This window comes from Dermacentor andersoni, chromosome 8 (assembly GCF_023375885.2).
Source record: "Dermacentor andersoni chromosome 8, qqDerAnde1_hic_scaffold, whole genome shotgun sequence".
In the NCBI taxonomy this organism is placed as follows: Eukaryota; Metazoa; Arthropoda; class Arachnida; order Ixodida; family Ixodidae; genus Dermacentor; species Dermacentor andersoni.
In genome coordinates, this window is record NC_092821.1 from 80568855 (window position 1) to 80640943 (window position 72089).

At 46.8% G+C, this 72089-nt stretch overlaps 2 protein-coding genes across 2 annotated transcripts in view; one reads left to right on the forward strand and one right to left on the reverse strand.

Moving 5' to 3' along the window:
• LOC140212972 (uncharacterized) overlaps nt 1-420 on the reverse strand; it is a 951-nt gene extending 531 nt beyond the window's left edge. Inside the window, exon 1 of the mRNA XM_072284093.1 lies at nt 1-420. This exon is cut by the window's left edge and continues 531 nt beyond it. Coding sequence (XP_072140194.1) covers nt 1-420 — 420 coding nt within the window.
• A 2958-nt stretch (nt 421-3378) lies between these two features.
• LOC126538691 (cytochrome P450 3A19-like) lies at nt 3379-57454 on the forward strand. The gene is made up of 8 exons (XM_050185410.3): nt 3379-3516; nt 9549-9792; nt 23727-23808; nt 29833-29941; nt 36166-36254; nt 42116-42256; nt 48596-48761; nt 57174-57454. The coding sequence occupies exons 1-8, from the start codon at nt 3379-3381 to the stop codon at nt 57258-57260; spliced, it is 1056 nt and encodes a 351-aa protein (XP_050041367.3). The 3' UTR covers nt 57261-57454.
• Nucleotides 57455-72089: the final 14635 nt, after the last annotated feature.

Sequence of the window (72089 nt, forward strand, 5' to 3'; positions counted from 1 at the left end):
CGGTCGGGTCGGAGCGATAGGTCTCTCGTGGCGATGTTGAAGAGCAGTGGGGTTAACACCACACCCTGCGGCGTGCCGCGGGCTTCCAACGCGTATCCGTCCGACTTGATCTAGCCCAAGTTGATCCTGGCCTTGTGATCCCTGAGGAAAGAGCTGACGTACGAAAAAGCGTTCGTCGAGGTTCAATCTCGTCACAGAGTCCGGGACGTGCTTGTGTTTGACCCTGTCGAAGGCCTTGGCGAGGTCCAGCGCCAAGATGCCTCGGACGTTTCTCGTGAGCACGTCGACTATCTGCCTCTTGATCAGTGGTATCACCTCTTGAGTGGACAGCGAGGGTCTGAAGCCAACCATATTCGGTGGGAGGAGGTGTCGCTCCTCGACATGCCTCGATATTCTGCTGTGGATGACATGCTCCGCCATCGTGCCAACGCAAGACGAGAGCGAAATGGGTCCCAGACTCTATGGCTGGTGTCTTGCCCGGCTTCGGAATTAGGATCACCGTGTATTCCTTCCAGGCATCCGGTACGATGCCGGCCTCCGGGACCTCATTGATTACTTTGGTGAGTAGTTCGATCGAGACGTAGTTCAAATTTTGAACGAGTCTGTTCGAGATTCAGTCTCGCCCAGGCGCCGATCTTCCGTTGAGGTTTTGAAGGGCAGCTCTGACTTCCGAGACGGAGAAGGAGGCGTCGAGCTCCTCGTCCCCCTTGCCGCCGGAGGCCGAGTAATCTTCTGACACGGACTGCCCGATTGGGAGGTAGCTACGCGCGACTTCGTCCATCACTTCGTTCGTAGATGCGCCTTCGCTATTGAACTTGTGGACCAGCCTATGGATGGCCAGAGTATGGTTTCTCTTGGACTGCGTGTCGTCCAGTAACTGCTTGAGGAGGTTCCACTTGCCTCCCGCGCGCATCTGTTCGTTGACCGACGCGCATACTTCGTTCCATAGCTGCTGCCCGAGCTCTTTGCAGTGCGATTCGATCTTGCGGTTGATGGCCGTGATCCTCCTCCGGAGGTTGCGATTCAACTTCTGTGTCTTCCATCTGGCCGTGAGGGAATTCTTGGCTTCGAGCAGGTGCGCCAATCGAGCGTCAATGTGGTCGAGCTTGAGGTCCGTTTCGACGGTCCTGGTGACTGCAACCACGTCCTACTTGAGCTTCGGTACGAAGTCCGCAAACGACTAGTATTCTTCGCTGTTGTGCTTCCTTCTCTTGCGGAAGGCAACCCAGTGGACTATTTCGAAGGCCCTCTGCGGGGCCGCGCTAACCGGCAGGGAGATTTCCACGATTTAGTGGTCACTGCCCAGGTTCTCTTGTAATTTGTGCCACTCCGCTCCCGGCGCATTCTTGACGAAGGCCAGGTCTAAGGTGGCGTCTCTCGAGTCCGAACATACTATGCGCGTGGGGTAATGGGGGTCAGTTCTAGGGAGCTGTTAGTCACTGCCTGCAGGAATCTGCAGCCTTTGGGAATGCTTCTCACGTAGCCCCAGGCTTCGTGCGGCACATTAATATCTCCGGCCATAACAAGTGGCGTCCCTCTCGCCTTGGATGATGCCTTGGTCGTTAGGCTGTAGAAGGTCTGCCGGTTGTTCCTAGGAAAGCAGTACACATTGATAACGTAGACGCTGTTCTTGAGCCAGCTGTTGGGTATTATCTCGACAAGCAACGCTTCCAGCTTGGTGTTGCCAAGACGGAGATCGTGCACCTGGAATGCACACTTCTTTGCAATAAGTATCGCGATGCCGAGCCCGTTCTCCGCCATCGCTCGGTACCCCTGGAGGGAAATCGTTTCCATTCCCGTTTCCTATAGCAAAATGACGTGGGGCCTCTCTTGCAGCTCCCGGACATTTATGAGCTGCACCAGTTGAGGCCTGCGCTTCCGGAAACTGGCACAGTTCCACTGCCACACAATGAGCTTACTATCCGGTCTGGCCATGGTTGGGCATGTTGGACCGGAGGTGGGCTGGGATGCCATCTTGCTCGTCAGCCCACAACTGTTGGTTGTTTTGTAGCATTTCACTGTAGCACTACGCCTCCGTCCTGGCGGCCTCGCCGTAGTGTACGTCACATCGCTTGGCAAGCTCGTTCTCAAGCAGTTGCACTCTCAGTAGAAGAGTCTTATTACTTTGTACCAGCTCGGCAAAGGATTTTTGCATGTGGTCCAAGGACCTTTGCATGGAAGCCTCCGCCGCGCTCCCGTCTTCAACCGTACCCTGGGAGGAGATGGCTCTGTGCTTGACCACCCTTGCTGTGGCCTCTTCTTCCATAGACGTATGCCTTGCCGCGGCTGCTTAGACGGCACAGCCGTTTCGGAAGGCCTGAAGGTCAGCCTTCATTCTCTGGATTTCCTCCTTGAGACTGGCATTTTCGTTCATCAACTGCGCGATCCTGGGATCGTGCGCTCGCTCGCTCTCCGGTGCGGCGGCGTGTTGCGTCCGGCCTATTGGCTTCGTCTGTTTCACTTTGTCGCCCCAGGTGGGTCCTCCTGGGATGCACAGCTTGGACTTGAAGCGGCCCCTAGATTGAGAGCGCCCTCTTTGCACGAAGCGCCCGCACAAGCGGGAGCGACCTCAGGAGCGGGAAATGCCGCGCGAGCGGGAGCATCCCCTCGAAGAACTCGTCTTCCGTAGCGCTGACGTCAGTGCCTGGCTCACCTCGTGTGCCACGTTGGCGCCCTTCTTGGCGTCGCCAGTTTTCTTCCGCCAGCAGCTTCGGCGCCTCTGACTGACGACATGCGGCGTTTGCAAGCGTTACTCCCACTTACGATCAGCCGTTGAGTGAAGGTTCCCTCATATCCCGCACTTCGCCTCACACTGGTGGCTGTCAGTGGGGGACGCGGCTCCCCATCCCCTGCACTTCTTCACACTCAGGGTCGCACATACATCGGCCCAGTTCCCCACAAACGTAGCACACTTCAACTTGTCTTTTGTATAGAGAGCAGGGCAGCATGCCCGCTCCACACATGACCAAGTTCGGCCCCCTCAGTTCGTCGAACAGAACAGTAACCGTGGTGGTGGTCTTGATGCGACGCACCTCCAACGTGGAGGGGTTCCGTTGGTGTACGATGATTGACCTGAGCTGAGCGTCGTTGAACTCGACGTCGACTCCCCTCACAACACCCTTGCACGTACTGTCCGAGGTGGCCATGTACGCGGTCACATCAAAGACCCCTTCGCGCAGGTGGATCTGTTGAACAATCGCGTAAGCATGCGCATTCCTTTTTTCTGGTGTTGAGACAACGTAGATGTTTTGTACGTTATTAGGGCAGACGATATCTTCGCCAACCTCGTCGGGTGACAGCGCCGCCGCCATAGCCAATGCTTGTTCCACCCTAATAGTGCTGATCTTTTTCACGTTGAGACCACCCCATGGCCCAGCGATGACTGAAATATGGTCCCGAGGCAGTCTCGGGAGCCTTGAGGCTGCGGCTAGCTTCTTCAGCGCGTTCCGCGGGGCTGCCGTGCGGCGGCCGCCCCTGCCGCCTCCCTGCTTTACCGGGCTCGGCGTCGACTTAGAGGTTTCTTGCCTTGCCTTCTAATTCTTGCCCGTTGCGGTTGTCCAGCCGGGGTACCTTGCTTCTTCGGGAGTCATTTCTATTCCCCTCCACCATCGATTTTGGGCATGATGTTCCACCACCCTTGATTTAGGCCAAAGCCTAACACGTGCTCTTCATCGACGTTAACCTTTTAGGGTTAGCTCCGCCTGGCGTGGCGAAAAGTTCAAAGTCATATAAAAGTTCCAGAAAAGCACATACCGATATAAATCCGGTATCGACTTCATCCCCACAACAAACTGCGTCGAATACTGCACAATGATCGAGGGTTTTCGCGAAGTGTAGCACCGAAAACATTTGAGGAAACGGGGGCCGATGTTGGCGCGTCCGCACTTCTGGGTGCCTCTTGGCGTCTCTGCTTCCGCTCCACAGACAAAATATTTGCCTCAAGAGCCGCTGAACGCGGCCCGCATAGATGGCAACGTCATCTATAGCGCGAGCTCTTTCACAGATACGGGAGCGTTTAGCGTAAACATATTTGAATCTGTTTTTATTCCAATCTTCTGACTTCAAATTCACCTGACCGCAGACGCAATTATCGCGTCATGTCCCGCAGCATTGTTTGAACCACCCTATCAAACACTTTCCTCAATTATGGGAGGTAACTTTTGTTTGCTTTGAAAGCGAATAGCATTGCCTACCTTCAGACGTTTTCGTTGTCTTGCAGGCTTACAAGAGGTGAGCAGCAAGCTGGAGTGGAGATAGTTACAGTGGCGCATAGCCATAGCGCAGCGAAAGTAGATAACCTGATGAGGGTGCACGCTGGCGTCTGCAGCTGGCCTGCTCTCCCTTGCTTTGCTTGCGGGGGCTGGTCGAAAAACACGGTGGTCTGCAACGGAATTCAGCAGCATAGCTTTTTTAGCTTGATGGCGCATAATTTGAATAGCAACGAATAGTGGTGCGCGGAGGACGAGACAGTAAAAACAAGACACGAACACTACGAGCGCTAACTTGCAGCAATTCATATTTTTCATGTGCATCATTTTTATACGCCCGAAAACATATCACTTAGCCAAACGGTATCAGCGTTTCAGGAACGGTAGCTCTTTATTGAAAAAAAAAATAGAACGTGTGCTCACATATGTGGGTCTTGCTCTGCTTATCTTTTCAGCTTCAATGAGCTGAGTGAGTTACCCTATCGTTGCTTTTTCCTATGGCAACATGTTTATCAACGAACAACTTGAGCGTTTTTGACTCGCAGGAAAGAATATGATGAGCAAGTTTTACTCCCGCCTATATAAACCAGAAGAAAAGGGGGTTAACCACGGTTCCCGATTTTTATTAATCATATCATGAGAAGCCAACAAACAATGACACCAAGGACCATTTACACATGGGAAATTACTTCCAATTACTAAATGATAAAGCAATTTGCAACTAATTGAAACGAAAGTGGATGAAAAAACAACTCGCCGCAGGTGGGTTACAGTCCCACGTCTTGGTATTATGCCTGCGATGCTCTACCAATTGGGCTACCGCGGCGCCATTTTCCCATCTACTTTCTTGGGTAGTTATGTTAATTACTACAAGAACCAACCCTGGGAGTGTTAGCCAGCGTCACCACTCACAAACCTTGCCGGCTGATGTGGAACATCCTTCCTACCGCAGGCGTCACGAGTGCGTGAACCTTTTGGGTGACGGCAACAGGTCAATAAACCCACACATGCCACCTGTATGCATCAATGTTGCCGGATTCAAGACCCTCTTTGTGTTATAAACCAAAAGAAAAGAGACAACTGAGGGAGACGATTTTTGTTATTCACATCTTAAGAAGCCAACAACTTAAACAATGACACCAATGATAACATATGTTAATTAAATCCTATTTACTAATTGAATTAAAGAAATGATAAATTAGTGGAAATGAAAGTGGATGGAAAATACACGCTCGTATGGGATATTGCGAGCATGTTCGATAAGCCGCTCGTTTAAGCATCTACCAGTCTGTACAATATATTGCTTTCTGCATGACACGTGAATGTGCTACACGACACCTTCAACTCACGTGACGTAAGGTTTCTAATGTCTGACCATGCATGCTCCCACTTTGTTGTTGTCAGCCTTTCCTATATTGCACAATGTGGCAAGTTTCTTCGGGGCCCAGAACACGACCGTTGAATTCACCCGTTGCCTATTTCTTTTCAGATTCTGGGAAATCTTATGCACGTAAGGCAATACAACAAAATGCTTCCGCTCACGAAGCAATGAATTCGGATGACATTGAATTTCTTATTTAAGCGTCCGAAGAAGCGTCTCGGCAACAGACACATGAATATGCATGGAGTTCAGATGTGTGGCTTTCCAGAACTCATCGGGTGTTTTAGCGAGCATTTTTTAGAGCTTTTATCCATGTACTTGCGGTAAAAATTCATTAACTAGAATCGAAAAGCTCCCCTCCAAAATCAAGGTCATTCCTTACATTGTGTCTGCATTTCAACGACAACAAACCGAACAAACCAACAAAAAACAGCAGCAATATGCACAAATATCAGCAAATAAAACGTTTCCCTTTTCAATTTTGAAATACGTACGTTAATCAGGTTTGTGCACTCTCAAGCAAGTGCACTCTCTCCCCAGGGTTCAGTTCTCTCACCCACCCTGTTTAAGGTGGCGTTGGCAAAGCTACCACCGCTCCTCGACAAACTTCCGAACGTGCAGCACGCCCTGTACGCCGATGATGTTACAATCTGGGTGACCACAGGGTCAGACGGCGCCATTCAAGACGCACTACAGGAAGCAGTAAATATAGTGCAAGATTATTCAACAGCCGGAGGACTCACATGCGCAGCTGAGAAGTCGGAGCTCCTGATTCTATTGAACAAACGGAACAAGGTCGATATTCCACCAGCCATCACAATGCATCTCAATGGCAACGTTATTCCAAGGGTAGACAGACTACGTGTACTAGGCCTTCACATACAACACAACGGGAAGGCCACACATACCCTACACGTGCTCCGCCAACAACTTACCCAAATAACGCACATGATAAAGCGCATTCAAACCGCCGACAAGGACTGAAAGAAAAAGACGTACTCCGAGTTGTGCAAGCCCTCATAATTAGCCGATTAACCTACCACCTCCCCTATCATAATCTGACTCAGACTGAGATGCACCAGATGGACACCCTCCTCCGTACGGTACTAAAGGCAGCGCTGGGACTACCCCAACATGCGTCTACGCGGCTCCTACTACGACTGAGGGTGCACAAAGCCGTCCGCGAACTAGTTGAAGGTCATCTTAACAGCCAATTTCAACGTCGGCAACGAACAATGCAAGGGTGCCACATTATATCCCGGCTAGGATACCAAACACCAAGAAAACCACAACAGGAAAACTGCACACTTCTTCCGCTTAGCATTCGCAACAAAATTCACGTGGCCCCAATTCCCAGGAATATGCACCCTGACCGTCATAAAGGTCGAAGAAAGGCAAGAGCACAAGCCCTGGCTCGACACTTTGACGATGACACATCAAACACACCAGTCCTATACACCCACGTAGCCCGCTACCCACAGACACGTGCCCTATGTCTAGTCGTACTAGATAGTGCAGACATTCTGAGGGCTTCGGCCACGCTCAACACTGTGGACAGTGGCACGGCGGAAGAGGCTGCTATCGCCCTAGCCATCGTACACGCTTCAACCATGCCTTCGCCGGATGGAGCTATCACAGTGATCACTGATTCTCAGACCGCCTGCAGGACTTTGGCACAAGGGAGGGTTACACCCTACACACACCGAATCCTTACATCATTTCACGCCACAGCGTTACACAGGGTGCGTATCGTCTGGACACCTGGACACGCATCTCTCCATGGTAATGAACGCGCTAATGCGGTAGCCCGAGAGCTCGCTAACCGGGCGCCATTGGAAGAGCTGTCCAACCCAGACGACGCACCGACAGAACCACTGAACTATACTGAAACTCTACAATATTACAGAGATACCAGGAGACATTTCCCTCCACCACATAATTCCCTTAATCGAGAAGATGCCGTCGCGTGGCGACAGCTTCAAACTAATTCATTTCCCTGCCTCTTTTATCTTCACCTCTTCCACTTGGGAGTGCCCACACCCTCTGGGCTACTCCCCTATTCCTTCACCTTCCTCCTGGGAGACTGCGCTGATCAGCTCAGACTCGCAAGAGCAGCGACGGCTGATCCGGCGGGCACGCGGAGTGGCGCGAGCCAATGGGGCCCTGAACTAAGGGCTCCACCCTGCGAGGAAGTGGCCAATCTCATGAAAAATAAATGTTTTCTCTCTCTCTCTCTCTCTCAAGTAAGTGACACGCTCCAAAATATGGCGAGTAATTCTTAGCATATGGTGGCACGTTACTTTATGTGACAAAGACAGCCTTTACCTAAGCAATGTGACCCCCATGTTTGCATCAGCATCGAAAGGATTTCTGGCGGCGCGCATTGCCCCAATTCTATGTAACCTGTTTTTAGTGGAACTTCATTAGAATGTTGTCAGTCAATGCGAGGGCATGCACGTAATTAAAATCTTTAGACTTGTAGATTACTTTTTGATTCTTGTCAATGGTAACACCGGCAGTCTTGAGTCGAATCTCAGCAATGCTACCATCAGCAAAGGGTGGTTTAGTGCGCTTGTTCTAACAAGTGAATTGCCCAGTAATAATTCCATCAGATTTTCAGACCTGAAGTTTACCTTTCACGCTAATCGCATTTGCTGGGCCTACCAGCCACAAAGTCATAACGGTGTGCTACCATATCCTTCTGCGCACTCAAAACTTATAAGAAATGCTATTGTCAGCATTTGCTTCCCAAATTCTTTCCGAAAATTATGACCACACAAGATGAGTGAATTTTAGCAGCAGTCGAAGAGGCCGACTAATGCTGGTTACCCCAATCATGTTCAAGTGTATGTTGCCGAGATGCTTCTCAGGAAACCAAAATCAGAAATTCAGTGTCATCCGAATCCGTTGCCGGGTGAATTGAAGCATTTTGTTGCATTGCATACGCTTTCCAATCTTAAACCTGAAACGAATTGGATAAAGGCTGAATGCAACCGTTGTGTTCTCGGCCCCGAAGAAACTTACTACATTGCGCAAGATAGGAAAGGCTGGCAACAACAAAGTCCGAGGATGCATGGTCAGACATCACCAACTTGCGTCACGTGCGATGAAGGTGTCGTTTACCAGATTTCCTTCTCATGCAGAAACCAATCTTTCGGAGAGACCGGTACATATTTAAACGCGTGCCTGGCCGAACGTGCCCACAATATCACACACGGGCGTGGGTAATACTTGCTGATCACATCCTTTCCTGCGAGTCCAAAACGCACAAGCAGTTCCATGTTAAATCTTTTGTCGTAGAAAGAAGCAAAAAGAGGGTAACTCAAGATGCAAAGATAAGCAGAGCGATAAGCACATGTGTGAGCACGTCTATTTTCCTATGTGACAAAGAGCTAGCATTTCTGAGACGCTGATAGCGGTTGTCTAAGTGATATGTTCTTGGAGCGTATACAAGTAATGCATGAGAAAACTAAAACTATACACGGGTCATATCGTTTTAATAATACGCACATACTGACCGATGGCTGCACTGCGTACTAAGTTCCTTTCGCTTTTGTTTTTGTTCTAGATTCTCTTTTTCATAGTACCCTGGATTTTCTGGTATCGACTATACTGTTCTACGGGCATTCTGCACTGCGATAGGACATTGACTTGCATTGGATAAATCTCCTTCTCTGAGAATGCATAGCGTACGCGGCCGTCATAGCGTACGCGGCCGTCATAGCGTACGTGTCATTGGCGGCTTTCGTTCATTGATCTTCTTCCTTCCCGCATATGCTGTTCCCTTGTTTGTGTTCTTGTTTGTTTGCTTGTTTTTGTGTGTACATTTTTCAGATTTCTCTTTCATGGGTGCTTATTTCTTATGTATCTAGAGAAATCCAGCATACCGGTGGCCTACTATTCTAGGTTTGCATCAATAATAAGTGGTCACCTTGTATCATGTTTCGACTGTTTTCTAGGCCGTGCCTCTGGTGCAAGAATGCGTCGAAGAGTGTTTCCGGGCGATGGACCGCAAGCTCGCAGGCTCAGACGGCTGCATCGAGGTGTTCGAGCCATTCTGCATCATGGGCACTGACTTCGGTCTGCAGTTCTTCGCCGGCGCTCGCACGAACGTACAGCGGGGCGACGCCTCTTCGCTGGCCCTATACAAGGCAGCGCGCAAAAGCGTAGGCCAGTTCGGAGGCAGCAAGCTTTTCTATCTAAGTGAGTGGTTTGTCAGAGGAGCAAATATTAGCCACGTTAAGTCCTCCTGAGACCCGTAAGAGGGAAACTCGGCACGAGGACTCACGTCCGTACAAAGAAAAGGTTACAAATGCGTAGAACTCATCTGAAGAAGGCTGTCGATGGTAATTCGTTTAGCATAGAATCAATGCAGTGGCACAACTTATGGCCACCCTCGAAACGAGCTATGTTTGAGGCGCTTATTCCAGAGGGACTACTATTTCGCGCTTCACTAAGGACACTAGGCGCCATCTAGCAAAGCCGCCGCTAAGCTTACGCGTGACCTCCGAAATACGTGGCACGCCGTTGCACGCGAACGCTTGGAAACGCGTCATCAGGCAACCGGGCTCGACGCATTATCTGGCGGCGCTGCTGAGAAGTCCGCTCGTGGCCTCTGTGAGTAAGATCCTGGCGCACCGACGCGTGCAAACGCCTAGAATTGGTTTCCTCGCTTGCGGCACGCCCATTGTAGCATCCTCAGTGAGCCAAGATGGCTACAGGTTCATTGAAGAGTGGCCGATGCCTGGTGCATTCATGATAGAGCTCGCTAAAACACTGGCATGGGAGACGTTCATTCAAAACGGTTCATACCGAGTGCAGAAACTTAATAAGAGGTACAAAATGAAGATTGTACAGGTCTACGCCCCTACATCCAGTCATGATGACCAGGAAGTCGAAAGCTTCTATGAAGACGTGGAATCGGCGATGGGTAGGGTGAAAACTAAATACACCATACTAATTGGCGACTTTAATGCCAAGGTAGGCAAGAAGCAGGCTGGAGACAAGGCAGTGGGGGAATATGGCATAGGCACTAGGAATAGCAGGGGAGAGTTATTGGTAGAGTTTGCGGAACAGAATAATATGAGGATAATGAATACCTTCTTCCGCAAGCGGGATAGCCGAAAGTGGACGTGGAGGAGCCTGAACGGCGAGACTAGAAATGAAATAGACTTCATACTCTGCGCTAACCCTGGCATCATACAAGATGTGGACGTGCTCGGCAAGGTGCGCTGCAGTGACCACAGGATGGTAAGAACTCGAATTTGCCTAGACCTGAGGAGGGAACGGAAGAAACTGGCACATAAGAAGCCGATTAATGAGTTAGCGGTAAGAGGGAAAATAGAGGAATTCCAGATCAAGCTACAGAACAGGTATTCGGCTTTAACTCAGGAAGAGGACCTTAGTGTTGAAGCAATGAACGACAATCTTGTGGGCATCATTAAGGAGTGTGCAATGGAAGTCGGTGGTAACTCCATTAGGCAGGATACCAGCAAACTATCGCAGGAGACGAAAGATCTGATCAAGAAGCGCCAATGTATGAAAGCCTCTAACCCTACAGCTAGAATAGAACTGGCAGAACTTTCGAAGTTAATCAACAAGCGTAAGACAGCTGACATAAGGAAGTATAATATGGATAGAATTGAACATGCTCTCAGGAACGGAGGAAGCCTAAAAACAGTGAAGAAGAAACAAGGAATTGGCAAGAATCAGATGTATGTGTTAAGAGACAAAGCCGGCAATATCATTACTAATATGGATGAGATAGTTCAAGTGGCTGAGGAGTTCTATAGAGGTTTATACAGTACCAGTGGCACCCACGACAATAATGGAAGAGAAAATAGTCTAGAGGAATTCGATATCCCAAAGGTAACGCCGGAAGAAGTAAAGAAAGCCTTGGGAGATATGCAAAGGGGGAAGGCAGCTGGGGAGGATCAGGTAACAGCACATTTGTTGAAGTATGGTGGACAGATTGTTCTAGAGAAACTGGCCACCCTGTATACGCAATGCCTCATGACCTCGAGCGTACCGGAATCTTGGAAGAACGCTAACATAATCCTAATTCATAAGAAAGGAGACGCCAAAGACTTGAAAAATTATAGACCGATCAGCTTACTGTCCGTTGCCTACAAACTATTTACTAAGGTAATCGCAAATAGAATCAGGAACACCTTAGACTTCTGTCAAGCAAAGGACCAGGCAGGATTCCGTAACGGCTACTCAACAATAGACCATATTCACACTATATGTCAGCTGATAGAGAAATGTGCGGAATATAACCAACCCTTATATATAGCTTTCATTGATCACGAAAAAGCGTTTGATTCTGTCGAAACCTCCGCAGTCATGGAGGCATTACGGAATCAGGGTGTAGACGAGCCGTATGTAAACATACTGAAAGATATCTATAGCGGCTCCACAGCCACCGTAGTCCTCCATAAAGGAAGCAACAAAATCCCAATAAAGAAAGGCGTCAGGCAGGGAGATACGATCTCTCCAATGCTATTCACAGCGTGTTTACAGGAGGTATTCAGAGACCTGGATTGGGAAGAATTGGGGATAAAAGTTAATGGAGAATACCTTAGTAACTTGCGATTCGCTGATATTGCCTTGCTTAGTAACTCAGGGGACCAATTGCAATGCATGCTCACTGACCTGGAGAGGCAAAGCAGAAGAGTGGGTCTAAAAATTAATCTGCAGAAAACTAAAGTAATGTTTAACAGTGTCGGAAAAGAACAGCAATTTACAATAGGCAGCGAGACACTGGAAGTCGTAAGGGAATACACCTACTTAGGGCAGGTAGTGACGGCGGATCCGGATCATGAGACGGAAATAATCAGTAGAATAAGAATGGGCTGGGGTGCGTTTGGCAGGCATTCTCAGATCATGAACAGCAGGTTGCCATTATCCCTCAAGAGAAAAGTATATAATAGCTGTGTCTAACCAGTACTCACCTACGGGGCAGAAACCTGGAGGCTTACGAAAAGGGTTCTACTCAAATTGAGGACGACGCAACGAGCTATGGAAAGAAGAATGATAGGTGTAACGTTAAGGGATAAGAAAAGAGCAGATTGGGTGAGGGAACAAACGCGAGTTAATGACATCTTAGTTGAAATCAAGAAAAAGAAATGGGCATGGGCAGGACATGTAATGAGGAGGGAAGATAACCGATGGTCATTAAGGGTTACGGACTGGATCCCAAGGGAAGGGAAGCGTAGCAGGGGGCGGCAGAAAGTTAGGTGGGCGGATGAGATTAAGAAGTTTGCAGGGACGGCATGGCCACAATTAGTACATGACCGGGGTTGTTGGAGAAGTATGGGAGAGGCCTTTGCCCTGCAGTGGGCGTAACCAGGCTGATGATGATGATGATACCGAGTGCACTTGTGGAGCAGCCTGCGAAGGCGTCAGAAATGCTGTCCTTGAGGAACCCTTATGACGTGGGCTCTACTTCGCTAAATATGGAAGAAATTCACGGGGTACTCTGGTCATCGTGAAGTGACCGATTATAAGTGGCACGTCAAAGGCGCTCACTAAAGAGCGCACTCGCCACCTGGCACAGACCCATTAACTCTAGTTAGCATCAACGTTCATTGAAGAACAGCACTGACCTAGCGCGCATTGCGAGGGCTCCAAATTGGCGTGAAAAATTTTCTTCGAACAATGGTACCTAACTAGTCCCGCACCTAGAGTGACCCATGTCAGCGTGAACGAACATCGTTGAAGAGCGTCACCTATGTACGCATTTCCGCGTACTCTGTCCCCCAAATTGATCATATACTTGGTTTTGAATCCTGCTTCTTCAGCACAGCAGCCGGGGGTGCTCTCCATTCAACCCTGGACGCTTGCGTCGTGGGATACCACAACACCACTTTTTTGGCACTCACGGGGGTTTCGACATGAGTTTAGGGCGTACGCTCCTTTCCCAGGCGTATCACGCCTAAATGAAGCCAAAGGCCAGGCCGGAGCGCACGTGTGCCCATTTGAGCCAGCGGGTACCCGGCCACGGTGGGAAGCGAACCCGCAGCCTCCTGCAACCGAAGTGGGCGCTCTACAGCTAGTCCACGGCTGCCAATGCAACCAACTGGTGCATGGTGTCCCACCTGGTGTGGTCGAATGGGACGCACATTCTAAACTTGTCGAGTGTGCAATTTAACGCCTCCGTGAAACCATTCGTTTGTGGGAGGCATGCGGTCAATTTCCGTTGAATAATGTCGGCACTCAGGAAGGAGCAATTGTATTCCTTCGTACAAGAAGGCACGACTAATATCGCTGAATAGCTCTCGAGGAGCACCGTGGCGAAGTATGAAGTTCCAAAGAACCAGCATTGAAACGTCACGTGCGCTCGCTGCGAGAAGGGCCGTAGCCAGGGCGCAGCGCGTCAGACAATCGCCGCGAACCATATTTCAGCGGTTTTCATATCCGCTGGTGGAAGCCGGCCATAGAGGTTGATGCTGTCATGGTCGAACAGTTGTGCCAGGCACGGTAGTGGCCGTAGTGCCCCAGTAGAGCGCGATCGAGGGGTTTCACTTTGGTGACAGGCGGCGCAAGATCGAACGTACTGATGGACGAACCGGTACATTCCGCTCCAGTAATATCACTGACGAAGCCTTCTGTACTCTTCTAGAACTCCTGCGCGGGCACAGGGACACCGACATCAAAGAGCAAGCAGATTTCGTAGCGTATGTGGCGATCAATTGCCAAAAGCCATTTACGACCTTCCAAAAATTTGTTGTGGTGGTAGAGAATGCCTCACATGGCAAAGTGTGCTGCTTGACCGCGTAGCGTCCGCGTTGAAAGAAACACAGATGAGGGGCAAGGTAATCGAACAGCCGGGCAAACACGTAGAATCGTTGCGTTTCTCGGGGGGCATATCAATTGTGGTGAGTATTGACGGGGGTGGGGTCGTAAAGTGATAAAGAGGCCACATCAGGTACCATCGGCGAGAGGGAGAAAGCATCAGTGCCAGGTTCCTTTTGACCGGAACGGCATGCGACACGAATGTCATATTCCTGGAGGTGAAGCGCCCAACGGCTGAGGCGGCCCGACGGCTTTTTCAAGAACAGCCTAGATAAAGCGTGATTGTCAGTGATGATGCCTAAAGAAGAACCGTAGAGGTAAAACGAAAGCTTGCTCAATGCCCAAACGATGGCTTAACAATCCTTCTCCATGAGGGATCAAATCAAGAAAGTTGTCGATCCGGGGCAGTGGGTAAACGTCCTTTTCCTGTAATCTTGTTTATACAGCGATAATTGACGAAATTGAACGCATCCATGGGCGCTCTAACGTAAAACTATTCCAAACTTTTCTATTCCAATTCTGCTATCAGCCCTACACGATTGGTCAAAAACTTTTTTCGACCACCCCCACCTCACCTGTGTGTCACGCGACGTCACGAAAACCGCGATACCTCCCCATCTGATATGATGTGTACACACTGATTATGTATGATTTGACAGAAAAAAGAAAAACAGTTATTTCTGATTAGACCCCTTTTCGCCATTAGTCCTCGGCTATTGGTAAAAAGTTTTCGGGCTGCACCCACTTCACCTGCCTGTCACGCGACGTCACAAAACCGCAAGAACTCACCGCGTCAAAGTGACGTGTACGCGATAAAGATGCATTAATATGCCGAACAAAACTGAATTTCCTTCGGAATAGCCGCAGGCTGCCCCGTTCCGAAAGGAATAGAAGATGGCTGACGCCGATCGCCCAGACGCTGGCTACTCGCACCTGCCGGAGCGCATGGGTGTATCTGCGTATAATAAAACTTTTTGCGTGGCTTTGTAACGTTTTCGAGCACTTTCGGCACGTTTACCCCCTCATTCTGCAAACTTTTCTTTGCTGAGGGTCCGTTTTAGCGTCATTCTTGAGTTTCCGTTGCATGCCGCCGCGATTTTCGACCAGCCACCGCAAGCAAAGTAAGGGAAAGCCGACCAATCGTAGAAGCCGGACCCACCCTGTTGATCCGGTTATCGACTTTCAGTGCAGTGGCTCGGCCCCATCGAATCCCTCTCCACTTGAGCGTTCTCCTCGCCTCTTGTCAGCCGATTAGATACGACAAGCCGCTCAGTGTAGGCAATGTTATTCGTTTTTCAAGCAAACAAAAGTGACCTCCTATGAACGAGGAGAGCGTTTGATTGGTCTGTTCAGACAACCCTGCGGGTGACCGCCCGGTGCTTGCGTTGGCGGTTACGCAAATTTGACGTCAGGAGATTGGAATAGAAACATATGGGAATAGTTTTACGCTATAGGGCCCCATCTTTTTTTTCCTCAGTAGGACAACATAAGACGACCAAGGGTTTTCGGAAGGCTGAATGACGTCGCCCTGGAGCCTGTCGTTCACTTGCTCTGTGAAAACTCGGCGATCTTCTGCAGAAACATGATAGGCACGCTGTCACGAAACGGCATGGGAACCGGTGTCTGTAGTATGATAGACACTTGTCGTGTCACCCAAAGATGTTTGGTTTAGTTGAACGAAGAACCAAACCCCATTAAGGAGAGCAGGAATGGGGTGCGATAAGATGACGAAAGGCCTGCGATGATGGCGGAGTCGAAAACGACTGAAGGTGGTGTTCATGAAACGGAAGTTAGGCGTCAAGATGTAAATGGGTGGCGCCATGTTGTACGTCGAGAACTTTATTACACATGACAACTTGTATAAATCCTAAGGTCTCACCATGCAGTCTGATCACTGGGTACCGCTGCAGAATACATATCGGCATCAAGGTGCATCCAGAAGCAATGGTGAGGATGGCGAGTAGCAGTCCTTGTCGTGAGCAAGTACATTAGATGGCGTAAACATTAGAGTTCGCTCTGGCGCTGCAGCAACCAAGACCACAAGCACTGACAATTCCGGAGGCACGTCTTGTGTAGGTCGGCGCCAGCCGATGGTGTGTCTCATAATAGCTAAAGAGCTACTTCCTCACGAGAACAATCGATCATGACAGCATGATATGACAGGAGGTCCCATCTGAGGATGTGAACGCGAAGACAATTTAGCCGAACGAAAACCTCGATGATGTACAAAACGCCTTGAATGACAGCTGTAGGATGAATACCCTGCGCGCTATCAGTGCAAAGTGTCATACCAGAAAGAGAGACAGCGACGTTTGTAGCTTACGACAAAGATTTTTACGGAGGATGGAAACGGCGTACCCAGTATTCACAAGCTCTTGTTCAGTTGCTCCCTCGACACGGATGTCACAGACACATTGAGGAGAAAATTGAGGTATATGAAAGTTCTTACCTGCAGGAGACTACGCTATTCAGTTTTCCTCGTCAGTAGGCAGTCGAAAACGCACAGGTAAGAGCGACTGTCAACGGACACAAGGAGAGTGGCAGCTTTCTCATCGGGGGTCGGGATCAAATTTTTGTGGTTGTCAGTTTTTGATGAGCTTTGTAATCTACTGTTTTCAGTGAAATCAATAAAGATGATTGATTGATTGATTGATTGATTGATTGATTGATTGATTGATTGATTAATTAATTAATTGATTGATTGATTGATTGATTGATTGATTGATTGATTGATTGATTGATTGATTGATTGATTGATTGATTGATTGATTGATTGATTGATTGATTGATTGATTGATTGATTGATTGATTGATTGATTGATTGATTGATTGATTGATTGATTGGCATCTCAGCGACGGGTCTAGGCGACATGTGGCGGCACGTAGCAAAATTGACCGAAGGCGCTACGGTAAGACGACATGCTGCGATGACGGAAGCACGCCAGTTCCACGGCCGAAACAGATCTGACATGCACCATGTGTCGACTTGACGAAGAAGTTGCAGCGACTGTCGTGAAGAGAGACAAGGGAAACCGACAGTGTTGGCAGTGGGGCGGAATATGACGGTGGCGTGGCCGTGCCATCGCGGAAGGGTAGTTGAGCGACGGAGGTGTGAACTTAGATGATCAGTGCCATCGGAGGTGGCGATAGAGGCGGGTAGTCAGCGTAGGAACGCGGTGCCGTCACAAAAGCTAGCTGGTGAACGGGGAAGTGCTTCAAATATCTGGGTACGGATGGCTTGCATGGCCGCAGTATCAGTTGTGACAGGCTTCTGGCTATGGGGTAGCAGCGAAAGCTGCTGGTATGGGCTGGCTGCTTGTTTGGTCATCCCATTTATTGTGAGCGCTTACATATTCATAGGCGGACAGCCAGTCTTAGGCATCATGTTCTCTGGTCCCGTTGAAGACGGCCGGGTTGCACTGAGAAAGAACGCCGGCGGAAGTGACAGCTACAGACATCGGTGTAGGCGGCGCGCTAGTGGCGTCGGTCATGGTGTAGGTGGGCGACGTACCAGTGCGGAGCTCCACGGTGACTTGAGGGATTCCTGCAACCTCCAATAAATATAATCGGACTTAATTGGCATCTTAGTTAAAATCAAGAAAAAGAAATGGGCATGGGCAGGACATGTAATCAGGCGGGAAGGTAACCGATGGTCATTAAGGGTTGCGGACTGGATTTCAAGAGAAGGGAAGCGTAACGGGGGGCGGCGGAAAGTTAGGTTGGCGGATGAGATTAAGAAGTTTGCAGGAACAACATGGCCACAGTTAGCACATGACCGGGGTTGTTGGAGAAGTATGGGAGAGGCCTTTGCCCTGCAGTGGGCGTAATCAGGCTGATGATGATGAATTTGCAAAGGTGATAATGCTGCAAGATCAGTCTAGCGGCAGCGAACAGCACGATCGCTTTCTCAATGACAGCACGCGCAGTCGTCTTCGACTGGCCAGTGCAAAAACGAGACACGGCTGTTCGCTACATGTGGAATAGGACTACAGTTTACTACCTCTTTGGGGAACTTATTTCTCGATAATGGTTCAAAGAACATAGTTTCCAGCAATAAGGTACTGCTGCAGCCACATAACCACTTTTCACTTTTGCGACGTCTTTCCGTCATCAGTGTCCGCCTTAACTCCACAGCTGGGGGCAAGCCATCGCACTGTTTTCAATATTAATTGGCGTTGATTCTGAAATTACAACATGGCCACTAAAAGTTACATATTAGGAATTTAAAAAGTTAAACATTCACATAGTGGAAACACAAGGAATTGTTTCTTGGAAATGCGAAACTGCGCACAAACCTTATTTGTGTTATTTTTTCGTTACTTCCAGATCTCCTCCCTCCCAGTCGGTTACTGCACAAATTTATTTTCGCCGTGCAGTCCATCTTCACTCAACTACCCTCGGATGAGGTGATAGAAAGGATGCTCCCTATAATCAATCACCGCAGAGAAAACCCTGACGTAAGTTATCAAGGCCCTTTCTGTATACTACACCTAAACCTTGTTATCACGGATTCATCTGTGAATGTGAACCCATTCTTTGTGCCATAGTTATAAGGATGGCATGAAAGTACGTTGCCATTAATGAGCAAACCAATTTGAAGTGGCTAGTGCAAAACTGAAAAGCCACTCTGCAGTTTCTTCTTCGCTGTATCGACGTATTGCTTCATAGGGTGTGAACGTTTATACCAGATATCCCAGCTCGATAAACAATATATATACTACACATCACATGCACTTTCGCGTGGCCCTCATCAACCATGTTGGTCTAGCGTGGCAACTGGTAAGGGGCAATTTCGTTTTTCTCTCGCTTAACTAACTTAATGCTTATATCCTTCAGTTTAGCCTAGCCGCTGCTCGATAGATACTGTAATATATTAAGAGCTGCTGTGTGTCTCATGCGTCCACATACAGAGAGGAGAACCCCCGCGAACAAACCAGATGTCGTTACAGTAGTACACATTGGTATCACGTCGGTGAAAAAAATTGCATCAGCTTCTCAGATATAGCATTTGTTTATAAGCAGAAATTGTAATCATGGCTACCAGGAATAGCAAATAATTACATCGTATTTCGTCATAGTAAATTGCCGTTTGGCCTTTGTAAGTAAACATCGTATTTCGCTAATTGAGGCTAATACGAATATTCAAGAAAGACAACCATCCAATCCAATCACATTGAATTAAACAATGAATGCTCCATATTTGTGAACAAACTGAATTATCAACGTGGCCCAGAGCTTATTCGGCAAACTTTAGGGGTGCGTGAATATTCTAAGTTTGGAATGCGAATCGAATATTGCACACCGATTATTTCGATCTATATTCGATAACAACCTATTCAGTATTTTCTACTAATAAAACAAACTAGATATTTCGCAGCAACCCATTATTAACTCTAACTACACTTCTCTGCCTACTAAGCATAGCATCACAGTTTATCAGAAGTGAAACAACCAAAAATGTGGAAGCCACCGTACATGGCAACCTGTGAATTGAGGTTGTACACTATTATTTAGTGTTTTTGGCAATCTAGACATGTGGCAGCCTCATATATATTTCTACTACTGCTAATGTTATCATTTAAACAGGCCCTTTTACAGGTGCTAATGGTACATAATTTATAAAGCGCCGTTTTTCTTTCTTGTGACAACATGAGATATCTTTTTTTTTTTCGTAACCATTTATTCAGCAGTCACATATACCCGGAAAGTTTAAGTTTGCTTACAATCAGGTTATACTGAATGGAGAGACTATTGGTTCAATGTTAATGACAGTTGAGGATCATGGGTTTAAAACTGATCCGAATTTTTACTGATAGAGCTATATTTCTTTAACTAATCTATACGAATGTGGTACCTAATTATACGGGAAGAAATGTTGCTATTCCTATTCAATATTCAATTCGATATTTACTATCTGTATTCGATTCCCATTCGATTCACCCTCACAAAAGCTGATATTCGGCCATTTTTAGAGGAAACGGGTGTTTACATTGTTTCATAACTGCACGACCATGGACTGACAGAGAAAACAGATACACGTACATTGCCGCGTTGGTTCAAGCAGTGGAGTGTAATACTACAGCAGCGTACGTTTGAAGCAAAAATGACGACTGCCGAAATAATAGCTCTCTATTGGCGACAATTGCCTATCTAATGAATGAACAAAGTAATATCGTCCAACTCGTCAGCTCGTAAGCTCGTCAGCGTCACAAACCACTGCTTTCCGGCGGAAAAACGATTCGCAAGTCACCGCCTGCATAGGTTTTTCTCTTTTATATATGTTATATTTGGATGTGACACCTTATCTTGGAGCAGAAACGAACTATCGACACCTTAAAATGTAGAATTCCCTAAACGAATGCACATGATATAGCAATAATTTTCCGGTTCGTAACAGAAAGCTGAACATTTAGCGCAGCCCCAATAAATGCCTTTTCCTGCAAAACTCACCGAGCGTTCCTAACGGACGCCGTTTTCGGCAAGGAAGTCGTCAGGCACTCCCGTCTTCATGCCATAAACTCATTGGTAATGTTTGCTTGCATTTCCAAATTAAACGTTTTAGATGGGCCAGTTATATTTAATCAGTTAATAGTGGGGTTTTCCTGGCCAGTTGGTACATGGCTAACGTATAAGGGGTTCCAGCAACAAACCTTATACGTTAACCACGCACCAACGGACCAGCGTTGTCCTGTCCGTTCCTTTTACTTGTGCTCGCTTCAGCACTTGCTGGTACCCCGTATATGTTCACCATATATTTAAGAAAGGTGTCTCCTCCACCCTGACCTAGCTGCAAAAACACATGATGAAAGACGAATAAATTGGAACATTTCTTTCTCTCTTTATCTTTCTCCTATAGGAAATAGATGGCACAACAGTTTTTACTGACATGTAATACTTGTGCACAGGATGTGGAGACCCTACAGATGTCTTGTACGCTATTGAAGCAGTTGTAATGTTGTGTTACATATTATTGCTTCAGTAGAATATTTTAGCCTTTTTGTCTCTAGAATTTCCAATGAGAACTTCGCAGTCGAAAATGCATAACTTTGCTGGTGTTCTGTAACTATTATAACTAGACCATGACTTCGTGTTAAAGATAAACCCCATTCACTATTCATACCATTACCACTGCGCGTCCTTTCTCCGTTATAAAGTAAGCTTCGTTACAACAAAGCATTTTCTACACTTCAAATGTGCTCGACATCAATCGTGCTAACAGCCCACCAAGGAGGACGTACTTCAGTTGCTGCTAAACTCCGAAAAAGAAGATAGGAAGAACAACGGAAAAATTGAAGGCAAGTGCTGATAACTGCCAACAACCCGGCCTTTCTATTTATTTATTTATTTATTTATTCATTTATTTATTTATTTATTTATTTATTTATTTATTTATTTATTTATTTATTTATTAAAAGTGATCAGAGCAGTAAGCGTTCACAGATGACCCAGCATCGAGTGAGTCAACAGAAGAATTTCTTTATATTAAACTTCACTTTATGGACCCTTCACGAGTGTTCAACAAACATTTCCCTCGAACGAACGTTCGTTCAGCAGAACTCAAGCAAAACGGTAAAACCATACGCTTCTGTCAGCGTTGCCACTCTGGGGTTGCTCCTATTGTCAAGAGTAGGCAAGAGAGCAAGAAAAAGAAAGAGAAAGAAAGGAGAGTACAGGCACAGAGGTCAACCAGACGAGTGTCCTGTTTGCTACGCCACAATGAGGGTAAGGAAAAGGGTAGGCACAGCGGCACTATAAGCGCTCGCTTAAGCCGGTGCACTCCAGGTTCTGTACTAGTACACGAATGATTTCTTCTTCCAGTGACTAATGCGGCCATGACCCGAGTATCTTTGACTCACAGTACGGTCTCGAGTCCAGCAAGTTTAATGTTGTCCGAAGGGAGAAACGCTGTCCGTCGGAGCGAGGACAGATACACAATAGGTCCTCGATGGTTTCTTCGCACCTACAGGAGTCGCGCATCGGGCTCTCGATCATTCCGATACGATAGCGACAAGCGTTCCTGAACGCCCCATCGAGCAGCAAGTGGCAAATCAAGGTTGTTGTCCCGCAAGAAAAGCTAGGTGACAGTTGTAGCCGTAGCAAGGGGTGCAGCTCATGCAATCGACCACTGAGGGCACTTAAAGAACTCAATAAAGCTTGTAACTTCTGCAGCGCACGCAGACGAAGTTCCCTGGCGGCTTCCGCCCTCGCCAATGGTGCCGAACGTGTCTGGGTGTCTTCGTGACTTTGTGGACAGGACTGCTAGGCTGCTGGGTCTGCACTAGATGAAGGGTGTATAGAAATGCAGGCAGGTTAACCAGAACTCAGCTTCACTACCATTCCCGGGAGTAAGGGTATAGAAAAGGATAGAGGCAGTAGCACAGGCGAAGTAAACCTGGTACTCGATGCAGCTGTATAACCAACGGCAGCAGGCAGCCTTGTGAATGTCTCGTATGTTGGCCCGTGGACCCCAGAAACTTTAGCAACGCGAATAGCATCCTACTTCGTCTGTAAGTAAGTGTAATGTTCGTACTTCGTCTGTAAGTAGTCCTCGGGAGGTTTTTTTGTTTTGATAGTGTAATGTAGTTCCCGTCTTTCAAGAATTTGACACATATCTTGCCCCTGCGTGTGAATGCCTCGGCACACACAGCCGCACGTGTCACATGTAAAACTGTCAGCCACCCCAACCAGGAAAGCATAATAGTTAGCATATGGGACGTCGAGGCATTCGTTCAACTGAAGTGAGTTCAAGTTGTACCTCACTACGTGACTGTAGAAGACATCCCCCACGGAGGTAAACTGAGACCATCCAACTTGTATAGCGCGGAGATTACTGGTATGGCAACAAGCATATAGCTTTTACGCCAAGGGCTTTACCAGCACACACACAGATAAGCAGAGATGTTCATTGATGTAAGGGTCACCGGCTGTTGGCAAAGGCACCACGTCACTTGTCATCTTTCACTCAATGCCTTCTCTTGTCACGGGCACGGGATCTTTCATTCAATTGCTTTCCTTAGCCGCAGAATCGAATACCACGTTTTAGCAGTAAAAGCCGCACGTGGCACAGACGGCTGCTTGGCATTCACGACGCGACGCTGTTAGCCCACGACATCCTTTGATTGCATTCTGTACTCTTGATTCAGTCGATACACGTGCATAGTCTCAGATTATAACGCTGCTCGTACCTCTCAGTGCTCGTGCTTGCGCGCCGTCAGTGTGCTGTTGTTTAGGTACTTAGTTTGCGCTATCGTTCAAAATATAATGCTGAATGCGTAGCACTTGCGTATTAAATCACAATCGGCAAGGCACAGGAGGATGTCACTTTCTTACCCGCTTTCCAGGACTGCAGTCATCGAGCATTATGATGTCCCACCCACTCGAACTGAGGACGGCTTCTAATACCGCTATCTGCGTTATTGCTGGGTAAGATTATCATCAAGTACGCGTTGCAGTTACCTTTAATGGAGAATAGCTGCTTCAGTTCTTTTATAGCCTTCTCTTTTTCATAACTTCTGATGATTCGAAGCGTACTTAATATGACATAATGTAACCAGCGCAACATTCATAAGCCGTGCTCATTCACAAACGCAGGTGTTGCTCTGTATATATCCACGTTTTGGAGCCGGTAGGCTGCTGCTGACGGATGCATGCCAATAACGTAGAGCCGGTCAACATCCACTATGAAAGAAAGCAGTCAAGAATGGAACACCTAATCGGGACACGCGGCTTAGTTTGGCTACTTTTATTCCGATCTTGAATCACATATTCCACATTGGGCCGCAAATATCCCGATCAGTGCTTCAAACCCACTGTACAGTTCTGGGACATTCAACCCTAAAATTTCTTTCATCTGCTAAATGAAGCAGTGTAAACAGGAAAACTCAGCACTGAAGAAATCCCAGTGAAGGCGAAGACTGCAATTGCTGTGATGGTTATTACAATAAACTCGTTCCGTGGTGCTGTTTTGACGGTGTAGCCCAACATGCCTTCGTAAAGAAACAACCGTTTATTTCCTAGCAGTACAAAAGGCGGGTTTGCTTGTCAGCATGCGCAACAGAATGTTCCGGATTCAGAAAGGGCACGACGCGCCCATCAACCAAGGGGAAACCAGTGCAAGCGTAGGGGTAACGTGATACGCCGCCGGAGTCGGTGTTGGTCAGTGGTCAGTGTCCCACTATATATATATATATATATATATATATATATATGGCCTCCCTTTCGTGGTAAAGACTGGGTGTCCGTCCTGGTCGGCTGACTTGACTGGGCGACCACTCTGAGTTGTATGTGATTGTGCATGGAGCCTCGGTGCATCTCTTGGCGGCTCTTGCATTTTTCTCCCATACGAAGTCTACGGCCCCGGCTGCCTTGTGTACGCATCTCGCTCGCAGTTTCGGCTTGGGGAATCTCCACATGGGATTCATTGTTCATCTGGGACGTTCTTCTGCGCTGCATGTTCGCTGCCGGATGTGATCACGGTGACGCGTGTGTAGTTGTCCGTTAGTCGTCTTCATCTGAAAAGAACGTGTTCCGGTCTTGTGAGTTATGATCCCCGGGATCCAAGCAGGTTTTCCACACAAGTTTGGCGTGTAGACTGCTTGCCCCCGATCAAGCTGCATGAGGTGATGATTTGCGAGTACCTCCTCATGTCGTGTCGCTGATTCATTTTTCCGTTTCCGCCGCTTCGCGTGTAGCCGCTGAAGGCGTGGAAAGTTGTTTAAAAAGAAAGCGTGCAATTCTGCATAGCACAGATCCTTCGGTCACCTTCTACAAGGCTCGCTTTTTTCTACCATCATCCGCTTCCCTTAACCGTTGATTGCCGGATGATATGGTGCGCTTGTGTAGTGCTTGATGCCGTTTCTCTTGCAAAATTGCTCGATGTGTACTTTCTCGGTCACCATTATTCGTGGCACATTGTGATGTGTGAAGTGTGCGAATATAGTTTCGTGCAAGGAGAAGAAAAGAGCGACAGAGAGTGTCGTATGGATGCGCATCCAGTACCGAATGAAAGACGACGACGTCGAGGAGCGTCAAGCATGCGAACGTGCTGTGCAAGAATATAAAACAAAAGATGAGCACACAATCGGGAAAGAGCACGGAGTTCCTAGGGGCCAATCAGAAAAGGGCGAATTGGCCAGAGTGGCAGAAAAATTACGCGTGCTGGCGGAAGAGGGGGAAGAGTTTGGGGAAGTGACGCAAGGATGAAAATTGGCCACTGAACCGGGAGTTGAAGACGGGCTGTCGGGTTCCGGACCCGAGTAACAAGGGCTTCACCCAACCGGGGCATCGTGCCATCTTGTTCCCAGGCCTCGCTACTCTTCTCGAGCCCAGACGGCTACCCGAGGCCGTCGAACTTCTGTGCCCGCAGGCCAAGTGCGAACAGTCGGGCTATGGACCAGAGTTTGCAACACGCTGTCTGGCCGAGACGCCGCCTCCATCTGTCTACGCCACCAAGCCGCTTGCGTCCCCCTTTCAAGCCGGAGCTTCTACGCTCTGGTCGCTGGCTCATCAGTCAACTACATCGACCAACGCCACTTCTCCGCCCTCCGCGTCGAACTGTTGCGCTCACACTCATAATCTGCCCCTAACTCGAGTGCTGTGGGGACTGTTGTAGTTCTTACAGTATTTTGTCTCTAGTTATGAGTTTTTAATTGAATGCATGTTTTATATGTTTTTATTTTCGTTTGTTGCTATAAAAGTGTGGTGTGCGTTTTGGAAGAAACGGCTTTTTCTTCATTTAAATTCTCGGAGGCCCCGCCTCAAGAACCCCCTGGAACATTTAAGAAAGAAGAACCTGCATCACACACACGAAAGGTTGCGAACACCGAACGCAAGGTGTCTCTAATGCATGGTGATTCGGTCATTTTCATGACCTTTACCTCCACGCATTATGTGAAGGCATCCACGATGGCCAAGTATGACGTCCATCAAGTGAGCCGGCAAAATCCACGCGAATTATCTACCACGGCCTTGCGGCCGGTGTCCACTCTGGTATCGGTGCGTGGGGAGCTGCTGGTTGATGCTATTGGCGGATGTTGCAGGACACGGCGACCTTCTTAATGTCAGCATGCACGCGTGTCCAGCAGAAATGACTATGTGCCGTGTTCTTAATTGCCACAATGCCACTATGGTTGGCGTGCAGCATGTGCAGTCAGCGGTGTACAGTAGAAAGCCCTTTGTCATTCTTTGTGAGCTGTTCCAAACGCTGACCTGTGAGTGGTGGTGGCTCCATGGCTTTGGGCAACAAAATATCGCCTGAGGGTGCAGGTTCGTCGTGCTCACTAAGAAGGGGGAGCCTACTAAGAGCATCGGCGTTTTGGTGTGTTTTGCCTTGGCGATAACGGAGCTCGTAATCGTAGCAACCAAGCATCAAATACCATCGTCTAATTGGCGGCGACAGCATCACCGGGATCTCTCTTCCGGGGCTCATTATTCCCAGTAACGACTTGTGGTCGGTGGGCACGGCTACGTGCCGACCTGCGACGTACTGGCGGAAATGCTGCATCCCGAAGATAATCGGCAACCCCTCCTTGTCCGATTGGGAGTAATTTCGCTCGCGCTTTCTTACTGTTCTAGAGGAGAAGGTTACTGGCGCTTCGAGACCATCGTCATTAATTTGCAAGAGGACAGCTCCTACGCCGTATGGTGAAGCATAACATGAAAATGTGAAGTCGCGTCGCTCATCATAATCACTCAAAACTGGTGCGGTACTCAGAATGGTTTTCCCCGTCTGTAAGGACAGTGCTTTCGCGTTTTTCCCACCGTCATGCAACACTTTGTCGAGCAAGCTGTGTAGGCTTTTGGCGAGTGAAGCTCGGTCTTGGAGAAATCGCCTCTAAAAGCTGAGCATGCTCCGGAAGGTTTGCAGTTACGTCTTGTTCTTTGGTTCAGAGGCGTCCGTGATCGTCTTAAGCTTTTCGACTGCGTGTCTCTTGTGAGTCCACGTGGTAGCCGAAGGATTCTATGGAGGATGCACCAAATGTGCATTTTTTTAAACACGCAGCCCTGCGCTTTGCAGTCATTCGAGCACTGCTTCTATGTGCTCTAGGTGTTCCGGCTACGTCTCTCCGGTCACAAGAATATCGTTAACGTACACACCTACGCCATCTAGTCCAGCGAGCAGGGTATCCATAAACTACTGGAACAACACTGGTACCACGGTGGTTCCTTAGGGGACTGCTAATTCTGTATAGTCACTTTGTTGTCGTCACAGTGAGGACTCCTGCGAATGTTTCATCCACTCGTAGTTGCTGGTATGCCTGTTGGAGGTTGATTTTCAAGAAAAATCTCCATCGTTCCCTGAGTCGAGTAGCTCGCTCGCCGTTGGAAGATGGTAGGTGTTTGCCTTGAATGCTAGTTTCACTCAGCAACGGTAGTCCCCACAGAGGCGTAGCGTACCGGTTTTTTTTTTCGAACAGCGACCAGGGATGTAGCCTATGGTGATCATTTCACAGGTTTGAGTTCTCCCTGTGCCTCTAGTCCGTTTAGCTATTCGCGTACCGCTGAGCGAAGAGCTAGCGGTACACGACGACATTTTAGATACCTTGGCATAGTCTCCGGTTGCAAGTGAATGTCCATTGGCTCACCAGTATATCCGTCCAACTGTCCGTTGAACACGTCGCCGTATCGTTCAACAAGCTCTCCCAGTTTTGATGGGTTCAAGGCATTGATTCCGATGATTCCCATGTCCAAACCCTGGAAACAGTCTCGTCTGAGGAGGCTGGCTCATTTGCCCTCTGCGGCGTACAAGTACAGCTGTGCAGTTTTGTGATTCAGCTCCTCTTCGAAAGGGAAGCACCCTAGCTTGATTTGTTGTCGCGACTATACGTGCAGAGTAAGGTCTGTAAGCTGCAGCTGTGCAACAGATGCAGGTCAGAGGTGTTGTAAAGTCCAATGGCTGATCACGGTCAGCAGTCTTCATCAGCAGTGGCTGCCCGTTCACACTCAGTTTGATTGTAATCGGCGTTCCCGAACACATATTCACAGTGTCCATGACGAAGAGGTCTCCCACTGATTCGATCTGGTGCATTAGTTGGAGATTCCCATGTCGCTCAGGTGCTCTGGATGTGCGGGTGTGCTTGCTGATGCAGAACTGTATAGTTCACTTCCATTTTCCTCCAGAAGTAAGCTCCGGCGATGTGGCCTTTTTTGGAGCAATACATGCATTTCGATTATTTTTCGATCGTCTGGGTAATGCATTCCAGTGCATCGGAAACACGGTTCGCTGCTAACATTTGGCTTACGTGGAACTGCAAATGTGGTACTTTTACTGTGCGTTCTCGCTTGCCGCCTTGGAAGTGTATATCCTGTCGTGCCGCTGATTCTGCTAACTAGACGAGGGCGATGAAATATGATTCCGTATTTCTCTAGCAGGCATTGTTGGAGGTTACTGTCTCGTATTATGTATAGGGAGCGGTCTCGGAGCATCACGTCCAGAGGCACTGCAGAGCGCCTCCCACTAGCTGTAGCTGGTGCCGCTAAAGTGGCCATGTCGAGAGATATATGGCTGTGCCGACTGCTGCTGATGGTGTGGAAGCTGGCAGCGTCCATGTCGGGCTTATACCGAAGTTGCAGTCGCGTACGATGTTACCTAGCGCTGCAACGTATTCGGCAGTCGATTCTGTCGGTGCCTGGCTTCTTTCATGGAAGCGGAAGCGACTCAGCAGCTCATCAGGCTTCCATTCAAAGTGTTTGTTGAAGCGTTGCAGTATAACCTAAAGGCACCACACGACCTCCGAAGGTCACTGTGGTGCAAGCAGTGCTCACATGATGTCAAATGTGTGCTAACCACAGGACGTAAGCAAAAGAGCACGTGGGGGCACGTGGGGAGCTTGGGGCAAGTGATGTTGTGAGCTTCGAAGAAAAATTGCAAGAGCTCGCACCATGTGTTCCAATTTGCTCCGTGGCAGAACTCCGGTATACGGCCCAAGCTTTCGTGGCCCATGTTGTAAGTTCGCTAATTCCTCGTTGCCGATTTAACACGTCTTCGTAAAGAAACAACTGCTTATTTCCTAGCAGTACAAAAGTGTTGCCCGTAGGCACCGCGCAACAGACTGTTCAGGACTGTGTTGATTGGTTCTTTTTGTACTCTCCCTTCTTTAATGGCATATACGTGTGTGTGTGTGTGTGTGTGTATGTGTGTGTGTGTGTGTGTGTGTGTGTGTGTGTGTGTGTGTGTGTGTGTGTGCGTGTGCGTGTGCGTGTGCGTGTGTGTGTGTGTGTGTGTGTGTGTGTGTGTGTGTGTGTGTGTGTGTGTGTGTGTGTGTGTCATAGCGTTGCAATACTGTTTTGGTTTTTAACTGTTTTCAGTTAAAACAGATTTCCTCAGTCCTCAGCAATTTAAAGATTGCTGAGTCCAATGATTCACTCTCTCAGATGCACAAGAAGTGCTGTTTCTAACGCCGCGTTAAATACAAAATTACGTTGCACACCATCCTTTCTGGCCTGCAGCATCGACAACATAGCTTCACCACTGGCCTTCGCATCGTACCTGCTCGCTGAACACCAAGAAGTGCAGGACAAAGTTCGAGCAGAAGTTCAAGCCCTACTGAAGAAAGAGGTACGCGCTTCTTACGAGTCATAATTGCTATATTCATCACGTAATAAGAAAAACACTATGTGGCATTACGACCGTGAAAACCCAGTGCAAATAGGTAGTCAGGCAGCTCGTATATGTGTCAGCGTGTTTTCCTGGGAATTTCGTCTTGCCCATTGCCTTTATTGCACTTATGTCTACCATAGCCTTAGAAAATGCACGCATTAGCCCAGTTAAATTCATTAAGCATACACATAATTTTCACTTTCATGTAAGTAGCCGCTATGCGTAGAACTACACTGACATCACGAAGAAAATAAATTTATATTCGTTATTGGACTAACAAATTACTCGCGCTCTAAATACATTAGTCACCTAAGCGTATTGTGAAATCCGGCCCACACACTTATGCTTTATCAGTTCCGTGGAGTGCGAGGGAACACAAACAAGAAATCGCTGCCTAAATGTGCTATCATTGCTGATAGGTGAGGTAATTACCAGGAAAGTCACTCTAAATATTATTCTGACCACGTTGTTTCGTAGCTAAGAGGCCTGTTAAAATGTGTCTTGCGATAAGAATCTATGTTGCCACGTGCCTTTCGGGCTTTGCATCTGTGCCGGTGGCGTTCGAATGATGGATGTTAACACGTGTGAGCACTTGCACAAACCTACCGCGATAGCTTCGTATCTACGATGAGCCCATCGTATCAGGCAGGACAACTCGAGCTATCTCTCGCGATAGTTCTACGCACGTTCCTTCACAGCCTTCAAATACTGCCCGCAGATAGGGGATCCGCGTTCTTTGTTGATTACTGCCCATGCTCGCACATGTTGCTGCTATTGGGCTAGTTGCTTTTGGTTATGTGGGGGCACAAGTTCGCCTCAATAAATGTTGGCCTTGCTGTACGCTCGTCTTCTCTGATTACCGGTGTGTAGCACCACTCGTGACAATATTCACGAATAAGTTCTCATTATGCAACTGTCCGTAAGGTCAGATGCTAGCCAGTAGTGTTTCGGGCATATTATTAGTGAAGGTATCTTGTCAATTACAAACAGCACTTACGTACACAAACCATTGTGAGTTCGGCCCGGCATTTCTTCAAGTTTAATGCGCCTATAAATATCGTGTTTAAAGCGAGAAAAGCTAAAAAATATCCTAAGCGCACGCCACAGAGCTAGACGTGGTTCCCGTTAGACTGATTATTGAACTCGGACCACCAAGTGGGGAGCTCTATTTAAAGCAGTAGGAAAAAATTACCACCCAAGCACTCCGTACAGACGGTTAACCGAAGAAGCTGAAACGTGCGGCCCTAATGTTTATCACTGGGTCAATTCCGAGGGTTCATGAAATGACGGCTTGGATGGCTGCGGGATCCTCGGTACGCAGTTCCTCCTTGCGCTCGGCTCTACGAGCCTGTTCTTGTGCCCGGGCTGCAGCACCGGCACGGCGTAGACAAGCTCGTTCCCGGTTCTGCTTGCGACATTGATGATCGAAAGCTGCCTGCTCCTAAGAAGTACCTAGGACGCGTGACCAACCCATTTCGGAGTCGGAGAGAAACTTCTGCGCATGCACTTGGAGAGTAACGACGTCACTGCTGGCGCAGCTAATCCGACACCACCTAGATAGCACAAGGCCTTTTCACTTCGATCCATGACGTCATGTTACCTGACCCGAATGCCATAGAATCTAATTGCAATGCTCCCGAGTAAACAACAGGGATTTTGATGACGCCGCTTTCATCAAGCCAGCCCTGCCGAAGGAAATTGCGGGCCCGGTAGGGGGACGTCATGAATCGGAGTAAACAGGCCTTATGCTATCAAAGCGGTATTGGCTGATGGCGCGCCTCTCTTTATTCTTATTGCGCATGCGCATTTGGTTGCGCCAGACGAGTTTTCGGTGTACAGGCGACTGACAGACAGACGGACGGACGAACGAATCGGCTACCCACAGCAGCTTTGCTGTAAAAAAGAGGCGCGACAAAAACCAGAAGCTCAAACAATGCCTGAACGGTATAAACATACACGAATGCTGCTGCAGGCGGTGTCTCCTCACAAATTCTTTTTTGCCACTGGAAGCTTTTCTGTTTGTATGTTTGTAGGTTGCTTGCTCGCTTTTTAGACTCACGTAACGCATTTTGCTAGCTACTGCTCCTTCTCATAAAACATGCTGTGGCGCTTACACTGTCATAACGGCGCTATTTTTTATATTTTCAGAAAAGTTACAAATGATGACCCTGTATAGTTTGCGAGTAATAGGCGCACAAGTGCTATGGCTTGAGATTCTTATGTGCGACAGAATATCTGCCGCACTGTGAAGCATGCTGCGAGTTTAATGAAACAAATGAGAAATTATAAAGTAAACGATGCGAGCAAGATGAGTACGTGGCGGTGTGATCAGACGCAATTCCTTCGTCACAAAAGTCAATTAAAGAAGCTGCAGCCAATCCTTGCTCCGAAACAAATCTTGAAACCCCTCATAGCTAAAGATGCCTACAAGAAAACGTATACCATCAGAAACACTTCCATCATTACTTGAAATTTTGCTCTGTGAGACCTCTATGCGTTTTTACGGACTAGGTGTTTGCTTTTTCGCATATGAGAACTCTCATTTGTATAATTCAAGTTCAGGAGGATATACGGCCCCACATGGAAACCAATGCAATATCCAGGCATTTGCATGGCGGAGAATATATAGTAGTGCATTCCCTTGGCACATATTGTGCCCCCATCGCAATATTGACCTCAACTGTGACTTTTGCACGCTATGTGGCCTCAACAGGGGTCATTCGCGTGCTTGCAGTACGTTCGACTAGATGGCACTTTCCCGAAGCACGTTTTGTTTAAAAATCAGCAGTGTAGTACCTTCTCCTAGCAATAATTCTCGCTAGCAGAGAACCCAAAGTTGCTAACATTTATATTAGCGAGGATTTCTCACCTAGCACCCGAATAGCCTGTAAAAGCCTGATAGACTTAATATAATCAGTCTTTGGATCGAAGATTAGTCATGGCAAACTTACTGCTGGTAAAGACACATACGCATTTCACCACGCTAAACAGGAAGTTCTTCTAAAACAAACCTAGCAAATTAAACAGCCAAACCGCTCTTGTGTACACAAAGCCTTATCATTTGTTTACTATCATTACGACTGTAATACCTAAGCGTGAAAAATTGCGCAGTGTCATCGGGTCATCTCGTTCCCAACTCATAGCACTAACTGAAACGTAGCAACACCTATTCATCGACGATTCTGAGGCCTGGGCTTCCCTCCCCCATTGTGACACAACTGAGCATGATTATGAGGTCAAATGAGTTTGGGAGCGTTCGTATCGCCGCTCACTGCGACTTGTGTTGCAACCCCATTTGTATCTCGTCAAGCCCTGAGGTGGCTTTTGTCACCTCCAAGGCCGTCTATCATCTTATCGTCATTAGTGCCCGCTATCGACCACTTGACTCGGACACTTCCTTTGTCGAACGTCTTCACGACACCCTGCACCACGTAACGTCCGCTTACACTCGCTCTAGCTCTTTGTTATTCGAGACATTCACTTCCCCTCAATTACCTAATCTAATCTATCGTTGACAACATTAAAACATAATGCTGAAAGTAGTTTTGTTGAGACATGCCTCAAAGTTAACCTATCTCAAGTTGTAACTCCCAGCTAGATAAAGTACTAATTCATCTAACTTCCTTCACCTGATATTCACGTAAAATCCCGATAACATACCTCCTCTGACTTATCTAGATGAAATAAGTGACCGTATAACAGTTCACGGATCCTTCCTATGCAAACTTAAACTTTGTCTCCCCAAAGCGTGAAAAATGTGAACTCGTTACGTGGAAGGCAGTTACCAAGGTATTCCCGGTGAGCTAACTGAGTTCCGCCAGTTCTCATCAATTGACCTATCCTCACCCTCTGCTAAGATAAATTGACCAGTTTTTAGCTCGGAGATGCGTAGGCTTGACAAAAATATATTCCTACGGCTTCCACAAAGGAAAGGTGCAATGCCACTCTGGTTTAATGACAATTTAAAGAGGCGCTGGAATAAAAAATGAGCATTTCAATCAAGTGACATCCTCCAATGAATCGAGCGCGTGTGAAAAATATCGCACTGCATCTTAAGCACATGCCACTACTTTAGCCCAGACTATAAACACTCTTTTCTCAAATTCACATTGCATAACTTCGTGCTTACTAATGCAATAATTTTGATAAACTATCAATCTAAAACAATATAAAACGTCTATATACCTCAAGGACGATACTGCTGGAATCATTCCCGATATCGCAGTACCGGAAGCACTAAATTTTATAATCTGTTCTGTTTTTACCAAAGAACCTGATAGTGGACTCCCTCATTTTCAATTCCTTAAACACCCAGTTATTCCAGGTGTTAGATTTTCCGCAGAAGGTATTGCCAAGATAATTGATTCACTAAGGCTGACTTCATCTGCAGGTCCGGACGCTATCAATTCGAAAGTGCTGAAATATACCAAATGCCTAAGAAGTGTAACATTGTCTCACATTTTTCAACAGTCATTGTCATACAGCACCCTACTTGTGACTGGAAGTCGGGCAAGATTGTTCCAGTTCCTAATAATGACCCCTCTAACTACCGCCAAATTTCTCCAACTAGTGTCTCCTCGTGCATGCAAATATTACGTCATCTAATTCGTCTCGTCTTTTATCCGGCGTGCCACAAGGCACTGTTTTTCGGTCCACTACTTTTCCTCATTTACATTAACGACCTGCCCAATAACATTTCTTCGAAGATGAGCCTCTTCGCAGATGACAGCATCATTTATCGCCCGATCTTTGACATAACCAATAACCAATGACTACAAAGTAATTGACTAAAATGAGATAAATGGCGTGTTGACTGGTTTCCTTTCATAGGAAACGTCTGGTTTCCTTTTATAGGAGGCATGAGTACCCAGCATTTATATACTTTCTTAAAGGCAACTACACCTCTTTAGAAACTTATTCAAAGTACCTAGGCATTACTCTGTCCAACGATAAATCTTAAGCAACGCATATAACCAAGATTACGAGCGACGTTAACCACACGTTAGTTTATCTCAAGTCAAATCTAACACATGTCTATCCTTCTGTAAAACATACTAGCTTTCTAAACTCTAATCCGAGCAAAATTAGAATATGCTTGTTCTGTTTGGAATTCTACCGAACGCGCTCTGACCGATCTCACTGAATGAATACAAAACCGCTCCATTAGATTCGTGCATTCTGATTACTCTTACACTACCAGCGTAAGTAGCCTAAAAAACAAGCATGTCTACCTAGTCTTCAGGTTCGCCATAATATCGCAAATCTTTCACTGTATCACAATTCGTTTTCATGTTTCGCCTCATTGTTCTCCTATCAATCCAACTCATCGCATCTCTCAACGCATCAGCCATGTTAAATCTGCACACCCTCCACATGATCGCACCATCACGCACCTTCAGTCGTTCTTTGTCAAGACAGCCATCGACTGGAACAATCTTCGCTCAAACATCCTCCTTCACGTCAACCCTGTTCAGTTCAAAGCAACCGTTGAGCTTGTAAACATCAACTAATTCTGTAAACCTCAATTCTGCCCACCCCTCATGTAAAACCTTGTGTGCAGGGTCCATTAAGGTATTATCCATAAATAAACCAATAAATATTCTGCCTTTTTCGCAATCGCGAGATCTTAGCACGCGTGTTAGCGTTTCGTAATAGCAAAATATAGTTATAAGGATTCTCTACACCTCAATCTTGATGCTTGCCTTGAATGGCGAGTCATTCTCCGACAATGAGGAAACTTTGCTTCAGCTTTGTGCGCGTAACATGCTTTTCACTGTTTTATGTCATACAGAGACCTTAATTAAGTATTGGTTGATTAACTCGTAGCGTGTATTTCTTTTGCTAGAAGCTGTTAATCTTGTACAATCTTTTTTTTTTGTAATCAGGGCTCTTACGCCTTATATTTGACTTCATCGCACTTTCTTAGTTCGTTATTGAAGCTATTCATCGGAACTAACACTTCACTTTGCCTAATCATTCCAATCAGTCTAATCATCTCTAATCAGTTATTTCCTTAACCTGACAAATCCAGCTCTTATTAATGGTGTTTTCTCTTCTTTTCTCTCACTTTATCTCTCTTTCGTCCGCTACCATTTAACAAGCAGTCAGCCTACTTTATTTAACACACCTTATCACTTCATTTTGAGGATGGTTATTATACACCGCTACCGGCCACTGTGCAGGGGGAGCTCACATACGACGGCCTCGGCGAACTCACGTACTTGGGCCAAGTGCTGTCAGAAACACTGAGGCTCTATCCTGCGCTTCCAGGGTAAGATGTTACTTTCCACTTTGTCAATTGTTTCCGTCAAATTTGACTAAGTTCCAGGCGTAAATATTTTGTGATTGTCTAACGCATAGTTTTTGATGAGAAATTATTTCCGTCATTGTGAGCGCACCTTAGGAGGCCAAAGCCTACCTGTCTTGCAATCAATGAAGGGAGGAGGCAGTGAGTTGCAGCCCATTACAGAGTGTAAGGCTTTTCTGATGAATCGGTTGTTCGAGCCATTCAGTTCGATATCGACATGAATTGAACTTGAGTTGAAGTTGATGTATCGCCAACTTCATCGTCATCTTCATCGTGCCTTCATCGGCACTGCCATGGTCATCATGACACGTGAGCAGCGGAACACACGGACGCAGGCTGCAATAAAGCTGTGGTGCTTGCGGCGTTATGTCTGACTGGTGTCAGTGTTTTTAAGCCTAGTGCGACATATCAGTGGCGACGAGGCCTAGCGTCGCTAGGTGAGAAGACCCGCGTCAGCATGAGTGCTGGACGGCCACCGGAATTTGCCGATGCAGAAGGTACGTGGCCTACGTATCGCGTTCGCCTGGAGGCGCACTTTGAGGCTCATAGCATCGTGGACCCAACGAAGAAGCGAGCGCTGCTCATCGCTTCGCTCACGGACAGTGCTGTGCGTGTGGTGCAGGGCCGGTGTCAACCAAAAAAGGTGAATGAACTGAGCTATGAGGAAGTCGTCGGGTATCTGGAAGATCACTATGCTCCGGAGGTCAACGAGATCGCTGCAAGTTATGCTTTCTTCATGCGTTCGCAACAAGACGGGGAAGCTGCTCAGGACTTCATTGCGGACATTCGACGCCTAGCTGAGAAGTGTAACTTCGGCACGTCATTGAAGCGCATGTTGAGGGATCGAATCGTTTGCGGAGTGCTGGATGAAGACGTTCGGCGCCATTTACTGACACGACGGAAGCTCACCTTAGAAGAGGCTGAAGACTTTGCTGTCTCGGCACAGAGAGCTGTTGAAAATGCCAGGAGCATGAACTCGGCACACTCAGAAGTACATTTTGCCCGACAAAAGAGCCATTCCTCGAAGCGACGTCCCAAGCCGGAACAACGCGACGTGTGTGGAAGGTGTGGAGAATCGCATGCTGAGGACGAGTGCAAACACCTTCGCGCGGTGTGCCACCGGTGTGGAAAACGAGGACATCTACGTCGGATGTGCCTGTCTAGCACAAATAGTGACCGTCGGCAGGGGTCTTATCCAGCAAGACAACGGCGCCAGGGTTAGTACGCCATGGCAGCCGGAGAGGACACAAGCTCGGACGACAACGACGCCTTGCACACGATTACAGCGGTTCTCCATCACGCAGCCAGTATCCGCAAGGTTAGGCCTATTTACAAGGACATCAGTTGGAATAACGTTCCGCTCACTATGTTGGTGGACACGGGGTCACCTGTAAGCGTCATTCCCGTAACGGTGTTCCGCAAGTACAAGCAGCTCTGGCCTCCGTTGGAGACTTCACAGCTCAAGCTCTCTTGTCTCTTGGGAGAACTTCCAGTTGTCGGCCAGCTTAGCATGACCGCTACGTGCGACGGGAAAGATATTCCTGGTACTGTCATAGTGGTCGACAGCTCCGGACCATCTTTGTGCGGCAGAGACACCATCAAGGCATTTAATGAAGTTGGAGTGGCAATGTTGTCGAATGTGGTAGCGAATCTGCAACCGGTTGGAATACAGGCTGTCAGCACAGGTCTGCAACAGCTGCTTGACGAATATGCCGACGTGTTTGCTCCGGGACTCGGCCTGTGCAAAGGACCACCGGTCACATTTCAATTGAAAGAAAACGCGTGTCCACGGTTCTTTAAGGCCCGTACTGTACCCTACGCTCTCAGAGATAAGATGTCTGAATCGTTGGATCAGCTGGTCGCGGAAGGCGTTTTGACGCCGGTAAAAACCGCTGAATGGGCAACCCCTGTGGTACCCGTTTTGAAGGGCGATGGGTCCCTCCGACTGTGTGGAGACTTCCGTATGACTGTGAATGCGGCCACTGTGGTAGAACAATACCCGTTGCCTCGAGTGGACCACATTTTTGCTAGGTTAAACGGTGGCGAAGTATTCACGACCTTGGATTTGCGTCAAGCCTACAACCAGTTGCCATTGGATGAGGAAGCAAAGAAGATAACAGTCCTCAACACCCAGAAGGGTCTCTTTTGTTTTAACAGATTACCGTTTGGCGTAAGTTCTGCTCCAGCCATATTCCAAAGGCGAATGGACGGACTGCTGGGGGATATTCCTGGAGTGCAGGTGTACCTGGATGACATTATCATCGCTGAGAAAAAAACATGATTCATCTAGGCTCAAAACCGTGCTGCAGAGGCTGCGGGAGTATGGTCTCCGACTGAACAAGGGAAAGTGCAAGTTTCGGCAAGACGAAGTCGCATTTCTCGGTCATCGTATCGACGCGAAGGGTCTGCGACCGAAGGACGACAATATCAAAGCCGTTGTTGAAGCCCCAAAGCCCACCCCGGTGAGTGAGCTGAAAGCTTTTCTCGGTCTCATAAATTACTATGGCAAGTTCCTGCCCAATCTGGCCACCATGCTAGCTCCGCTACATGCTCTCTTATCCAAAGGAGTCAAGTGGCAATGGAGCCAGGAACAGGAGAAAGCATTTCAGCAAGTTAAGCAGGCAATTGTGGCTTCCAAGTTTCTGGCTCACTTCGACCCGGATAAGCCACTGCGGCTGGAGTGCGATGCATCATCAGTAGGCATTGGGGCCGTTTTGTCGCACCGCGTGAATGGTGTTGACTACCCCATCGGATTCCGGTCCAGGACACTTACCAAGAGCGAGCGCAATTACTCGCAGTTAGAAAAAGAAGCTTTGGCACTGGTATTCGGCGTCGCCCGGTTTAAAGACTACCTGTACGGACATCAGTTCGTCTTAGTAACAGACCACAAGCCTCTTACTGGTTTATTCAATCCAGGTAAAGCCATACCACCGATGGCGGCCGCAAGAATACAGCGTTGGGCCTTGTTTCTTGGCAACTACAACTACACATTGCAGTACCGGAAGGGCAGTGACCATTCCAATGCTGATGCCCTCAGTCGTTTGCCCTTGCCAGTAATGGAGGAGCCGCGGGACTCTGCTGCCGACGAGTACGTTTTGTATGCCCACTCTCTGGAGGAAACAGCGCTTTGCGCCCGCGAGGTTGAACATCTGACTAATCGAGACACCAGCCTTCTGCAGGTTAAAAAATGGATTTCCCAGGGATGGCCGTCATATCTTCCGCAGGGCCATGAGCATCTCCGGCCGTACTTCAACAGAAGAACAGAGCTTACTGTCAGCCATAATTTGGTGTACTGGGGACATCGCATTGTTCTACCCCTGGCGGCGGCAAGGCGTGTGTTGCGTCTTTTGCACGAGACACACCCCGGCATGACAGCCATGAAAACCACAGCGAGAACGTTGTTTTGGTATCCGGGACTGGATTCCGACATAGAGCGACTGGTGAACTCATGTTCCACATGTGCGCAGGCTTCAGCGATGCCACCAGCACAGATACCTTTGGCCTGGCCAGCCACCGGGGAAAGGTGGAGCCGGCTGCACGCAGATTTCGCGGGCCCGTTGGGCGGACAAATGGTCTTAGTCGTCGTCGACTCGGAAACGAAATGGATGGAAGCCATTCCAATGAAAACTGCCACTTCGCAAACCACGGCCAACGCGCTAAGATCAATATTTGCACGGTTCGGCCTTCCAAAAACCTTTGTTTCTGATAACGGACCACAATTTGTGGGCAAAGATTTTCGTGAGTTTCTGACACGGAACAATGTGCAACAACTCACAACAGCCCCTTATCATCCACAGTCGAATGGGTTAGCCGAACGAGCTGTGCGTACGCTCAAGGAAGGACTAAAGAAGAACCCCGGAATAGACCTCAAAATACGCATAGCGCGGGTTTTATGTCGATATCGCCGAACGCCCGTCAAGGATGGAAAGTCGCCGGCGGAACTCTTATTGGGGTACCAAATAAGAACAAAGCTGGACTGTATCGCTCCCGATGAAAGGTCACCAGAAATCCAACCGCGAGTTGGAGGGCCTCCAGTTCAGGCAGGTGACCCAGTCTGGATGCGCGATTTCCGAACAAGTCGTCGCAGGTGGATACCAGGAGTAGTGCGAGATCAACTGGGGTCCAGAATGGTCACTGTTGATTCCGGGAAAGGAATTCAGCGGCGACACTTGGACCAGGTGAGACGTCGAACTGTCTCAGACTCTTTCTCGACACAGAGGGTAACCGTAAACCCTGCAGATAGCACTCCAATCACGTCGCGACATAGTCCGGAAGTGGCCCAGACGGATAGCCCGCCACCGTTACGAAGATCGACCCGACAGCGACGGCCTCCTGAACGCTTGGACCTGTAAGAGGGGAAGAAGTGATGTATCGCCAACTTCATCGTCATCTTCATCGTGCCTTCATCGGCACTGCCATGGTCATCATGACACGTGAGCAGCGGAACACACGGACGCAGGCTGCAATAAAGCTGTGGTGCTTGCGGCGTTATGTCTGACTGGTGTCAGTGTTTTTAAGCCTAGTGCGACATATCAGAAGTCAGCGCATGTTTTGTGTCGTATCTGCTGTCCTCGTCTTTTGCACTGTGCAGACATGTCGATGTTAAATCACCCACTCGCCCAAGCTTCCTCTCTATCAAGTTATATTGAGTTTCAATCTAGTGGTGCCCATAAATACGTAAGCTACAGCACAACTTTTCCACGCAAATTCATTTCGCTACTTCGCAAGTTTTTCCATTTTCGGGTGCCAAAACGACGTTCGTCACTTCAAGCGTGCGCCATGTAAACAGAGACAGAAGAGAAAGATCCAGAGATGAGCCAGTACAAAAAATCCCCTTCGCCTCTCAACTGCCCTATGAGAAAAGGGTAAATACATGGCCCTATGGAGGTCTGTATGTACTACGCTTTATTAAGGTTCACTACTGGCTATAGCTGAAAACTTCAACTGTTCGATAATGTTTATGTCTGTTTACCAAACGCTTAAGAAGTGTTGAACATTGCTCTACCGTGACACGTCAACAATGACCGCAACAAATTCCTGGTGTATTGGTATTTTTCCTTTGACAGTAATACTTTCTTTTAGAACCTTAACTGTTTTTCTTTGTCGTTTCATAGATATACTCAACAGATGCCAACATTTCCTTTCATTGAAGTTTCTCCGCCTTTAAAGTTTCAGCAACATTGACTTGGCTATTCATCTTTCCAGCCGCCTGCTTGTTGTCTAATCCGCTCTTGACTAATCCAGCAAAGAACTGGTACAAAAACTATAAACTCAGACAGATGTGAATAATGAACCATCTTTCTTTTAGCAACCGATGCAACTTGCGTCCTAGCTTAAATATGGCTCCGCAGCAAGGCTAATATGAGGACCCCGCTATTACCTATTGCTATCGTTTCCAATATCTCAAGCTAAATTTTTATTTCCAGGACCAACGAACTCCGCATTCTGCAGTCATTTATGACAACCGCCACTTTTGCAGTGCGAAGTTAGTTTCGAGACTTAAATCTCGTGTTTTCGAACTCTTTAAGTGCGCTCGTCCGCTAGTCCCGTCCATATCGCATTCCTTTGTTCCCATCTTCAGTGCTTCATCGGCGTCAAATAAATTTGCGTAAAAGACAGGGTTCATGTTGAAGAATAAATAAATAAACATCTTGTTTTCGTGCGCCAGAAACAAATGAAATTACAATCACTGCTGCCGAAAAAAGGGAGAATTGTGTTGTGCTTCCCTAATGCTACGTGGTGTTTAGCTGACTTGGTAGTCACTAACTTGACCGATATTTCATTCAGCATCCCGAGTACTGCATCCACAATAACTGTCTTTGCAGCTGGGTGCCCAGGGTATGTGACGAGGACTACGAGTACAACGGGGTTCGCATCCCGAAAGGCATGAGCGTTTCCGTTCTCCCCCTCGATGTGCACTACGACCCCGTGCTATGGCCGGAACCGAAAAAGTTTGACCCTGAACGGTAATGTACGACAGCGTTCTCTCTACCCGAAGAATATGTGGTATAACTCTCGTATAAATTCAAATAAACGCTTTTCTAGTCGGACATGACGCAAGCAAAGGCAGCTGGACCAGAAATATACAAAAAAGGACAAAATTGCTATCACCCAATTTTCATTCAAATCCGTATGGTAACACATATAAGACACCGATTACGATGTGTTGACACAAAATTACAGTGCTGTTAAGTTGCTTGGCTGGCACACTTGTAAGGAAACGTGCCGTAGCAAATGCAGTAAAAACAAAAGATACCAAAATTCCCTCTTCATGTATGAATTGTCCCGTCGTCTACTACCTTCGACAAGTTGAACGATAGCTAACTAGTACTAATATGACCGGTTTCTATTACATTTCAGTGTACTCTAACGCAAAAGTCGCAATGCTACAGGTAATGGATGCGTCGTGTTTTCCTCATGTTGCTTATACGTCCAATAATTATGTATTGAGTTATGCATCTGCGTTTCTGTTTCGTCCCCTCGCCTGCGTAACTGAGCTTTTGTTTTCTCGTCGAACTATTCGAAGTACTTCTATTTAATTGTGCACTTGTGTATGTTTATAGTCCACGGCTTCGTAACCTTCAGCGCAAAACGTTGTGTGCAAGCCGCCTAACTGTAAGCAATTATTCTACGTCGCCATTTCAAACTGCATTTTGTTAGCCATGCGACGAGGAGTAGCTAGTGCCTCCTAAGGGTGCCAACCTTTTCCATTACATCTTATAAAACAATACCCGAGGGGGCACCTAAGCACTTCTTCTGGGTTATCAAAGCGAAAGCATTAATGTCAAATTGAACGGCGCTGAGCGCTCCTTCCAGTCTTGATCTTCGTGTAAAGCACCATAGCGGTACTTGCCCCAGAGCCAGCAAGCAGCAGCAGCAGCCTGCGACACTTTTTCCCAGTAGGCCACTTGATGAAAACTTAAAGCAGTGCGAAGAGGAAGAGGACAGTAATCGAAAACAAAGACAACAGAACGAGCACTGTTTGTGTACTTGAGTTCCGTGTTTGTTTTCAATTACTGTCTTCATCTTCGCGCTACTTCAAGTTTTACTCAAGATGAACTAGCTCAAGCAAATCAAGTTTTTGCGGCCACTTGATGTTTTTGCAGCAAACAAGAGCCCACCAAGAGCCCAGGTTCTGGCATTTATACACCACCTTCGCGGGCCTGATCAGACAGGTTCTTAAGTAGGCTTGCGTAGCAAGTATACCCGGGGCCCTTAAAGGCCGAGTTCCAGCATTGTTCCTAACTTTGTGCTGAGGAGTGTAGCGGATGGGACAACAGCAACTGAGAAAGTCGTTCGAGAAAGACAATTGAGGCTATTGCCCAAACAGAAACCATTTATGCAAATCTAGAGTTGACCTTAGGTAGCGATGCAGGAACGGCATTCTTTAAGTAAGTACTTTATTTGCAGTAGGCAATTTAGATAGCTCACTGCTGGGGCAAGGGTTAAAGCCAATCAAGCTTTATATAGGCACCCGTCCCTTCGCAGTTCGTGACAGTTAAAATGTTTCGAGTTCAGCATACATCTCGATCTTTGAGCTGTTCTTGCACCTTGCATTCTTCAGTTGTCTGAAAGTGTGCGGCTTCGTCACGACGCCCATCGCATGGACCACATTTATGACCAAAACCCTTCTAGCAGATACGGTTTCCTGTGTGCATGTGCTGCGCCAGCACCTCCAACTTATCTTAACGAAGCAGGCGTAGCTCATCGAGTTCAACTGCGTAATCCAAGACAAGCTCACGAATGCAAACCTGGAGGCAGGCTTGACTACAACCTTCGACTATAAGCAAAACGTAATTGTTACCCCGCCCGCCAGCCCTTCCACTATCCGTCTACTCCACCGCAAATCCTACAGAATCGCTTGCATTGACACCGCAACCCGCAGCCCCTTCCTCCTCACCCGAATTTTTGTCTGTGACGTCGTTGCCATGCTTTTCTCGGCCTAAGCTGCACATAGCGTGCACTTCTGGGAGGCATCGCTAGTGGCAAGACCTTTGTGACCAGTACCAAGCAAGCATTTACAACAATGCCTCCCTGACGAAGACCGAAAAATTTTAATATCTGCTGATGTGCCTGACCGAGTCAGCTAATGCGGTAACGGAGGGAATTCGCCTCACCAAGACAAACTACGATGTGGCCATGAAGGGGCTGCCTGACAGGTGCGGATGTTGCAACATGCTGGTCAGTGATCATCTGCACCACCTACAAGCAATGCCACATGTTCATAGTTCAGACGACATGAACAAACACAGAATCTATTGATTAGCTAACATTCGCCACAGACGCAATGGAGAGCAGTGTCGCTTCTCCAGATAAATACTCTGCTATTCTGCCACACGTTGTTCTAGAAACCTTGCCACCTCACCGCATCATTCCGTATCATTAGTCGCTTATGGAGACTCTTCCATCAAACCACACTGACACAGCAGCGGTTTGACACAGCAGCAACGGTGAAACAGAGCTTCGTTAGGAACGGTATGACGGTGGCGAAGTTTCGGATCAAGCGTCAAAGTAGGCACACAGTCCTACAAAACTGCGCAGGTCTTTGACGGATGTAGGTTTAGGGAACGAAGTGTAGCTGAATCGGGGAGAGTTCCATCCTTGGAGACGACGTAACCTAGAATTGTCAGCTGACGAGCACCAACTCGGCACTTGATTTTTTGTTTTAGCCATGTGTTTGTTAAACACGTTAAAAAAGACTGGAGCCGTTGAAGGTAAGTTGGGAAGTCAGCAGCAAAAACAACAACGTCGTCAAGATAGCACCAGCAGGTGTGCCATTTCAAGCAGCGCAGAAGTGTCTTCATTAGGCACTCTTGCGGACGCATTAAAAAGTCCAAAAGGCATCACGTTAATTTCGTATAAGCCACCGGGTGCGACAAGAGCTGTCTTCGGCCGATCAGCGTCTGCCATGGATACTAGCCAATACCGTGAGCGCAAGTACAGAGATGAAAAGAATTCTGCGCCTTGTAAACGGTCAATCGTATCGTCTATGCGCGGGAGAGGGTAGAAGTCGTTGCCAGTGATTTTGTAGGTGGTGGTGGTCCACACAAACACCACACAGAACCATCTTTCTTTGTACCTAGTACGACAGGGGATGCCCATGGACTGTTGGAAGGGCGTATCATCTCGTGGCGAAGCATGTCGTCGACTTGTTGGTTGAGTACACGATGTTCTGCAGGGCATACACGATACGGACGTTGCCGCAATAGCGGTTGCATGCCAGTATCGGCGCGATGTGTAACAGTTGGCGTCCGGTCCAGGAAAGGTTGCCTTTCATCGAACGAAGAACGAAATTACTCTAGAAAGCGCGAAAGCTGAGACCGCTGGACGGGTGTAACGACATCGGCAATAGAAGAACCGAACACATCACTGGGTGATCGGCCATGCGTACAAACAGCACTGTGCGTACTAGAACTAGCACGGTAATTGTCATTGGGCACGTCCATAACTAGTACGTTTTCGATTCCTTCTAGAGTACCAAGACACTCCCCTTAAAGTCGGGGCAGAGGGTATGGAAACGGGTTGCAAACGAAAATGGTGCTGTAGCCCTGTGTGATGTCTGCTGCTGCAAAATGCAGCAGCTGGCCTTTCCGCGTGAGAAAGCGGTGAGATGTAGACAGTAGTGCAAGAGCGCCTCCAGATTCCACTGCAGGACACGCGCACGACCACTCACGCGCTCGTAGGAATGTTGGTGTCGGCTTGCACAAGTTCCTCGACGGCAAAGAATTATCGAGAAGCGGCAGTTCTAACAGCTGCTAGAGCTCTATTTTGCCCCGCTCGCAAAGAATAACGTCATTTTGGCGCGAGAGAAAGTTCCCTCCGAGAATAACGTCCTGAGAGCACCAGGAAAGGAGGATGAATTCTATCACGTATGAAAAGTCGGCAATTACAACACGAGCAGTGGAAGCCGCCAAGGGGTGAACATGCAGAGCACTGGCTGTGCGGGAGAACAGTCCAGAAAGGGAGCGTCGTGGCTTTCCAAAGTAGGAGGCAAAGCTTAGCGTTCATAACACATAGGGTGGCTCCACAGCCCACGAGTGCAGATGCGCGAAAACCGTAAACAAACACATCGATTACGTTCGAGGGACTGCGGAGAGGACTTTCACATTTCTATGTTGTCACAGCCCTCGTCTCTTGGACTGCGACGATTATTTTTCCTCATGCCGAGTTACGCAGCGAGGTCGCATCGGCTGCAGTAAGCGACGGCGTGGAGAAGAAGAACGGCGGGTAGTCGCTGTCAGACTCAATGACGGCGATATAGCCGAAGGGGGGAGGGGGGGCAGTATGGACGGTTGGACTGGCTTGTCAGGGGTGATACGGTGCTAGATGGCTGCACACGATTACAAAAACGCGCGATGTGACTGGCCTAGCCGCACGCAAAGTATAATGGCCGGTTGTCGGGAGTACGCCACTGGCTCACCGGGGCAACGCCCATCCATGTCACCGGACGCGTTGTACGGGGCGGCTGCTGACATGACTGCACGGCGGGCGGTAGTACGGATCTAGGCACGAAGTCGGCAGAACGGAGAGGCGCACATGCGCACATGCCAGGCGACGACTTCAGCATAGCTGAGTGGTGCAGCCGCAGAGACCTGTTGGGGTGGCGCAACGACGTCAGTGTAGCTTAGTGGTGCAGCCGCAAGGTGTTGCTCTGGTCTGGCAAGACCTCGGGGACTTCCTGCTCGATCGCCCAACAGAGCGGAGCCAAAAATTCCATGAAGGCTATTCGAGATGCGGCGGCTGAGCGTATCAAGAAGTATGACAATTTTTCTAGCGCGTCTTTTCTATTTTCTTCGGTTTTCTGTTATCTTGTCTTTTCGTGGTTTCGCCAATATAATCTCAAGTGTTTAGCTTTTATTAGTCATTGAGTTATTAACTTTTCCCCCCTTGTGCACTCAGCTTTCGTGTGGTGGGAAAGAGACAAATGCTGATATGTCATAGTCACAGATGATACACGTGAAAACAAGAAATTATACACGTACAAACACGTTCAACATATGAGATGTGACCATCGACAATACATAACGAGAAGAAAGGGGGTTAACCGAGGGGCCCGATGTTTATTAGTCATATCATAAGAAGCCAACAAACACTGACACCAAGGACAACATAGGGGAAATTACTTGTGCTTAATAAGTGAAATAAAGAAACGATAAATTAATGAAAATTAAAGTGGATGAAAAAACAACTTGCCGCAGGTGGGAACCGAACCCCCAACCTTCGAATTTCGCGTGCGATGCTCTACCAATTGAGCTACCGCGGCGCCGTTTTCCCATCCACTTTCTTGGGTATTTATGTGTCCTAGTAGAACCCTGGGAGTGTTAGCCAGTGCCACAACTCACAGACCTTGGCGGCGGACGTGGAACGTCTTTTTTGCCGCGGGCGTCACGAGAACGTGATCTCTTAGGGTGAAGGCAACTGGTCAATAAACCCACATATGCTAAGAAGGCTTCAATGTTGCCGGATTCGAGACCCTCGTTATGTAATAACGAGAAGAAAGGGGATTAACCGAGGGGCCCAATTTTTATTAGTCATATCATAAGAAGCCAACAAACACTGACACCAAGGACAACATAGGGGAAATTACTTGTGCTTAATAAGTGAAATAAAGAAACGATAAATTAATGGAAATTAAAGTTGATGAAAAAACAACTTGCCGCAGGTGGGAACCGAACCCACAAAAACCGCGAAATGCGAAGGTTGTGGGTTCGGTTCCCATCCATCTGATGCAAGTTTTTTTTTCATCCACTTTAATTTCCATTAATTTATCGTTTCTTTATTTCACTTATTAAGCACAAGTAATTTCCCCTATGTTGTCCTTGGTGTCAGTGTTTGTTGGCTTCTTACGACATCGACAATACATGTGGCACCAACACACCACAGACTACGCGACGTATCTAATCATCCACTCTACGAGTTTACACAGCTACGCTCTGAACAGCCTAATACGTCCTGAGTACAACTTTGTCTTGCTCAAAAAGTAGGACGAGTTGCTAACAAATCTGTATGCGTATACGTTCCTACTAGAGAAGCACCCCCACATGTTAATAAGGATAGTAAATAGACGAACAAATGTCATTTCCCTCCCATCATCGACGAGAAAGCTTTCACATTAGCGTGTGGTGACCAATCGTGTTAAAACAGGGGGAAAAAATCTGTTTTTGACCATAAACTTAAGAAAGGAATAATCTGGCTTTCATTGAGCTACAGTTTCTGTAAAAATGGAAATTCTTCGTTATCTCCTTCATGCTCATTTTTATAGTGCATTTATCAGATTTCGTTCTCTACACTACACGATGCCACAGATTCAGCAAGGCAAACAAGGACCGCATACACCCCTTCTCGTACTTGCCCTACGGACTTGGACCACGCACGTGCATGGCAACCGCGCTCGCCCGGGTGGAGTTCCTCGTCACGCTGGCCATGCTTGTGATGCAGTACAAGTTACTGCCTAGCGGCATGTACAAAAACGTGAGTACCACTCAGCGAGCGCTGTTCCCCTAATTGTTCAAACAAAAGTATTGAAGCCCCGCAGCCTGCCATTTCTTCAGGTAGAGTAGCATGCGTCAGAGCCATGGCTGGTGGCCCACGTTGGATACGGTGCGTTAGTGTAGGGATATCACGCGTCGTGACGCATGTTGTGAACAAACAAGGCTGCATAATTAGGAGAAAGCTTTAGCGCCGGAGTTCCTGTCTAAGTAGAAGAAAGCGGATGAATCTTTTTTCGCTCTGCAGCCAGTGCACTATATTTCATGACGTTTTTTCCACTGAAACCAAACAGATATAGTCTAGTAATCGTAGCAAAAGGATTTTCCATTCACCTCAACAGTTTCCTACAAGTCTCGTAAATGGCCAGTTTCACAAGATTTGGGTGACCGGTATACAATTCAGTAACTGTGCAATAAAAAACGATATCGCATTTATATTACGGTCACCTAGTATTACAACAATTGATATATCATACATTTTTGAAATATACAAAACTTTGCGAGTAAGACTTTTGTATGACCATCGTAAACATTCTAATACCTTATGTCAACTTGTAAATTCGTATGGCTATCAAATTTTTCCGCGTGACATGCTTATCAGATTCATTTGACAAAGCTGCGATATCTCTTATTGGCACAGAGTTACGGATTTTGTAACTTCATGCTTATACTTTTCTGACACTTAAAACTTTCAGCAGTTCTTAACAAATATGAGGTGCAACATCCAAATTCCGCTTGCTTTATTTTTTTTTATCTTAACTTTCGGTTTCGAGTGCAAAAAACGTCATTTAAATTTATCTAATAGTTGTCTCAGAATTAGTTCTCGTTTGCATGTGTATTCGAAAAGGCAAATCAGTGTTCACCCGAGCTAAAGCTTCCTCTAAAATCGACGGTAGCCACAGCAGAGGCGACGTCCTCGGCGAATCATACAGCCTGTATAATCGACAAATGGATGAGTCGCCGGATATCGAAAACGCTATGATGCACTCCTTCAACTATTATGCTTCACCGATTTACCACCGGCGCCTTTGTGAGCTTGTACCTTCGCAGTGTGTCACGTGATTCGGTATGGTTCGTGATTCCGTGAGGGTCTACATAACGCCAAAAAAAAGGAAGGATTTAACTTCTACTTTACCCCTCGGATCTGAAAATCATCTAAATATAAGAGCTTACGATGCTGAACATAGGGAAGAGTGCAGTAAGCGACAACCCACTAGTATACGAGCTTCAAGAGCTCTTTCATTGATTAATTACGGGTGAAAATTATTAATCATAAACGTTAAAGAATCAACTAACAGTAGCGTCGTTGACACTTAAACTGGTTGGTTGGGACACATATAAAGTGAATGTAATGCGAGACGACAAGGAAGTAGAATAATGGACACTACAACTGCTTTCTCGCAGCTTTAAGTTTTTCGAAACAAAAAAAGTATATAAAGACGAGCAGTATCCCCTGCGCAGTCACCAGAACTGTACAAAAGCATCTTCACATGAAAGAAAATCAGAAAGAAACTCAAAATTCAAAAGGAAACAAAAATTACGCGCAGCGCAGGCGTCAAAATGCCCAAAATGAAGACCGTATCACTCAGACATGGCTCGTCACACATGTAGATAAGTTATCTTGTTCCGCGGTACGGCTACAGAAGCTACTCCAATGCATGTGTCACCAGCTTTCTGCATCAAGAACATTTCCATTATTTGTCGAACCAAGTTATCCTCATGTCGGTATAAAACCAATTGTTTTGTCGAACGACCGCAAACAATTGCGAGATTTGCTGTCTGCAGCCAAACGTGATCTAGAATTTGCACCTAAATTATACTTATGCTGTCTTAGTCTTATATTTGAAAATTCGCCCTGTCTGTCCTACTCACAACCGCCAGCATCACGTGGGTTTTTTTGCACACGACACGGATTCCACACTCAAAAAAATTTTGGGGTGCTTTGTGATTAGTGGTTAAATATTAATTTCGTTGGTACTAAAGCTTCTTGTCAAGTTTTGTAGTGAACAAAGGATCATACATCGTCAAGTGTATTTGCTGCACCGTAGATCACTTTGACGCTGTAACGAGAGCCTTTGTTTGGTAGGCCATGAGAGACACCGGGAACTTAGGGGACAACTGCAGCGTTTCTTTTCCTGGGCAATTATACTCACATGCCGCACTCAATATCACCGCATTATTAAATGATGTTCAAATCTCCGGCTACCGTGTGGCAGAGGTACCACCCTAGCACTTTTTGCACCGCGTAGGGTGGCATCTTCGGCTGTAAAACAAACATGTGAATGCAAGCTGCTTTGGGGTGTCTTCGAACTTGGGTCATCTGTAGAATATGTAAATTATTTTTTCATACTGTTATTTGCCGTCGTCTCTGAAATAGTGATTTACTGTTTCCTTTGTGCCCACAATTCCACTTAGGCGTCGCCCGATGTTTTGCACACCCCGATGTTATACGCGATTTGGACGTTTCGTGCGAAATTATTATGTTACCGATACATTTCATTTCATGCCCATAGAAATTTTTTTCCACTTAATCGAAGCGTGCTCTCAAAGTGTATTTAAGAGAAAACTCGTGTGACACTGTTTGATGTCTGTTTTCAGTATTTCTTCATGCAGCATTGGACCTCAATTTTCTGCCTTGACTCCTTTTTTTTTGTAGTTGTTGTCTTGTTCTTTTCTTCCCACTCCTGTAGTTCATTGTGTCCCTGAAACTGACTGCCGGGTATAGCCCGACAAGCCTCATTGGCTTGGGCTGACCCGTCTTGTGTCTGGTGCTTTTACGACCAATAACGCGTTTATTATTATTATTATTATTATTATTATTATTATTATTATTATTATTATTATTATTATTATTATTATTAATATTATTATTATTATTATTAATGTTATTATTATTATTATTATACAACAATTTTAAAGAGCAGCTCTTTGGCACCCGTTCCCGCGTTTCGCGCCATCGTCGGCCTCGCCGTAACCAAGGTTATTATCCGCGCATTACTCTAGCTGCGCACGCTCCTGCTGCCACCTCTCGCGCGCGCCGCGAGTCTTGCTCTCCCCTTGTCTTCCAAAACTTAATCACGTGTTGTCGGCTATCCTCTCGCCCCCTTCCTCCGCGCAGCGCGTTGTGGTGACTCTCCCCGCTACCGTCCACTCCGCCCTCGCCGTCTCTTCTCCCGCTGTCGCGGCACTTCCGCGGGGCCGGCGGCGGGCGCTCCTTGCCGCCTCGCGCGTGATCCACAGCTATCCACTTCTCCGTCTCCGCGTCGCGTATCTGTACGGCTCTAAGCCGTGTCTTTCGCTTCCCAGTTTGTGGTGCACGTTCCTCAGTGGCATTTGTCGACTCTTGCAGTGCTTCCGCCTGGCGGTCATTCTCCCGCCTCCACTTTTGCCCTATTTCTCCCCTTACCTGGCGCAGTGCCGTTGCGGTGACTCGAAAGACAGCTATAGCGTTTCGTCCCCTTACTTCTACTTCCCACCCCAACCTTGTGCGGCCACATTGAGGCCTGTCAGTGAGTGAATGAGTGTGTGACCTCTACTCAATACCCCTGTTCTACACCCGTTTCCTCATCCGACCTCAGAAGAAGCATTAAATAATTGCTAATCCCCCCCCCCCCTCTCCGCAGGGATGACCCACTATAAGATGGCGCGATGGGGCTTCGCCGCAGCGCAGGCTCGGTAGCGGCGGATCGCGCGGTGTGCGGCCCAATCCAAAACGCAGAACCGCCTCCGTTCGTCCCTACGTGTCTGTATGCGGTTGCCTGTTGTTGAAATAATGCAGCAGCTGCGCTCAAAGATCGCATTACGAAGAAGCGTAATCGTCAGTCAATTTTATAGAGTTCTTTCACTGGGTCACCGCCATTGAGAACGTCAAGTTACATTAGTGGCCATATCATATATCTAATGCAAGGAATAAAAAGCCAGCACTACGTCCCCATGCCCAAAAAGAACTTACTACGAAGCCTCATCATCATCATCATCATCAGCCTAGTTACGCCCACTGCAGGGCAAAGGCCTCTCCCATACTTCTCCAACTACCCCGGTCATGTACTAATTGTGGCCATGTTGTCCCTGCAAACGTCTTAATGTCATCTGCCCACCTAACTCTCTGCCGCCCCCTGCTACGCTTCCCTTCTCTTGGAATCCAGTCCGTAGCTCTTAGTGACCATCGGTTATCTTCCCTCCTCATTACATGTCCGGCCCATGCCCATTTCTTTTTCTTGATTTCAACTAAGATGTCGTTTACCCGCGTTTGTTGCCTCAGCCAATCTGCTCTTTTCTTATCCCTTAACGTTACACCCATCATTCTTCTTTCCATAGCTCGTTGCGTCGTTCTCAATTTCAGCAGAACCCTTTTCGTAAGCCTCCAGGTTTCTGCCCCATATGTGAGTACTGGTAACACACAGCTGTTGTACACTTTCCTTTTGAGGGATAGTGGCAACCTACTGTTCATGATTTGAGAATGCCTGCCAAACGCACCCCAACCCATTCTTATTCTTCTGGTTATTTCAGTCTCATGATCCGGATCCGTGGTCACTACCTGCCCTAAGTAGATGTATTCCCTTACCACTTCCAGTGTTTCACTACCTATCGTAAACTGCTGTTCTCTTCCGAGACTGTTAAACAATACTTTAGTTTTCTGCAGATTAATTTTCAGACCCACCATTCTGCTTTGCCTCTCCAGGTCAGTGAGCATGCATTGCAATTGGTCTCCTGAGTTACTAAGCAAGGCAATATCATCAGCGAATCGCAAGTTGCTAAGGTATTCTCCATCGACTTTTATCCCCAATTCTTCCCACTCCAGGCCTCTGAATACCTCCTGTAAACATGCTGTGAATAGCATTGGAGATATCGTATCTCCCTGTCTGACGCCTTTCTTTATAGGGATTTTGTTGCTTTCTTTGTGGAGGACTACGGTGGCTATGGAGCCGCTATAGATATCTTCCAGTATTTTTACATATGGCTCATCTACACCCTGATTCCGTAATGCCTCCATGACTGCTGAGGTTTCGACTGAATCAAACGCTTTCTCGTAATCAATGAAAGCTATATATAAGGGTTGGTTATATTCTGCACATTTCTCTATCACTTGATTGATAGTGTGAATATGGTCTATTGTTGAGTAGCCTTTACGGAATCCTGCCTGGTCCTTTGGCTGACAGAAGTCTAAGGTGTTCCTGATTCTATTTGCGATTACCTTAGTAAATACTTTGTAGGCAACGGACAGTAAGCTGATCGGTCTATAATTTTTCAAGTCTTTGGCGTCCCCTTTCTTATGGATTAGGATTATGTTAGCGTTCTTCCAAGATTCCGGTACGCTCGAGGTTATGAGGCATTGCGTATACAGGGTGGCCAGTTTCTCTAGAACAATCTGACCACCATCCTTCAACAAATCTGCTGTTACCTGATCCTCCCCAGCTGCCTTCCCCCTTTGCATAGCTCCTAAGGCTTTCTTTACTTCTTCTGGCGTTACCTGTGGGATTTCGAATTCCTCTAGGCTATTCTCTCTTCCACTATCGTCGTGGGTGCCACTGGTACTGTATAAATCTCTATAGAACTCCTCAGCCACTTGAACTATCTCGTCCATATTAGTAACGATATTGCCGGCTTTGTCTCTTAACGCACACATCTGATTCTTGCCTATTCCTAGTTTCTTCTTCACTGTTTTTAGGCTTCCTCCGTTCCTGAGAGCCTGTTCAATTCTATCCATATTATAGTTCCTGATGTCCGCTGTCTTACGCTTGTTGATTAACTTAGAAAGTTCTGCCAGTTCTATTCTAGCTGTAGGATTAGAGGCTTTCATACATTGGCGTTTCTTGATCAGATCTTTCGTCTCCTGCGATAGCTTACTGGTTTCCTGTCTAACGGCGTTACCACCGACTTCTATTGCGCACTCCTTAATGATGCCCATGAGATTGTCGTTCATTGCTTCAACACTAAGGTCCTCTTCCTGAGTTAAAGCCGAATACCTGTTCTGTAGTTTGATCCGGAATTCCTCTAGTTTCCCTCTTACCGCTAACTCATTGATTGGCTTCTTGTGTACCAGTTTCTTTCGTTCCCTCCTCAAGTCTAGGCTAATTCGACTTCTTACCATCCTGTGGTCACTGCAGCGTACCTTGCCGAGCACGTCTACATCTTGAATGATGCCAGGGTTCGCGCAGAGTATGAAGTCGATTTCATTTCTAGTCTCACCATTCGGGCTCCTCCACGTCCACTTTCGGCTAACCCGCTTGCGGAAAAAGGTATTCATTATACGCATATTATTCTGTTCTGCAAACTCTACTAATAATTCTCCTCTGCTATTCCTAGAGCCTATGCCATATTCCCCCACTGACTTGTCTCCAGCCTGCTTCTTGCCTACCCTGGCATTGAAGTCGCCAATCAGTATAGTGTATTTTGTTTTGACTTTACCCATCGCCGATTCTACGTCTTCATAAAAGCTTTCGACTTCCTGGTCATCATGACTAGATGTAGGAGCGTAGACCTGAACAACCTTCATTTTGTACCTCTTATTAAGTTTCACAACAAGACATGCCACCCTCTCGTTAATGCTATAGAATTCCTGTATGTTACCAGCTATTTCCTTATTAATCAGGAATCCGACTCCTAGTTCTCGTCTCTCCGCTAAGCCCCGGTAGCACAGTACATGCCCGCTTTTTAGCACTGTATATGCTTCTTTTGTCCTCCTAACCTCACTGAGCCCTATTATATCCCATTTACTACCCTCTAATTCCTCCAATAACACTGCTAGACTCGCCTCACTAGATAGCGTTCTAACGTTAAACGTTGCCAGGTTCAGATTCCAATGGCGGCCTGTCCGGAGCCAGGTATTCTTAGCACCCTCTGCAGCGTCACAGATCTGACCGCCGCCGTGGTCAGTTGCTTCGCGGCTGCTGGGGACTGAGGGCCGGGGTTTGATTGTTGTATTCATATAGGAGGTTGTGGCCAAGTACTGCACCAGGGTGGCCAATCCTGCTCTGGTGAGAGAGTGCGTTACCGGTTCTGGTCACCGGGATCAGGCCGCACTCCAGGCCTGTTTGTGCAATTTTCTCAACACACGTTTTTTTTTTTTTTTTGTATTTTCCGGTGGAGAATAGCGCGGCACCGGAATTTGAATCACGGTCCTCTTGCACTGGAGACGGATACTCTACCGTCCCCGTAGGAGTTAAATTAAAAATTAATTTATGGGGTTTTACGTGACAAAACCACTTTCTGATTATGCACGCCGTAGTGGAGGACTCCGAAAATTTCGACCACCTGGGGTTCTTTAACGTGCACCTAATTCTAAGTACACGGGTGTTTTCGCATTTCGCCCCCATCGAAATGCGGCCGCCGTGGTCGGGGTCCGATCCCGCGACCTCGTGCTCAGCAGTCTAACACCATAACCACTGAGCAACCACGGCGGGTCCCGCAGGAGTTGTACGCCTCATTTAACCTACAGTGGTGCCCTACTTGGTCAGTCAAGGTGGACCAATCTGAGCTCGGTTATACCGCATGGATGGCACTCGGCTAGAGAACCTGGTATTTATGACCTGCACATGTGAGTGTGAGGCCATAAATATTTGAAGATCTATATGAATATATATATATTTTTTTTTAGGAGGGTTCCCGTACAGTGATAAAATAAAGGAAAAGACATTAAAAGAAAGAAAAAAAAAAAGAAAGAAAAAGGGGCAGAAAAAAAAAGGAACATAACAGGTGATTTGAACTCGTGACCAGTTTAAGGGCGGAGAAGAAGAAAGAAGAGAAAAGCAAAAACTGCAGCGCCGTGGTTTTAAAGCGCACCCGTGGTAGAGAAACGGAATGCGATATAAGCGTGCGTAGCCATGATACGCACACGACAAACTGCCTTAGAATATTTAGACTTGAGGGAGAGCTTCGTTAGCAAACGATAGCACGGCAATCAGCACTCGAATATAATTATAACCCTAATACTAATTGTAAATGTTCATCTCATCTATGGGATCTAATGCGCGCGCTGTTGCTTTGTCTCTGCGTGTAGTAGTTGAGAGAGCCAGTTTAAGGGCGGAGTAGTTGGAAGGCATACTTTCTAGGAAAAATGGCCGCTCAAGGAGAAGAGCGAACTCGAGCGGCTTTAGAGGCTAGGAAAACTGCCTTAAAATATTTAGATTTGAGGGAAAGCTTCGTTAACAAACTATAACACGGCAATCAGCACTCGAATACGACGAGAGAAATTACTGAGACGTGGAAAATTCCCTTGAAAAATAGAAATCTACGAAGCCTACTATGATCAAACTGTAGCTTTTGTTTGGACAGCTTAGGCCACAAAACTAAACGAGCTAATCTCTAGGTTTTCAAATATCTGTGTTCCAAATAATCTCCACATTTGCTCAATACTCATACAATTGCCTCTTCTTTTCTGTTTCTTTTGCTTCAGGAGCCGCCGAAATATTTTACAGCATCATTGGCGGGTTTTCCCAAGGAAGGCGTATTCGTCAAACTACAGAAGCTTCAAAATCCATGAAAACACTTACAAGAACAAAGTGAACATGTCATGTTCTTTATAACTGGCTACTTCTTTCATGTAATTATTAATAATTGTTTCTATTTAACAGCAAGATACGATCATAACTCACCACAGGCATCAACTTTATCGCCTGACTGCTATTCACGGGGCTGCATACTGCAATCACTCGCCAATAAAGCATTTCTAGTTGCTTCCTTGTCTTCAATAGCATGTTTTTATTCATGCCCGTTCTTTTATTACTTGTCATTGCTGAATAATGAGTAACAAAAGGCTACACATTTTGAGACAGCTGTGGTAAAGATACCAAGAAACCAAGCATAAGAGGAATTTGGCTGTAACTCAGAGCGAACCAGTTCAATTTATTCACCAGCCATGGTGCACAAAATAAATTCATAAGAAGGCAGGCAAAACAAATAACAATTTTTATCCACATCATTACTTGGTGTGATTCATCATGGGCTCATGAGACCATTTCTGCATGCGTATATCAAAAGAAAAGTCGGTGATGACCCGAAGTACAGTGTGCTCCTGAAGTTTGATCGTACGCAACCAGAACATGTGCCCCATTCTCAGAGAGTGAATTGCGGTACCATGCTTACTTCTCAGAACACTGGGCAAATGAAGCACGCGCTTCAAATCAGCAAACTATGGCTACGAAAATGAGTATTTAATACTTATGTACAATGCCCTCAACAAGCGATATTTTAAGATTTGTTTATACATCGCCCTGAACAGGCCCCACGTTCTGGAAATGAAAAGTTCCTGGCACATTTTGTCCGCCCACGACGCCGCGCAGGCTTTCTGCGGGTTGATTATAACGCCGCCAAACAGAGCAACAATGACGGCGTAGGTCCTTTTATTTATGCCCTTATTAACCTACACACGTTAAACTTTGCCGGCTCATAACCTCTGAAATACTCTCCATCATTTCCACATTTAAACACTGCGCACCGCTTCGCACTTTCAAGACCCCAGAAAAACATGTGCACAACGTTTGCCAGCGCTTCTAATTGCACCACTGACAGCTCTGCTATAAAAGAAAGTGCCGCTATTATCTAGTGCCGCTATTATCAAGTGCCGCTATTATACAAAGTGCCGCAAGATTATCAAGTTATCGATTGCATCGACGAAGTCAATGCTGGATGGTCCAGTGGATCCGTGACGCCACGACTTTCAGCTATAAAGGCAGCTGCTTCACCCGAGGCCTTCAGAAGGCACGGCAGCTTTTCTGAGAACATGCCTAACCATGCGTAGCTTGTGTTACAGGTCAGTTTTTATAATCCCTATTCTAAAGTACGTACAAGCTGTTATGGTCTTTTTGTGCTGCCGTGCCTCCAACGGTGTTTTCATATGATTGCTGATTGCTGACTTACTATACTTATCGCTTTGTGTGGAGAAGTGGCGGAAACTCCGGGCCCTGAAGGACAAGAAATGCTGAATACCATCTTGGCTGCTCTGAAGGAACTTATAGAATCCGAGAAAAAGCGTGTTGACACGCTGTCGTAAATGAATTCTCAGCTATCGAAGTTAGACGAAGTGCTACGAATATCAAAGGCAAATGAACACAAAATATCTGTCCTGGAGAAATCTGTGAAGCATTTCGAAAAGATTTTTGACGCTCACGACAAAAAGCTTAACGATTACGAAGACAGAGCACGTCGAAATAACTTGGTGGTGTATGGAATTCCTGCAAAACCTGGCGAAAGCAGCGACATGCTCGAGGATATGGTGGTCCCGCAGGTTTGTCATTACAGACTCGGGATCGTGGTCAAATCATTGGAACACATACATAGGATCGGCAGGTTACGTAATAACAAACCCAGGCCCATAAATTTTCGTTTCTACAACTTCAGATAAAAGGATTCTATCATGAAAGTTTGCTTTAAACTAAAAGATACAGGGGTATCGATATCACATGATTACTCGCAAAGAACCCTTGCTATCAGAAATAAGCTGTGGCAGTCTATCAGCACCGATAGAAAGGCTGCGGACAGGGTGAGATTGGTGCATGATAAGCTGTCCGTAAACAACGAAGCTTACACGTGGGATGAGGGCAAAAATTGTAGAGTGCTCTTGCGCAGGGCCAGTAGTCCAGCGCAGAAAGTCCGAAATGCCAATTCTGAAAACCGGAATGAAGACTGACGTAATATCAACATCCCAAACGCCGAAAAGAAACTTTTTCGGCTTCTTTGCCTCAACGCACAAAGCTTATGCAACAAACATGATCAACTAGAACGAGTGCTCCTGTTGTATGATCCTTATGTTGCGGTAATTACCGAGACCTGGCTGCGACCAGAAATAACGAACGATTGTGTTTTTCCGCCAACATATAATTGCTATCGCAAGGACCGTCTGACACGCGGCGGAGGCGGGGTTGTTTTAGAAAAAAAAAACTTTGATGTCTTTGCTTTTGCCTGCTGTTAGCAGGCAAAAGTATTTTTTGTAAGGTGATGTTGTCGGGTAACCAAGTTGTCGTCCGGGGCGTGTACAGGCCACCCGGATTTCTTATTAGAACTGTATGATTACCTAGACAGTTATCGAAATCAAAATGTTATTATTGCCGGGGACTTCAACTTACCTCATATTCACTGGTATTCAATGTCATGTGGCTCAACGGACACTGTTAGTTCTGAAGCCTTGCTAGATATATTACTAGCGCACAACCTTACTCAACCTGTTTACCTACCTACAAGGAGTATAGATTCAGCGACATCAATTCTCGATCTTGTATTATGCTCTGCTAGCACCTCTGACTATAAAGCTGAAGTGAACGAAGGGATCTCTGACCACAAAATAGTTTACTTCACATGCAGGCTTCCTACTCGATCATAGTTACGTACTGCCAAGTGTATCACTGTTAAAGATTATGATTCTGCTGACGACCTTCAAATCGTGCATTGCTTGGAAGAAGCACTTGTACAACTTTATACTGACGATGACGTGAATTCTTTGTGGAACAAGATTGAGTCCTCTGCTACTTTTCTATTAGAAAATTCATTCCCGATAAAACAAAAAAGATCGGCAGACAGAATCCTTGGATAAACAGAGACGTCATTCATCTCGTGTAAAATAAAACGATACCGAAAATCTAAACATTATGACGGGACAATTGTTAACACGATGTCAAATGACTTGGCTGTAAAACTCAGAGTCAAGGGAACATTATTTTACGGAAACACTTGGTCAATTTGCCTCTCAGAACTCTCCAAAATTTTGGCAATTCCTATCTAACAAAGATTCCCAACTTTCGTGGGAAATATGCTGTGGTGAAGTAACAATTACAGATGCAAAGAAAATAGCTGAAGCGTTTCATGCGTTTTTTCAAAGTGTTTATTTCACTTTAAGCACTAGTGTTGCCGAGAGGCAGATATTTCACAGCCCAGACGTGATCAGCGTAACTATTGAAGGTGTGACTGAGCTTCTTTTACGGCTAGACGCAAAGAAAGCTACAGGGTCAGATAACATTCCTCCTGTTTTTCTTAGAAGATATTCGGAAGTATTAGCTCAATTTTTAGTTCTTATTTTTACTAAGCCTTTAGCCTGTGGTACTGTTCCCGACGGTTGGCGTTTTGCACGAGTAATACCAGTTTTTAAGAAAGGTCTCCGATCTTCTCTAAGTAATTACAGACCAATATCACGCACCTGTTGCTGCTGCAAAACTTTAGAAAACATCATAGTCACTTACCTGAGTAATTTTTGGGAGAGAAATAATATACTCACGGCTAATCAGCATGGTTTTAGGCAAGGATACTCTACAACCACACAGTTAGTAGTCATTGTCCATGAGCTCGCTTCCGTGCTTGATTGGGGCGGTCAAGTTGACGTTATTTTCTTAGATTATTCGAAGGCGTTCGACAGAGTCTCTCATTCGAAACTAATATATAAAATGAAAATTCTCGAAATACCCCTACAGATCACAAACTGGGTAAATTCATACCTGACTGCTCATAAGCAGTATGTGGAAAAAGTTGGATCATGCTCCCGGTTTTTGGGGGTAACTTCAGGCGTACCTCAGGTATGGGTGCTTGGTCCAGTACTATTTATTATTTATATTAATGACCTAGTTAAAATTATGGAACCACCTGTTCGTGTCAAATTGTTAGCAGGTGATAGTATTGTATTTAGCAACATTCGAGCTGTCTCTGATCAGCTTTTTCTGGAAGAAACCTTGGATAGGTTGGCAGAAGGTGCAATGAATGGTATATGGTTATTAATTATGACAAAACAGTGCTTATGTGTATTACAAATAAGTTAAGAAAGCTAGAATACTTGTACAAAATGAAGGATATTAAGATTTGGAAAGTAGAAAGCTGCAAGTACTTGGGGATAACTTTAACTTCACGACTATCCTGGGTGCCTCACATAGACAATATAACCTGTGCAGCCCGAAAAAGATTAGGATTTCTAAAGTTTAAATTAGGTGACTCCACATCCTCATTAAGATTAAAAGCCTATAAAACGTACGTTAGACCTCTCATAGAATATATGAGTATCGTTTGGGATCCTCACACAGTGGTAGGTGTTGAAAAACTAGAAATAATCCAAAGGTTAGCCGCGCGCTTCACTTATAAACGCTTTAAACGACGCGATTCCCCAACGAGTAGGCTGGAAGCCGCAACCTTGGAACCACTAACTGATCGAAGACGAACTGCCAGATTAAATTCCTTTAGCCAGCTTTATTACGGGAAACCAGGAATACAACCGCGCAACTATATTATTAAGGACACATCTCGAATTTCCCGCCACAAACACAGCCAGTATTTAAAACCGATCTTTGCATGAAGAAACCTTTTCAAAAATTCAATTTTTTCCGAAAACAATCAATGATTGGAATGCGTTACCTGGGAACTCCCGCTGGTTACGACCACCCACTTGATGTATCTTGTTGACTGTATCTCTTGTATACATTTGTATGTTTGCTATTTTTTGGGATTTTGCTCACGTAGCCCCCTCCTGCTTGGACAGATGTCCGCAGTATTGTGAAAACTAAAATATATAAAATATTCAGGTACGAGTATCATTCTCTCAGCACTATCGAAGGCTGAGAGTTGCGGAAACAACGTGAAAATTTTCATCATCATTAGCAGCAGCAGCAGCCTATTCTTTATGTCCACTGCAGGACCAAGGCCCTCCGGTCTCCAATTATTCATATCTTGCGCTAGCTGTTTGCAACTTGCACCTACAGACCTGCTAATTTGACCAGCCCACCTAACTTTCTGCCGTCCTCTACGGCGCTTACCTTCTCTCGGCAACCATTCTGAAACTCTAACGGCCTACTGGATATCTACCCGACGCACTACATTGCCTGCCCAGCTTTATGTCAGCTAGAATATCGCCTATCCCCATTTTCTGTCTGATTCACACCGCTCTCTTCCTGTCTCTTAACGTTACACCTAACATTTTTTGTTCCATTGCTCTTTGCATTGTGCTTAACTTGTTCTCGAGCTCATTCGTAAAACGCCAAGTTTCTGGCCCATATTTTATCAGCCTTAGAGTGCGATGATTGTACACTTTTCTATTCAATGACAAGAGAAGCCTGTCGTATGCGCTCCAATCCATTTTTACTATTCACTAAATTTTTTGCTTGCGATCATGGTCTCCTCTGAGTAATTGACCTGGATAAACGCACTCCAGAAGCTGACTGGCGATCATGAATTCTTGTTCCCTTGTCAGGCCATAGAACATTACCTTTGTTTTCCGCATATTATTGTTCGATCCCCTTCTTAGACTTTCTTCGTTAAGGTCATCAATCATTTGTTGCAATTCATCCCCAGTGTTACTGAACAGGATGATGTCATCTTGAATCCGAATGTTGCTGAAATATTCGCCGTTGATCCTCACTCCTCACTGGTGGTGTGAGGCATAGGTAGAGCACCGGGCCTCTAATTTGAAGGTCGTAAGTTCGAATCCTCCCTCAGTCCAGTACATTTTCAAGATTGCAGCGACGCCTCACACTGGCAAAAAGAATGCCAAGTGCCAAAGGTGCTGTACTAGCCAAGGTGCAACCAAGTTTGGAAGGTGCTCTAATCTTCAACATGACACTTCTTCTTCAGAACAGGAATTGGCCTCCCCGGTGCAGTATTCGGCTGCTACCGCCCTCATTACCTTTGCAATTAACCAATGGCCATCAATCGCCACCGGCTACGGAGCACATGACCAAGGCGCCGATCACACCTGCGACGCGACATAAGGTGCTAAGAAGCTCTGACTCCGCAGAGGCCGGCAACGCTTAACACACGAACCTTATCGAGTGAGCCTGGCTTAGCAGGATTCCTTGAGGAATTATCAGGTACTGACTGGGATATTATTGGCCTTAGTGCGGTTAGAAGAACTGGTAACGTCGATACGGTACTGACTAACGGCCGTACCCTTCGGATACAAACGTCTTACAGTATTCTGTGAGTGTCCAGCTAATGGACACATTCATTTCGTTTGCTGCTGAAGTTCCGTTTGCCTGGACTACGGTGCACGTCAGAAGGAGACAGGCACCCGCAGCCAATCAACACTTCAGCAGCATACGAAATGGACATGTCCGTTAGGTGGGCACTTACGGAATACACCCCAGATAAGAGCGGCGCTACAGTATTGCCGATGATGACGATGATGATGATGATTTATTGGCATCCCGTTCCAAACGATGCAGTGATAAATAGTGCACCCTGCATGCTTTAGCTATTCAAGAGATCTGCAAAGGCTTATCAGTCTAGCATTTTGTTAATATCGCCTTTAGCGCTTCTCTATTCCTGGAAACTTCTATGTCTGCCATGTATGGTTACTTATATGCGCCTGCAACACATCCCGTCCTATCCATCTCTTTTCTGCTTTATTTTTCACAACGCGAGCATGGCACCCGGGCCGCGCCACTAAGTTTTCTATCCGTGATCCATGCGAGGAAATTTCGGATCCACTGCGTCTGCTGCGCAGATAGGTCGCACGTTAAGATATCTTTCGGAGGTGTGGTCAAATTAACGCTGCAAAACGAGATCACGAGAGCATTGTTGCATGCCATTGTGGATATCAACAAGATGGAAAAGTCGTGAGGCGTCAGTCTGTCGTATCCCAAATGCCAGTGAGGTGGAGAGGAGGCTTATACTACCGAATGGGTACGCCCATAAAGGTATCATTGGTCGCAAGCTCGCTTCATTCCAAGCCTGGTGAATGTTTTTTGCAAGGTATAAGAATTAGCTTGCATGACTTAGTGTTCTTCCTTGGGGACAAAGCGCTTTGACTAAATTGGTGTGCAGCTAAAGCTCGTAATTATTTTGCTTCGTACAAACGCATCCAACGATCAGGGTTTGAATATAAAATCACATGGCCTTCAAACGTGAAATACGAGCAGAGACGGCTGTCGGCAGGTTGGCCTACTTTCGCACTTAGTTAATTAGCGCGTTCTATCTTAATCAGCCGTGGGACTCGGCACATAACTCGCTCCTCGAGTAACGAGAGTGGCAGAACATATTTTAGTGTTAATATATCTTGGATTATGCGATAAGGCTGCACCGAACTTATAGCACACTCTGTTAAAACGTTCATCAGTGTGTTTTTTATGTTATTGCTCACATTGCCGACCAATCTCGCTAACCGCATGTATCGATCATAATAGACAGTGTTAGTAATGCGCCATGACGATAGGCACGCCGCACGCAAGCGCTTTGCGGAACGTAGCAGTGCGTGTCACATCAAGGCTTTTAGTACTTGGAAACTCCTACGCACGTAAGCGGGCGAGCGTCGTTAGGCGCCAGGCGCGTCGGAGTGCGTTGGCCCTGTGCGCCAGTTCGTCCAACCATCGGTTGGACTCTAGACGCTGTTGCTCTCGCCAACAAGACGTAACATTTCCGCGCCTTCATGCTACGTCGGACTACGCTTAGGCCTTTAAAAAACGTTACGTTTAATACGGATACAAAACATGGAACATATGGAGATAAACAAAAATGAAGTACTCACTTTGTGAAGCTAGCACGGTCATTTGCGACGAACTGTACCAACAACAGGTCGAGCCTTTGGCGCAAACCGCGCATACTGAACACTTTCTAAAAACAAATAACATATTTTTTTTCCACCATGCCGTGTCTTGGAATGGGTTCTGCGCGTTACTTCACGCAGCAAAGCCAAATCGTGGGCCCATTGAAAAGTACAGCCTTCCGCTGGTCGACTTCCACGCCGCCATTTTGCGAAACTCCTTTGTCTCGGGAAAGGCATCGGGTAGCGGCCCTTGAGCAACCATTAGGACGTGCGTTAATTCCGCTCAGCATGAGATAAAGTTAATGGTGTTTTTCGTTATTGTAGAGCGGCACATTCCCAGTAGCACATTTCTGGTTAACCAAGTTGGTGTCAAACAGGTTCATAGGGGACCAGCACAGACCGAGTGTTACACGCACCCAGTGATCCAAGTCGGCGACAAAGAGTTCTTCGAACAGCAACACCCAACAAGTCCCGCATTTCGAAGCAGTGACCCATGTCGATGTGAAAAAAGGTTCTTACTGTAAAAGCTGTACGTATGTATGCATTTCCAAATGCTCAGTGACTCAAGTTGGTCCGATGGTTGGTTTAGAACCCTGTTCCGTCATAACAGCAGCCCGACGCTCTACCCATTCGAGCAGGTACCATTCAGGTACCTCTACCCATTCGAGCAGAGACCAGTGACCCAGAAAGGCCAGAAAACGGTTATATACAGGAGTACATAGAAAGATACAAACAGATATATAGACTTCGTAAAGTGCCTTGTGTACCCTAAGAATCAGGGAAGCAGCATCGAACTGGTTTGATGCTGCTTTAAAATTGTAAGACCGGATAAAAGGAGTGATCGGTTATTCGGTTGGTTATTCCGTTAAGCCTGATATTTCTACATCTCGATTTGCAGCAGTTCTTAGATAAAAGAAGCCCCAGATATCATAGCCCTGCAGGAGCATATGGGACCGGCAAAATTATCGGGATACAAGTCGTACGGAGGCTCTGACGACAAAGCACTAGTTGTAACCTGAGTCAACAGAAACCTGGCAGTGATGCAGCCCAAAACTGCAGTGTCGAACGTAGAGCACGTCATACTAAAAGTCGTTAGGACACATAAGAACAACGTCAGCTTCTTTGTCCTCAATATATACAGCTCCAAGACACAGGAGTTGGTTCAGGCCCCTGTTCTTAAAAACCCTAAACATAGCCAAATAAAACACGGCGGTGGTAGTCGGAGACTACCGCACCGCACCCCGCGTGGGGCTATCGCAGAGTAACCGTCAAAGGACGGAATCTCTGGATAGGCGAGCAACAGCAGGACATCACACTCATTTCATTACGAATCCTCAACAGCCCACGCGCGAGGGTAACATCATGAGCGTGTACACCACACCCGGCCTCACGTTCGCATAGCATACACAGGACCCCAAGTGCGCGAACACATAGCATGAGCTCGGCAGCTACCACTTAATTATAGCTATAACAATACACACGGAACCCACAAAAATGAAGGGTAGGAAATTGACGATGGTACATTGGGATATATTCAGACAGGCACAGCCACACAATACAATGGCAGACATCTATAGGGCAGAAATTTTTGGCAGACATTGGTAAATGGACACAACAGATACGCAAGGTGGTAAAGCACGCTACTCGAGAAATTCCCGAAGAAGCAGGGCTCGAAGCAGCCGACAGCAAACTTCTCCACCTGTGCGAGGCACGCAGCAGCCCACAGAGACGTTAGAGGCGCAAGAGGCTGAATCAGGCCCTTCGGAAGCAAATAGCATGCTTAGACAGGGAGATTGAGGATCACGTCAACCGCTTAGTCCGAGAGCAAGGGGATTCTACATGGAACAGCATCGAAGGCCAGCTCGGGCTGGGCAAAACGTGGAACATCCTCCGATGTCTCTTAGCTCCAGAGGGTAGCAGAATTATACAGAAACAGAAACTGAACAAGATCACCCACACTTAAGCGGTAACCGACGACGAACTCATTCGCCGCATAGAAACCGACACATAAGAAGCTTTACGCGAGAACTACATTGGCAGGGAAAACCCCGCGATGGACCAGAAAATCATGGAGGCCGAGGAGAGGGCCGAGAAACTCAGGCTACGAACAAAGAGCGGGCGAAATACCGCGGCAGTGAGAAAACTGCGCACGTGGTGATGATCCTAAATAAAGCAAGTAATTACTGATTCAGAAGCTCAGGCCCATCTCTCCGAACTCTTGCCAGGGGAAGCTAATGAAGCACGTGTTTCTCACTAGATTAAGCAACTATATGGAGGACGGAGGCCTGTATCCACTCTGGATAATTGTTTCAGGCCAAAACCGTCCACGAAGGATTCCTACTCCCAATAAAACATCAAATACTCGACGCGTGGGGCAGAGGAGCGGGACTGAAATCCATCTGAGGGCTGGACTTCACAAAGGCCTTCGATAATATTGCACACAAGGCGGTCCAAGTAAACCTTCGGGATCGGGAGGTGGCTCGCAAGGCCTGCACCCATGTGCGGGGCTTTATCTGAAACCTCGCCGCTCAAATCACGGTAGGAGAAACCAAGTCGAACGACATAGAACTTGGTATTACGGGAATGCCTCAGGGCTCTGTATTGTCCCCCTTTCTGTTCAACGTGGCCGTGATCGGCCGGCCTCAAATCATCAGCAAAATCCGCGACCTGAACCAGAGCCTGTACGCCAACGACATAACGTTGTGGGTGACAGGCGGCAGCGAGGGCCAAATCAAGGGACCCCTCCAGCAGGCCACAGAGACCGTCGAACGCTACGCGGCAGAGAAGGGACTCAGTATCTTCGCGCAAATGTCCGAACTCCCGCTGGTGTACCCTACGACCAGGAACCAATACGGAGGAAAGCCAAACACTAACATCAAGGGGAACCGGGGCCCGATACGTAGACCAGATGAAAGTCTGAGGACTTTGGTTTTATGGGGAAAGCAGAAACCTCGATACCATCAATGCGCTAGGGAAGAATGCACAGCAAACACTAAGACTCATCAAACAGATTGCCAATAGACGCTATGGCATGAAGGAGGTCGGCCTAATTCATTTAGTGGAAGCCTTCTTTATCAGCCGCGTCGTCTACGCGGCACAGTACCTAACATTTGGCACGGCAGAAAAGGGTGGGTCCCACTTTCCACACCGCTCGAAGGACTTCAGTGCTTAACGATGCATTCAAAATAAAAGGCAACACTATAGTATACACCAAACAAGCGGTCGCAACGTTTAATGAAGAAAGAGGTATCCCACCGGTGCCGAAACAAAAGTCTAGGAGTTTAGGAAGTGTTTGAGGCGTAAAAAACGTACGATACCCATGTAATTTAAGAATCACTGAATGTGCAGTTTCTCCAATGTAATCTCTGGCAGGACGAGCAAGCATACCAGCACATAAGTTGCGCTAGAACTAGTGCAGGTGAAACTGGCGCTACTTCCTACACATACTCAGTTGTAGCGCTTATAATTTTTATGTCAATTTGAACGTGTCTACATGTCTTACAGCAGTGACAAGAATAGGCTATGTTAAGGGTACAGCGCCCTCACTTTTGCGGTGACACTAACATGTCGTTAAAGTCTACAATACGCTAAGTGACCCTGATTACACAGAGAACGTTATTTAATGGCGCTCATCGCTTGATAATATTGGACACTATTTCCATAGAATGGTCTTTATATTTGCAGCATGTTGGAATATTTTGTAATAAAGGCCAGCGGTAGTTTGACGTGTGCTTTATGTTCTTTCCTAGCTAACACATATCTGCTTTCAATCTTAGATGCATCTTCATACACCTGGTTTAGGGCGGTCTCTCGCTAATTTATTTGAATTGATGTTGCCTTAAGAAAATTTTGTGGGAAATCCATATAATCATCATCATCATTACGGATCCTTTTAATGCGTTTTGTCTGCTCACTGTCTCGGCCATTAGTAATTACTAGCTGAGTTAGATTTTATAAAATGTACTTTTATGGCTTATAGAACTATTCACTCAGAGATTTCTGTGATTTTCACTCGGATATCTTCTTTGTTTATTTCTACGCTCAAGGCCGACACGCCGAAGACCGAAAAAAACTTTAATGCCAAACAAAACCAATGAACGGAGAAAGAATGAAAAAACATGCCACTGTGCGGATTGCTTAACCCAACATATTTTAGAACTCGCCGGTTTCTATACGCAGTATTTTTCTGATAAGACTAATTATATGAGAAATAATCGTTAGATTGTTTATAGTCACAGTATCTCAGACAATTGTTATTTTATGAGGATAGCGCTTTTTGGATATTGCCGGTAAATTCGTGTATGGGTTCCCGTGACAGCGAAAAATACCCGTGAGGCGAATTGCCGGCATTTTATAGTTTTGTGTTTAACGCCGCTGCAGAACTAATTACCTACTTGTGGTGGACTCGCGTCGCACCAGAAGGTCCCGCGAACGTAATCCCGTGGCTGAAGCATGAAGTGTGGATGAAGAACGATAAAAAATAATCCCCCCCCCCTTCCCACCGCCGACTTTTTTTTTTAAACATTGTGCGAGTAAAAACTCAGACTACTTTTCGTCTCTTCGTGAAAAAACGAAGTTGGAATATTTTGAGAAAAGTCAAATAGGATAGAAAATGTAAACTCTTGAAGAGTATGGGTTAACTTAGTTGACATAAACATAAGAGCTATAAACAGCGACTGAAATGAACCAGCAACAAAACAGATTTGGGGGCAGCAGTGCTAAAGTTTGAGCAAGTTAGGGTGAACTGCGCTGAACGATTGTTTGATCACGACGATGAAGCAAGATGACACTAAAATGAAAAAAATTTTTCGAAGAAAGTAAAACGCACGATTAGATTGGAACATTTCCCTCAATTTCCTTCTGCACGTAGTGACACAGCCAACTGTGCGGCTACGCGCAGAATCTTTTCTTTAATGGCATTTATTACAGTAAGCAAAGTAAGGTATGCAAGTAACATTACCTGATTAGCAACATAGTAATTATGAGAATGACGTACAGCGTCCCCAAGTGTGAAAAAAAATTAAGTCATATAATGACGGACACAATGACACGCACAGAGATCGCAGCTATGCTGATACTTGAGGACATAATGGTTTCTGCAATACGATGATGTCTTCAATTAGAAGGGCAGCGAGGCTAAGCATCTCAGCAAGACGGCGCAAGAGTCTGGTCAAAGTTACTTTCATCAAGTGCATCTCTTGAGGCGGTCCGCCATTTGAATTAAATGCGACCCTAAGGAAACGATCGGTTCGGGTTTACCAATATTTACGCCCCACTTAAAGATCATCACTCGTTCACGAGGCTCTCGCTGCCATTCGCACTACAGTGCACGAGACAAAAAAGCAGCACAGAGGTAGCAACATAAAAAAGACCCCCCTGTGGTATATCGGCCGTAATTCCTCAGGCCCTCGCCTTCTGTGCTGCAGGGAATAGAGCACCCACCACAATGCATGGCTTAATGGCTATGGCGTTGCGCTGCTAAGCTTGAGGCCATGGGTTCTAACTCGGATTTTCACGGTGACTAAACGCAAAAAACACTCGTGTACTTAGATTTAGGTGCGTGTTAAAGAACCCCGGGTGCTTAACGTTGGCCCGAAGTCCCTGACTGAGGCGTGGCTCATATTGTCCACAGACCCTTCATACTCGGGAGAGTCTTAAGTGCATAGCCAACATATTCATCGCAAAGATGAGCGCTACTGGCCCTCGGAAAAATTGTGGAAGCGAGCAACATTCTCGGAAACTATTCAGTAGAGTGTTCCTCTATGATAAGTTCAATATAAGTGATTAATGTGACCCGACGTTGGCCCATTCAATGGCTTGATTCCTGTACTTTCATGCGAAGGCAATGTCTGGGGCGCTATAACGTAAAACTATTCCAAACTTTTCTATTCCAATTCTGCAATCAGCCCAACCCGATTAGTCAAAAGCTTTTTTGGACCAACCCCACTTCACCTGCCTGTCACGCGACGTCACAAAAACCGCGATAGCTGCCCATATCATATGACGTGTACACACTGATTATGCATAATCTGACCGAACAAAGCAAAAATAGTTATTTCTATTTCGACGCCTTTTTGCCATTAGCCCTCGCAATAGCCCTCGGCTATTGCTAAAATATTTTCGGGCTGCACTCACTTCACCTGCCTCTCACGCGACGTCACAAAACCGCAAAAAGTTACCGCGTCAAAGTGACGTGTACGCGTTAAAGATGCATTAATACGGCAAACAAAGCTGAATTTTCTTCTGAATAGCCGCAGGCTGCCCCGTTCCGAAAGGAATAAAAGATGGCTGCCCCCAATCGCTCCGACATTGACTACTCGCCCCTGCCGGAGAGCATGGGTTTATTTGCGTCTAATAAAACTTTTTGCGTGGCCATGTAACGTTTTCGAGAACTTTCTGCACGTTTACGACCTCGTTCTGCCAACTCTTCTTTGCTGAGGATCCGTTTTAGCGTCACTCTTAAGCTTCCGCTGCATGCCGCCGCGATCGTCGACGAGCCACAGCAAGCTAAGTAAGAGAAAGCGGACCAATCGCAGACGCCGGCACCGCCCTCTTCATCCGGTTATCGATATTCAGTGCAGTGGCTCGGCCCCATCGAACCCTTCTCCACTTGAACATGCTCCTCGCCTCTTGTGAGCCAATTAGATAAGACAAGCCGCTCAGTGTAGACAATGTTATTCGTTTTTCAAGCAAACAAAAGTGATCTCCTATGAACGAGGGGGGCATTTGATTGGTTTGCTCAGACAACCCTGCGTGTGACCGCCCGATGCTTGCGTAGGCGGTTACGCAAATTTCACATCAGGAGATTGCAATAAAAACATATTGGAATAGTTTTATGTTATACGGCCCCTGTTTTCTTTTGGG

What these genes read in the sequence shown, in the direction of transcription:
- LOC126538691 (XM_050185410.3), top strand. Translation starts at nt 3,379, where the DNA reads ATGACTGAAATATGGTCCCGAGGCAGTCTCGGGAGCCTTGAGGCTGCG. An exon ending in CAGCAAGCTTTTCTATCTAA is followed by an intron (nt 9,793 to 23,726) that starts GTGAGTGGTTTG and finishes CCCGCTTTCCAG; the next exon opens with GACTGCAGTCATCGAGCATT. An exon ending in CTCTATCCTGCGCTTCCAGG is followed by an intron (nt 36,255 to 42,115) that starts GTAAGATGTTAC and finishes CTGTCTTTGCAG; the next exon opens with CTGGGTGCCCAGGGTATGTG.